This window comes from Lactuca saligna, chromosome 1 (genome assembly GCF_052625555.1).
Source record: "Lactuca saligna cultivar CGN05327 chromosome 1, ASM5262555v1, whole genome shotgun sequence".
Taxonomy (NCBI): Eukaryota; Viridiplantae; Streptophyta; class Magnoliopsida; order Asterales; family Asteraceae; genus Lactuca; species Lactuca saligna.
The window spans coordinates 62186920-62259008 of record NC_136417.1 but is presented as its reverse complement, the minus strand read 5'-3'; the positions used below and the strand labels follow the sequence as shown (position 1 = coordinate 62259008).

Below are 72089 nucleotides of genomic sequence, written 5' to 3'. Positions count from 1 at the left end.
AATTAACTAATCCGAATGTACAGGGGGTTAAAATCTCCCTAAAATTTGTTAAAAGGTTCCATCATTGAGGGAAATAATTCTTTCAAAGCATCCGTCATTTGCCTCCTAACCCTTATATGATTCCTTGTAACAAGAAACTTGAAACCACTAGGCGCTATGGTTAAGGAGATTCGGTATGCATCGATGTCTATGTTTAAACATGGGATGTGTGGCTCTTTAACACGAAACATATTGATTGTGAAAGAGGACATAGATGGTAATACTTCAAAGTGTATCGGAACTACATTTCATTTACATGGCATCTAATTTACATAGCATCTAATAGGAAATAACATATGATGAACGATTTAAAACACATGTAATAATGGTTTCTAGGGTTTTCCCAAAGAAGTATCTTGTCATGAGAAACATTTTATGTTAAGGAAGAGTTACATTTAGATACACATTCTTAGCACAAGTTTAACCTAATTCGTCTTTGTTTCATCATACATCAACTTTTCAAATGTTTCTATAAAACATCGCAAGTATACAAATTATCAGTTTTTGGGAACTTTATCAATTAGTGAAACTGTAAAGTTGAAAGCAAACCAAATAAATCATTTGAATAACTTAAAAAATTATTGTTTGACTTGATAATGTAATAAATATATTAGATATAATATAATATAATTACTTACCATCACAAGAATACAAAAATGACGTTATAGATTATTAAAACAAATTCTAATAAATTATACAATTCCAATTGTAAAGAAACAGTTTATATTGTAATTGTAAATGTAATTGTATGATGTATTCAGAAAATACAAATGATTCATGTAATCGGATTTTTAGAAGTAGATGGGAGGATTAATGAGGAGGAGATAGACTTGAAGAGAAGGGGGTTTTCCTTTTCCTTTTCCTTTTTCTTTTCTTTTACACACAACTGGAGGAGAGATTGAGCTGATTGATCCCTCTGCATCTGTTGCAGAAACCAAGGAAGAAATTAAAGGATCTTTCTTATCAGGTGCGTTCGTACGAAACCCTTCTCCCATCTTACAATTCCACCTTTAGAAAGTAACATACACATTTCTTGGAGTTCTTCCGTTTTAATTTTACTCGCCCCTCTTGGTTTCGCTTTCTGGGATTGTTTCAGATCGTAAATTTCAGTAATTTACGACTAGGGTTTTCTATTTTTGTTCGGTTAGTTGATGAATTAGGTCTTCTTCCTTTTTTGTTTCTTTTGTTCAGTACGTAGGGTTTCTTGAGCATACATTAAATTAAATTATGTAACTATTTCGCACTGTGATCCGTTAATTCGTCTTCTTTTTTCCCTTTTTTGGGAAGATATTGCAACCATTAAGTTAACATGCACACTACCTGTTTGTTTTTATGCCGCAATGTAAAGATGCTCTCTTTTGTTTCATTCTTTGTTCGTGTGTGCCTTTACTTGCAAACTGTTTATCGTATCTGTTTGATTTTGTTGCAAATTACCAAATCATGCTTCCGAATTGCTTGAGCAAGTTAATTGCATCTTCTTCTGGCTAATTGGCTATCTACCATTTTGTAGATTGTTGTAAAACAAAAGAACATCATATTCATACCTAGTGATTTCCAAGATGCCTCCTCACAACGAAGTTGACCAAATTGACTACATGGCAGAAGAAGGTGACATGTCGGATTTTGCAGATGATGTTGATGGAGAGGAAAACAATGGTGAAGATCGAAATCTTGAAGATTATGAAATGGTTAGTCTAACTCTAATACTCAAATTTCATTCCTTTTAGTGTTTTTAGTCCAGATTTCAGAATCTAACATCAAATGTATATGTAATTATGTTTGATTTCATATCTTTTTAAGTTCTAATTTTGAGTAGCTTACAAAGGTGACGGATACGTCCTCTGCTCAAGCAAGATCAGGTAAAGATATCCAGGGCATTCCATGGGAAAGATTGAATATAACAAGAGAGAGTTACAGGCGTACAAGACTTGAACAATACAGAAACTATGAAAACATTCCCTTATCTGGTGATGCTGTTGATAAGGTACTACAAATACAATATCTACTTTCTTTCTTTTTCCACTCTTCATATTCTAAAAACTTTGTTGTTGGATACAGAAATGCAAACAGAAGTCCAAAGGTGGTAACTACTATGAGTTCTTTCATAATACAAGATCAGTGAAACCTACAATCCTTCATTTTCAGGTATATTGGGTTGATATTTACCAAAAAGCCCTCAAAGATTCTAAAAGTTTCTTTGTTATACAGCTAAGGAACCTGGTATGGGCTACCTCAAAGCATGATGTGTATCTCATGTCTAACTATTCAATCATGCATTGGTCATCATTATCACAAAACTTGACTGAGATTCTAAACTTTTCTGGACACGTGGCACCTACTGAGGTACTAATATTTACTTTTATTTTCATTCATCATAATGTTCTTGAAGTTTCAAAAAGACAGAAATGACATTCTCACATTGTGTCTTGTATCATTTTTGACCTAAATTCAAGAATTTTAATTTCTTTGATAAATTTTAAATCTTTTTGAGATTTGAAAATCTGATATTTGTTTTTTTGGGATACAGAAACATGCGGGAAGTTTGTTGGAAGGTTTTACACAAACTCAAATTAGTACACTTGCAGTGAATAATGATTTCTTAGTGGCAGGAGGGTTTCAAGGAGAGCTTGCTTGTAAGGTAATTTGTTATATAAAAATATATGATTTTAGTAACGAAAAAAAAAAAAAAAAAGTATTTTTGATTTAATCCTAACATGGAAATGTTAATGTATTAAATGATGCAGAGATTGGATAAACAGGGAGTGAGTTTTTGTACAAGGACAACTTATGAAGACAATGCTATAACAAATGCTATTGAGATATACGACACCTTGAGGTAATAATTGTGTTTTTTTTAACTATTTGTTTTTTATAAAAATATATTTTTGTTTATATTTTGTAGTGGTGGAATGCATTTTATGGCATCAAATAATGATTGTGGTGTGAGAGAATATGACATGGAGGGATTTCAGCTTGTGAATCACTTCCGCTTTCCTTGGCCAGTCAATGTAAGCTTCTTTGCTAGTTTTTGTACAATGGAATCACGAAAGGAACGGAATGGAATCACATATTCCATAGTAATGTAAAAAAAAATTGTTTTCCCCGATGGAATGTAAATATGTCATATGTGATCCCTTCTATTTTGTTAATTCCCATTCCAACCAAACATGATCATGGAATGTAACGACTCATTCCATTCCATCCAACCAACGGAATCAGTGATTCCATTTACATAGTTAACTTTGTTATTGTTTTATTGCAGCATACATCTTTAAGTCCAGATCGGAAGCTGATAACAGTAGTTGGAGATAATCTTGATGGATTACTAGTAGACTCCATGAACGGAAAGGCAAGAACTTTTTTTTTTTTTTATTTTTTTTTATAATAAAGTTTTTGGATGAAAAATAATAAACATATCTGATGTGGCAGACGGTTGCCACGGTGGAAGGCCACCTGGACTACTCATTTGCGTCCGCATGGCACCCGAATGGAAGAATATTTGCAACAGGAAACCAAGACAAAACATGCAGGGTGTGGGACCTACGAAACCTGTCAAGTCCGGTTTCGGTTCTGAAGGGGAACATGGGGGCAGTTCGGTCAGTGAGGTTCTCATCAAACGGGCAGTTTTTGGTGGTGGCTGAGCCGGCGGATTTTGTGCATGTTTATAACACGGAATTAAACTATGAAAAAAGGCAAGAGATTGACTTTTTTGGGGAGATTTCTGGGGTTTCTTTGAGTCCTGATGATGAGACACTTTATATTGGAGTATGGGATAGGACTTATGCAAGCTTGTTGCAGTTCAACAAAAGGCATAACTATGGCTATCTTGATTCCTTCATGTAGTAGAATGGAAGAAGAATAATTTAATTGTCTTGAATTTAAATAACTTGTTTTTGTTTTTGTTTCATGAAAGAGAGAAAGAGAGAGAGACTTAAGAACTTTGTATTGTTGTCTAAAATGTGGTGGGTAGAGAAGAAAATGTATAGTTAAAAAAAAAGTATGTCGAGTTGAGAAATGTTTGTTTGTTGTTAAGTATGTGTTAAAATGTGGTGTTGTTGCTTGTTAAATGTTTGTTGTTAAGTATGTGTGTGTGTGTGTTTTTTTCTTTGAATTAGAAAAAAGTTGAAGTATAAATGAGTGTGTAATGTGTATGTATTACTTTCTTTGGGATCATGAATGTGATGTGCTCATAGCTAGATTCATGACAAAAGACAAAAGTATGTTTTTTGTGTTTTAACAACTGTCTTTTTATAGGATGTTTGTGTATGTTGTTTCATTACTATTGGTTGGGAAAAATATGCAACCCACGTAATTATTGAAAAACTCATAAAAAAATTTGTTAACTAACTAACAACTTAAAAAAACTTTGATTTGAAAACCTGGCTTTTTATTTCAGGAGTTATTTTGTATGAATAAAAAATGAAAAAAAAAAAAAAACGCATAGCTCATACTATTACAGATGTTCTAAGGTGGAGTTAGACTTTATAGATTAGATAATTGGTCATTTCCAAGGGTTAAAAGGAAACTGTATATCGCCACCGAAGGAACTTTTACATTGATTTTTGTAAGTAAATAATACAAATTCTCATGAGTTGAATGTAAATATTGTATGAGTTAATTCTTTCAATACAGGCCAAAGGCCCTGTGCGTCACAAGGAGAAGAACAACGCATTTCTTCTTTGAGTGATCCAAAGGCAAAATCAAGAGTTTTCTTTTAAAAAGTGGGGTGTTTTTGGAAAACCTTGATAGAAACTAGTTTGGACCTTGATTTGTAGAAATAGATTATTAATGTAAACTAGTAAATTCTCCCGTGCAATGCAGCGTGAACAATCTATTTTGTAAAGACTGAAGTTGTGGTGTGTGCGATGCCATCATCCCGAGTTCTTCCCCTTACTTGCGGAAGTACCTGAAACCAAAACTAAAACTGTAAGCACGAAGCTTAGTGAGCTCCCCCAAACTACCACATACCATACAATAACATATAAACACGTACTGGGCATTGCCCACTGCATCAGACTGAAGCCTGGAAACTGTATCGGACCGTAGTCCGGAACTGACTGGGACCTTGTCCCCTGCATCGGACCGATGTCCGGAACTAGCTGCATCGGACCGAAGTCCGGAACTGACTGCATCGGACCGAAGTCTGGAACTAACTGATCATAGCATAGCATATACACATATCAACTAGCATAACACACATCATCATAAACTAATATATTGCATACTACGTCAGGCCGTAGCCCAGAACACATAACACATAAATCCTGTCTGAGCCACGAAGGCATCAAACACACTAACAATTGCATCGGACCGAAGTCCGGAAACTACTACTAACTAAACGGGCCGGCATTGTGGCCTTAGACTCTTTCCTACTGGAAGGAAACTCACCTCATAGCCTAGCTGCTGAAAGGACTGCTCCGGAATCTGTCTGTTGCATCTCCGGTTTCACCCCGACTACAATATCCATGAGCACCATCAATCAAATACTGATAATAATAATACTGAGGGTAAAATGACTCTCCTACCCCTGGTCCAAGTCAACCTAACTATCAAAGTCAACATTCAGTTGACCTGACTCGTTGAGTTGGGCCGCCAACTCGTTGAGTCCTTACTCTTACTTCCTTGATTCCACTCGCTAGTACTCGTCGAGTTTTGGCGCAAACTCGGCGAGTTCCTCTTCGCTACTAACACTCCGACAATCTGCATCCGACTCGCTGAGTTGAACAACTCGTCGAGTTCTCCTTCATCAGATGATCATTCTAGCTGTGACTCGCCGAGTTGTATGAACAACTCGTCGAGTCTGTTCTTGAAGTATAAAGATGGCCTTGGACTCGCCGAGTTAGGGCATTGACTCGCCGGGTTCTTCCACGAATGAGTCTAACCCTCTAGCTCACCGAGTCCACCTCTCACTCACTGGTTCCACTCGGCATAACTTGAAAAAGGAAACACAGGGGACTCGTGACTCGACTCGCCGAGTCAGAAGAACGACTCGCCGAGTCGTATGCATGCAAATACTATACACTCGATTCTGCTTGAAACTAGTCCATGCCATTAATAGATCTGGGTTCCTGGGACTTGATTTACACGTAAAGTTTCCAACTTTACGTGTAAATAACATCAAATGAAGGTTTTAAGGTTAAAAGCACACTATAATAGTAGATCTAGAGCTTTCATGCAAAATGGATCCATACAGGTGCTAGATCTAAGCTCTTGGAAATCAAATCTAGCTAGATCTGAAGGTTAATCAACTCCATGAGTCCTCTATGCTACTACTAAGCTAAGATGTAACATCCCGAAAATACGAGCAAAAAATTTCATTTTTAAATACACATACTTAGCAAAACATTAGAATAAAACATTCATTGATCATATCATTTCATAAAGGATGTGCGTGTCTGGAAACCAGTTTATAAAATCATAATAAAAACACAGTACAATTCCCCAGGAAGATATCATAGTGCAGAATACAGAGCGTGTGTGTGATGTACTACTACCGCGCGAGCTCCTTCCCCTTCGAAGAAGAGGTACCTGAAACCAAAACTGAAAACTGTAAGCACGAAGCTTGGTGAGTTCCCCCATCATACCACATACCATACAATCACGTATCATACATATTGCCAGGCATTTCTGGGGTGCCCGACCTACCCGGTACGGCCATTCTAGGGTGCCGACCTACCCGTGTCAAGCCGTTCTGGGGTGCTGACTACACATGTCAAGCCATTCTGGGGTGCTGACTACCCTTCAGTCCTAACGACCGAACCTTGGGGGACTATTTCACCCCTTACTGCTACTATCACATATATCATAACATATTATCAGAAACATCTGGGGTGCCTGAACTACCCTGCAGTCCTAACAACCGAACTCGAGGACTGGTCCCCTCTTACTACCTCTATCGCATATAACATAACAAGCCAACATGCAAACTATCATCACATACTGTCAGACGTATCTGGGGTGTCTGACTACCCTTCGGTCCTAACAACCGAACTTTACTACTATCACATACAACATATCATGCTAGCATATAACATATCAGGTAGTAGCAAACCTAGATGATATCACAAAGACAATCATCTATCATACGTCTCCTACTGGTGGGCCGGCATTGTGGCCTTAGACCCACCGCTACTGGAAGGTAACTCACCTCGAAAGTAGCTACTGAAATCTGCTTGCTGAGCGTCTAACTGCTGGATCGCAAATCCTCCGGCTATAAACCATAAACATAGGTTAGACACCCATAAATACCATTAGGTCAAAAGATTGACCCTCCCTTGGCCCAAGGTCAACCCCTTGATCAAAGTCAATGTCCGTTTGACTAGATTCGCCGAGTCATGGCATGGACTCGCCGAGTCCTTTTCCTAGTAACCCGGTCCTACCCAACCGGTCCTTCTTCCCACTCACTGAATCACTCTTCATTCATGACTTGGGATGATTTAACTAACTCGTGACCCGACTCGCCGAGTTTGAAGAACAACTCGCCGAGTTCCACGAAATCTTCATAGGACTCGCCGAGCTGTTCATCCAACTCGCCGAGTCTAAGGCCATCTTCATGGAACTCGCCGAGTTCCTCCTTGGGACTCGCCGAGTCCCTATGACCCATTTCCCATATAGGCCAAATCTGAGACATGCAACGCTTCAAAACCATAGATCCATGTCCCTTGAGCATGCTTATCACGTAAAGTTGCAAACTTTACGTGCATGCATGGCCCTATAAGCTAAAAAGGCCAAAACCAAGCTCTTCAAGAGGTCATAGACTCAATGGTGACCTTAATCACTTCAACCACAAGAACTTTATGCTACTAATTCATCCAATAAGTCCAGATCAGAAGTCCTTTCGGATCATTAAGCACCACACATGGAGCTTGGTGTTTTAGGGCTTGAAAACCACCAATTTGGGACAAAATGGCAACTAATGATCTAAAGATCAAGGTAGAGACTTTTCTACCTGAATAGAAGCTTCTCCCTGCGTAGAGTTCGGATCTACTCATTTCCTTGCACTCTTCAACCACCTCTTTCTCCTTCTAAGCTCCAATCTCCTTCACAAGGCCAAAACTCTCTTTAGATCAATAAGGGGGGCTAGGGTCTCACTCTAATGCTCTCTGGAAGTGTTAGGGACAAAGGAGGCCAAGATAGAGTGTTTAAATAGGGTGAAAACACCCGGATTAGGGTTTTTGCCCAACCAGGGCCTACTCGCCGAGTCCGGGGACCGACTCGTCGAGTCTAGAGTCCAATTCCCGCACCTTGACCCACTCCTACTCAGCGAGTTGGCCTATCAACTCGCCGAGTCCAAGGCAATATATAAAGAAAATAAATAGCAAGGAGTATGTACCGGGGACCAGGTGCTACAAATCTCCCCCACTTATCTTAGACTTCATCCTCGAAGTCTGCTGCTCGATCCCGAAACAGCTCGGGGTAGTGCTCCATCATCTTTTCCACCGGCTCCCATGTCCACTCCGAACCCTTCCGGTGCTGCCAATGCACCTTCACGAGTTCCACCTTTTTGTTCCTCAGATCCTTCGACTTCCTGTCGAGGATTGCCACAGGCCACTCGATGTAATTTAGACTATCGTCGACCTGAATATCTTCCAAAGGCACCACTACCGAGTCGTCCACCAAACACTTCCGCAACTAAGAGACGTGGAAAGTGTTGTGGATCTGGCTGAGTTCGGCTGGTAGATCCAACCTATACGCCACCTTGCCCACCCGAGCTACAACCCTGAATGGCCCGATGTACCTTGGGCCTAACTTACCCCGCTTTCTGAATCGTATGACGCCTTTCCATGGTGACACTTTCAGAAGAACCATATCCCCAACTTGAAATTCCAAGTCAAAACGGCGCTTGTCGGCGTAACTTTTCTGCCGACTCTGAGTAGTCTGAAGCCTGCTCCGGACCTGCTGAATCTTCTCTATCGTCTGGAGCACCACTTCAGTGCTTCCCATGACCCTCTGGCCAACCTCTCCCCAACATATCGGGGTCCCGCATCTCCGTCCGTATAACATCTTGAAGGGACGACAGTAAATACTTGCGTGGTAGCTGTTGTCGTATGAGAACTCAGCTAAAGGAAGATAGGTATCCTAACTACCACCAAAATCCAGCACGCATGCCCGCAACATATCCTCAAGGGTCTGGATGGTTCGCTCACTCTGACCATCCGTCTGCAAGTGAAAGGCGGTGCTAAAATACAAACGAGTGCCCAACTCATCATGAAACCTCTTCCAAAACCTGGAAGTGAATCGCACATCTCGATCCGATATCACTGATACTGGCACCCCGTGCCGCACCACTATCTCCCTGATATAGATATCGGCCAACTTTTCGGCCGAGATACTCTCTTGAATCAGAATAAAATGGGCGCTCTTGGTCAATCGATCCACGTTGAACCAAATCGAATCTACTCCTCGCGCCATTCGTGGAAGCTTTGTGATAAAATCCATCGTAATATCCTCCCATTTCCACAACGGGATATCCAACGGCTGCATCTTCCCGTGCGGTCTCTGATGCTCTGCCTTGACCTTCCTGCAGGTCAAACACCGCTCGACGTACCACGCCACATCCCGCTTTATGCAGGGCCACCAATAGTCCAGACGAAGATCCCGATACATCTTCGTCGCCCTTGGATGAATAAAGAATCAGGATTTGTGCACCTCCTCCATCAAGATCTAGCGCACGCCTCCATGATACGGCACCCACACCCTACAGTGTAGTGTCAATAATCCCTGGCTATCATAATCGAAGGAGGTGACTTGTCCCACTATTCGCTCACTCTTTTGATGCTCCTCCTTCATAGCCTCCTGTTGAGCCTCCCGAATCTGCTCCAACAGAGGAGTCACCACGGTCATCCTCATGCAAACATCCCTGATCGGCGCCGCCTTGCGGCTAAGCACATCGGCCACCACATTGGCCTTCCCCGGGTGGTAAAGGATCTCGCAATCATAATCCTTCACCACGTCCAACCACCGACGCTGCCTCATGTTTAAATTCGGCTGATCCATGAGGTACCTCAAACTCTTGTGGTCCGTGTAAATGGTACAACGAACCCCGTAAAGGTAATGCCGCCATATCTTGAGGGTGAAGACCACCGCCCCCAACTCCAAATCATGTGTCGGGTAGTTTGCCTCGTGAGGCTTCATCTGCCTTGAGGCATAAGCAATGACATGCCCCCTCTGCATCAACACTGCGCCTAAGCCTGAGATCGACGCATCACAATATACCACAAAATCCTCCACGCCCTCGGGCAGGGCTAAGATCAGTGCCTCGCACAATCTCTACCTCAGAGTCTCGAACGCTGCCGGCTGCTCAGGCCCCCATCGAAAGACCACGACTTTCCTAGTCAACCGTGTCAGGGGTACGACTATCTTGGAGAAATCCTGAATGAACCTCCGATAGTAACCTGCTAATCCTAGGAAACTCCGAATCTCAGAAGGAGACTTCGGAACCTCCTACCTCATCACGGCCTCCACCTTGGCCGGGTCTACTGAAATCCCGTTCTGGTTGACGAGGTGCCCAAGAAACTGCACCTCGCGCAACCAAAACTCACATTTAGAGAACTTGGCATACAAGCTCTCCCTCCTCAGGGTCTCCAAAACCTCTCTCAGATGCTCCTCGTGCTCCTACTGAGTCTTGGAATAAACCAAGATGTCATCAATGAAAACTATCACAGACCGATCCAACATCAGTCTACACATGCGGTTCATGAGGTCCATGAATGCGGCAGGAGCATTGGTGAGCCCAAACAGCATCACCACGAACTCATAATGGCCATAACGCATCCGAAACACGGTCTTCTGTATATCCTCCTCTCTAACCCTCATCTGATGATAGCCTGAACGCAAATCGATCTTGGAGAACCAAGATGCTCCCTGCAAGTGATCAAAGAGGTCATCAATCCTCGGGAGTGGGTAACAGTTCTTCACTGTTACCTTATTCAGCTCCGAGTAATCTATACACATCCGGTGCGACCCATCCTTCTTTTTCACAAACAGGATCGGGCTCCCCAGGGTGAACTGCTCGGACGAATAAATCCCTTGTCTAGCAGCTCCTGCAGCTGCGTAGACAACTCCTGCGTCTCGGGAGGAGCCAACCGATAGGGTGCCTTGGCTATTGGAGCCGCACCAGGAACTAGGTCGATCCTAAACTCTACCTGACGCTCCGGAGGTATTCCAGGAAGCTCCTCCGGGAACACATCAGCGTAGTCTCGCACCACTGGAACCTCGCTCACTGTCGCCTTACCCGACTCCCGGGTATCCATAACGTACGCGACATACCCCGCGCATCCCTGCTGAAGGTAGCACCTAGCTCTCGCTGCTGAACATACTATAGGTCCACGCGATCACCAACTCCCCCCCACTTGGGGTCCTGACCCGCACTAGCTGTTGTGTGCAATCTATCATCGCCCCATTAGGGCTCAACCAATCCATGCCTATAATCACCTTGTTCCCCCGCAACGGTATGGGAACCAAATCCACCAGATAACGCTCCTCAAATAACCTCAAAACACAATCTCTGAACACTGTTGATGCTCGCAACGATCGATCATCGGCAATCTCTATCTCTAAAGTGCAATCCAACATGCCCGAGGACTCAGTAAACCTCTTGCTAATCGCAAGGGAAACAAATGACCGGGTGGCACCTGAGTCGAACAACACCTGAACTGGAATACCGTTCACATGGAACGATCCTAATGCATATACACAGAGAACATATCAATAACATAACATCATAAAATAAAGTAGAGGGAAAGAATCATACCCGTCACCACATCGGGTGCAGTGCGTGCCTCTTCTGCAGTCAGCTGAAATGCCTGAATCCTCACCACTGGAGCCTCTGCCTTGCCCTGCCGGCCATCTGTAATCCGCAGGGTAGCTGGAGATGGCGCCTTAATCGACGTTGGTGATGTCAACTGGGGTCAATTGGCCTTCTTGTGGCCCCTCTGGTTGCAGTGGAAACACAACAACTCAGACGTCTGTATCACAGGTGCAGGGGCGGTACAATCCCTACTGAAATGCCCCGCCTTGCCGCACTTATAGCAGCTCGACGATCCCAGTCTACATGCCCCCTCATGAGGCCTGCCGCATTTCCTGCAGCGGCTCGGTCCTAACTGGCCTTTCGGCCTACCATCTGATCCCTTGGGATTCTTCCCCGAAGCCCCTCCTATATGTCCCTCCTCAGTTTTCCTCTTCCGGACGTGTTCCAGATCTATCTCTCTCTCCCTCGTCCTGGCAATCATAGAGTCCAAGGTAGGGCAAGCTGAAAAACTGATATGCTCTCGAATATCAGCTCGGAGCATGTCATGGTAGCGGGTTCTCCTCATATCCTCATCACCCGCATACTGGGGTACTAACAATGCCCTCTCCCGAAACTTGGTGGTGATCTCCGCCACAGTCTCCGTCGTCTGTCTCATATCCAAAAACTCTCTGGCCAGATGCTGAAGCTCGACGGCCGGCGCAAACTCTGCCCTAAACCTGGTCGCAAAGTCCGACCAGGTCATAGCCTCGACAGCCGAGGCTCCCAATGAGTCACTCACGGACTCCCACCAATCCCTAGCTCGATCTCGTAAAAACCCTGCCGCAAACCTCACCTTCGACGCCTCAGGGCAAAAGCTAATCATCTGTGCAGACTCAATGTCGGCAATCCATCGCCTGGCAGCTATGGGGTCCTTCGCCCTGTGAAAATCTGGCGCACCACTTCCCCTGAAGTCCTTAAAGGACATAGTGCGGGATCCCAACTGGCCAGATGCCATGTCGCTCCTGAATGCTCGACGTACCACGCCACATCCCGCTTTATGCAGGGCCACCAATAGTCGAGACGAAGATCCCGATACATCTTCGTCGCCCTTGGATGAATAAAGAATCAGGATTTGTGCGCCTCCTCCATCAAGATCTAGCGCACGCCTCCATGATACGGCACCCACACCCTACGGTGTAGTGTCAATAATCCCTGGCTATCATAATCGAAGGAGGTGACTTGTCCCACTATTCGCTCACTCTTTCGATGCTCCTCCTTCATAGCCTCCTGTTGAACCTCCCGAATCTGCTCCAACAGAGGAGTCACCACCGTCATCCTCATGCAAACATCCCTGATCGGCGTCACCTTGCGGCTAAGCACATCGGCCACCACATTGGCCTTCCTCGGGTGGTAAAGGATCTCGCAATCATAATCCTTCACCACGTCCAACCACCGATGCTGCCTCATGTTCAGATTCGGCTGATCCATGAGGTACCTCAAACTCTTGTGGTCCGTGTAAATGGTACAACGAACCCCGTAAAGGTAATGCCGCCATATCTTGAGGGCGAAGACCATCGCCCCCAACTCCAAATCATGTGTCGGGTAGTTTGCCTCGTGAGGCTTCATCTGCCTTAAGGCATAAGCAATGACATGCCCCCTCTACATCAACATTGCGCCTAAGTCTGAGATCGATGAATAACAATATACCACAAAATCCTCCACGCCCTCGGGCAGGGCTAAGATCGGCGCCTCGCACAATCTCTGCCTCAGAGTCTCGAACGCTGCCGGCTGCTCAGGCCCCCATCGAACGACCACAACTTTCCTAGTCAACCGTGTCAGGGGTACGACTATCTTGGAGAAATCCTGAATGAACCTTCAATAGTAACCTGCTAATCCTAGGAAACTCCAAATCTCAGATGGAGACTTCGGAACCTCCCACCTCATCACGGCCTCCACCTTGGCCGGGTCTACTGAAAACCCGTTCTGGTTGACGAGGTGCCCAAGAAACATCACCTCGCGCAACCAAAACTCACATTTAGAGAACTTGGCATACAAGCTCTCCCTCCTCAAGGTCTCCAAAACCTCTCTCAGATGCTCCTCGTGCTCCTCCTGAATCATGGAATAAACCAAGATGTCATCAATGAAAACTATCACAGACCGATCCAACATCGGTCTACACACGCGGTTCATGAGGTCCATGAATGTGGCAGGAGCATTGGTGAGCCCAAACAACATCACCACGAACTCATAATGGCCATAACGCATCCGAAACGCGGTCTTCTGTATATCCTCCTCTCTAACCCTCATCTGATGATAGCCTGAACGCAAATCGATCTTGGAGAACCAAGATGCTCCCTGCAAGTGATCAAAGAGGTCATCAATCCTCGGGAGTGGGTAACAGTTCTTCACCGTTACCTTATTCAGCTCCGAGTAATCTATACACATCCGGTGCGACCCATCCTTCTTTTTCACAAACAGGATCGGGCTCCCCAGGGTGAACTGCTCGGACGAATAAATCCCTTGTCTAGCAGCTCCTGCAGCTGCGTAGACAACTCATGCATCTCGGGAGGAGCCAACCGATAGGGTGCCTTGGCTATCGGAGCCGCACCAGGAACTAGGTCGATCTTGAACTCTACCTGACGCTCCGGAGGTATTCCAGGAAGCTCCTCCGGAAACACATTAGCATAGTCTCGCACCACTGGAACCTCGCTCACTATCGCCTTACCTGACTCCCAGTTATCCATAACGTACGCGACATACCCTACGCATCCCTGCTGAAGGTAGCGCCTAGCTCTCGCTGCTGAACATACTATAGGTCTACGATGTGGCCCCTCACCATGGATCACCAACTCTCCCCCACTTGGGGTCCTGACCCGCACTAGCTGTTGTGTGCAATCTATCACCGCCCCATTAGGGCTCAACCAATGCATGCCTATAATCACCTTGTTCCCCCGCAACGGTATAGGAACCAAATCCACCAGATAACGCTCCTCAAATAACCTCAAAACACAATCCCTGAACACTGCTGATGCTCTCACCTTCGATCATCGGCAATCTCTATCTCTAAAGTGCAATCCAACATGCCCGAGGACTCAGTAAACCTCTTGCTAATCGCAAGGGAAACAAATGACCGGGTGGCACCCGAGTCGAACAACACCTGAACCGGAATACCGTTCACATGGAACGATCCTAATGCCTATACACAGAGCACATATCAATAACATAACATCATAAAATAAAGTAGAGGGAAAGAATCATACCCGTCACCACATCGGGTGCAGTGCGTGCCTCTTCTGCAGTCAGCTGAAACACCCGGCTCCTCACCATTGGAGCCTCTGCCTTGCCCTGTCGGCCATCTGTAATCCGCAGGGTAGCTGGAGCTGGCACCTTAACCGGTGTTAGTGATATCAACTGGGGGCAATTGGCCTTCTTGTGGCCCCTCTGGTTGCAGTGGAAACACAACAACTCAGACGTCTGTATCACAGGTGCAGGGGCGGTACAATCCCTGCTGAAATGCCCCGCCTTGCCGTACTTATAGCAGCCTGATCATCCCATTCTACATGCCCCCTCATGAGGCCTGTCGCATTTCCTACAGCGGCTCGGTCCTGACTGGCCTTTCGGCCTACCATCTGATCCCTTGGGCTTCTTCCCCGAAGCCCCTCCTGTCTGTCCCTCCTCAGTCTTCCTCTTCCGGACGTGCTCCAGATCTATCTCTCTCTCCCTCTCCCTGGAAATCATAGAGTCCAAGGTAGGGCAAGCTGAAAAACTGACATGCTCTCGAATATCAGCTCGGAGCATGTCATGGTAGCGGGTCCTCCTCATGTCCTCATCACCCGCATACTGGGGTACTAAAAATGCCCTCTCTCGGAACTTGGCGGTGATCTCCGCCACAGTCTCCGTCGTCTGTCTCATATCCAAAAACTCTCTGGCCAGCTGCTGAAGCTCGACGGTCGGTGCAAACTCTGCCCTGAACCTGGTCGCAAAGTCCGACCAGGTCATAGCCTCGACAGCCGAGGCTCCCAACGAGTCACTCACGGACTCCCACCAATCCCTAGCTCGATCTCGTAAACACCCTGCCGCAAACCTCACCTTCGACGCCTCAGGGAAGAAGCTAATCATCTGTGCAGACTCAATGTCGGCAATCCATCGCCTGGCAGCTATGGGGTCCTTCGCCCCGTGAAAATCCGGCGCCCCACTTCCCCTGAAGTCCTTAAAGGACAGAGTGTGGGATCCCAACTGGCCAGATGCCATGTCGCTCCTGAATGCTCGGAGGCAATCCTCCATCAACCCAACTATCCCTTCCTTGATCGACCCGAAGATAATGGGAGTTGACTCAAGGATGCCCCTGGTGATCTCTGATGCGATGAAATCGTGTAGCCCCTCATCCACCGGCTCGGAACCTAATCCTGAACCCGCTCCCTCTCCTGAACTGATAACTGCTGGTCTAGGGCGCAACACCACCATTCTGAAACACAACAAAAAAAGTCAGGAACATTGATATATTTCGAGGGATCACTACTACCATAAGTTTCCTGGTCTCATCTCAGCCTTCCTTGATTTGAGTACGGATCCTCTGCTTCCAGTAGTACGGGCCCATACTACCTTCCACATCTATCCGTACTTTCCTTAAGTACTGCCTTGACTCCACCAAGTCAATATTACTGCTAATAATGTCTGCTACTCCCATCCTAGGCTTGCCCTAGGGAGTCCTCTATCTATACCCGATCCAGTCCTCAGCGGCTGAAAACCTCATTTTGATGCCAATTAGCCATCACATGAATACCATCACATGCGGCGAGGCTCAGATAATCCTTCAAGTAAAAGACTCGTCCCTACAACGGTTAGACTCAGACAAGAGTTGCGCAATAGGACCAAATCTAGCACTCTAAGATTATTCAACCCTGTTCGCATGTGATGTGTCGCATTCACCTAATGGCTAACTCCCATCACTTAGAGTCCCACAAAGCACAAATCAAGCAACATTTAGACATAGGAGGCTACTCAAGCAATTCCATCCTCATAATGGGGAAATTGTACTAGCATACAACGCTAAGCTCATGCTATCAGGCATAACCTAAACAGGCTATCCTACTGCTGTCTACTCAATCCTAGCATGCAATTTCATATACTGAGGCACACAAAACAGGCACATAAGGCATCACTCCTAGATCCTTAGCCCTATTCTAGCATGCTGTTCTACAGGAACTGATAAATATATATAAACTTGTATGGGTACATTGGGGAATACTTACTTGAGCTCGGCCTGTCGCGCACATTACACACTTCGTTCCATCTTAAAACTCTTTACTTAGCTTTTCAGAAAATATTTTCTTCTTTAAAATCTTTTAATCCCTCGATTCGAGTTCAGACACCCCCAAAGGCGTGTCCGAATCCCTCAAACCAGGGCTCTGATACCAACTTGTAACATCCCAAAAATACGAGCCAAAAATTGCATTTTTAAATACACATACTTAGCAAAACACTACAATAAAACATTCATTGATCATATCATTTCATAAAGGATGTGCATGTCTGGAAACCAGTTTATAAAATCATAATAAAAACACAAGATCTCATAGTGCGGAATACAGAGCGTGTGTGTGATGTACTGCTACCGCGCGAGCTCCTTCCCCTTCGAAGAAGAGGTACCTAAAACCAAAACTGAAAACTGTAAGCACGAAGCTTAGTGAGTTCCCCCATCATACCACATACCATACAATCACGTATCATACATATTGCCAGGCATTTCTAGGGTGCCCGACCTACCCGGTACGGCCATTCTGGGGTGCCGACCTACCCGTGTCAAGCCGTTCTGGGGTGCTGACTACACATGTCAAGCCATTCTGGGGTGCTGACTACCCTTTAGTCCTAACGGCCGAACCTTTGGGGACTATTTCACCCCTTACTGCTACTATCACATATATCATAACATATTATCAAAAACATCTGGGGTGCCTGAACTACCCTGCAGTCCTAACAACCGAACTCGAGGACTGGTCCCCTCCTACTACCTCTATTGCATATAACATAACAAGCCAGCATGCAAACATATCATCACATACTGTCAGACGTATATGGGGTGTCTGACTACCCTTCGGTCCTAACAACCAAACTCTACTACTATCACATACAATATATCATGCTAGCATATAACATATCAGGTAGTAGCAAACCTAGATGATATCACAAAGACAATCATCTATCATACGTCTCCTACTGGTGGGCCGGCATTATGGCCTTAGACCCACCGCTACTGGAAGGTAACTCACCTCGAAAGTAGCTGCTGAAATCTGCTTGCTTAAGCGTCTAACTACTGGATCGCAAATCCTCCGGCTATAAACCATAAACATAGGTTAGACACCCATAAATACCATTAGGTCAAAAGACTGACCCTCCCTTGGCCCAAGGTCAACTCCTTGGTCAAAGTCAATGTCCGTTTGACTGGACTCGCCGAGTCATGGCATGGACTCGCCGAGTCCTTTTCCTAGTAACCCGGTCCTACCCACTGACTCGTGACCCGACTCGCCGAGTTTGAAGAACAACTCGCCGAGTTCCAGGCAATCTTCATAGGACTCGCCGAGTTGTTCATCCAATTCGCCGAGTCTAAGGCCATCTTCATGGAACTCGCCGAGTCCCTATGACCCATTTCCCATATAGGCCAAATCTGAGACATGCAACGCTTCAAAACCATAGATTCATGTCCCTTGAGCATGTTTATCACGTAAAGTTGCAAACTTTATGTGCATGCATGGCCCTATAAGCTAAAAAGGCCAAAACCAAGCTCTTCAAGAGGTCATAGACTCAATGGGGACCTTAATCACTTCAACCACAAGAACTTTAGCTACTAATTCATCCAATAAGTCCAGATCAGAAGTCCTTTCGGATCATTAAGCACCACACATGGAGCTTGGTGTTCTAGGGCTTGAAAACCACCAATGTGGGACAAAATGGCAACTAATGATCTAAAGATCAAGGTAGAGACTTTTCTACCTGAATGGAAGCTTCTCCCTACGTAGAGTTCGGATCTACTCATTTCCTTGCACTCTTTAACCACCTCTTTCTCCTTCTAAGCTCCAATCTCCTTCACAAGGCCAAAAACTCTCTTTAGATCAATAAGGGGGCTAGGGTCTCACTCTAATGCTCTCTGGAAGTGTTAGGGACAAAGGAGGCCAAGATAGAATGTTTAAATATGGTGCAAACACCCGGATTAGGGTTTTTGCCCAACCAAGGCCTACTCGCCGAGTCCAGAGTCCAATTTCCGCACCTTGACCCACTCCTACTCAGCGAGTTGGCCCATCAACTCGCCTAGTCCAAGGCAATATATAAAGAAAATAAATAGCAAGGAGTACGTACCGGGGACCAGGTGCTACATAAGAAATGGTTCAAGAATGGCTTCACAAAGGAGATTTAAGCATAGAAACAGAAAAGGGCCAAGATATACCTTACTTTCTTCTGAAATTCCTCAAGGATCTAGGATCTCCTTCTTCTCCTCTTGATCTACCTTCCTTTATCTCTCAAAATCTTCAAAGAACACACCAAAATCACACAAAATGCAAAAAGGACTCTAGGGTTTCGAGAATGATGCTCTGAGGGGTGATGGGGGCTGACTAGAGGCCCCAAAAGTTGTTTAAATAGGGTGCAAACCCTTGAAATTAGGGTTTCATCCAGACTAGCGGACTCGCCGAGTCCGGAATATAGACTCGCCGAGTCGCCAACTTAAACGTGCTCGAAATCGCGACCCTACTCGACGAGTCCAGCTACTAACTCGTCGAGTTCCCCTTAAAACTTGAAGAAATATAACAATAAATAACAATATAAATATCATACCAGAATTGGGGTGTTACAACAAATCAGAATGCTGATGCATCAATACTGGAAGTAGGAGTTATCGGATAGCGGTGGTAGGCATGAGGACCTCCACCTCCCCTAATGCTTTGCCTGTAATGTGTAGCCGGTAGGGATGAGGAGCTCCACACAGGTTAATCCCTTAACACTTTGTTTATTGCTTCACATGTCATCATGTCTTATTTGTTTCAACTTATGCAGGAGATAAGCCTCTTAAGGTTGGAGAAGAAAGTTTAAAAAGGCAGAGGTAATGGTAAGGGGTGCAGTAGCGTTTGTATTGTGTCGCCGGTAAAGGAGAGAGAGAGAGAGAGAGAGAGAGAGAGAGAGAGATAGATACCTTTCATTTTTTAATTATTAAAATGAATAAATAATTATTAAATTTTAAGAATAATGAAAGAAAAATGAAAAACAAATACCACAAGGGTATTATAGTCATTTCAATTTTCGGAGGGACCATTTTCACATACAAATCACTCCAAAAGGACTACGAAACCAAAAAAGTCACTGTTTGGACTAAAACCCCAAAAATTTGCATACCACAGGGACCATTTTTGCAATTTTGTCAATATATAATTTTACAAAGTATTTTAAAGACAAAGTTGCAAAAATAGTCCTTATAGTTGTTAAAATTATGCGGTTTTGGTTTAAAAAGGTTTGGTGGTGCACCAATGGTCCAATTTTGGATACATTGTGCGGATTTGGTCCCTATGCCGTTAACTTTAATAGATTGATTGTTAACTTTTTTAAAATGACTATTTATCCTCAATGACCATTTCTATAATTGATTTTTTTTACCAAACCATACGAATCATTTCTACATATATTCTTTTTAATTTTATTGAAGTATTATATATTAGTTTTTTTAACTAATTTTTTAAATTTCTTTTTATTGGAATAATTCTTTTTTATTGGACTATTATATATTAATAAGTATTATTTTTAATATATAATATTTAATATATTAATAATATTATTTTTATTAGAGTGCTGATTTCTTTTAATTAATTCTTTTCTAATTTGTTTTTTAGTGGATTAATTATTTTTATTGGATTATCATATATTAATAAATATTATTTTTAATATTATATATATATATATATATATATATATATATATATATATATATATATATATTAATGAATATTACTTTATGAAATTATTACCTTCTTTTAGCTATTTTTTTAAATTTCTATTGTATCAATTCTTTTTTGTTGGACCGAATTTTGAGATATATTTTGGACAAAATCACCATTTTTGGACCAAGTGATAGTGGTGGTGTTGTCCAAAATATAATATCTCTCATATATTTAAAATAAATTAAAGGAGTTGAGTTTTTGGTCCTTGTTCTTGAAATTTTATTGGATTAATTTCTTTTAGTTAATTTCTTTATTAAAACTTTTTTAGTATATTAATTCTTTTTTTGAATTGTTATATATGAATAAATATTATTTTAAATATATAATATTAATATATTAATGAATATTATTTTATCGAACCACTGTTATGTAACATCCATAAAATTTATGCCAAATTTAAACTTTTTGAAAAATTTCAAAAACATTAAACATTACAAAACTTGTTTTCAAAATAGTATTATATCAGAGTATCCCAGAAATATAGTCGTAAAAGTGAGGAGTTGTATGATTATATCTTTGCCTTCCCGTGATCATCTGATGTACCTGAAACAAAAACTAAAACTATAAGCCCAAAGCTTAGTGAGTTCCCCCAAATTACTGATACATAACAAATAGCACATATACAAATAACAGTATGTAATGGGTCCACAACTTTACAGACTGGGTTACCCCCTAGGCCCACAATGTGAGTCTAACTTGCCTTTCAGGCCCACAACTCACATCTGGATTGCCATTGAGCCCACAATACGAGTCTGGTATGCCCTACCCAGCCCCTAGCTCGTATCTGGAATGCTCCTGAGCCCACAGTACGAGTATGGCATGCCCTGCCCGACCCTCAGCTCGTATCTGGAATGCTCATGAGTCCTCAGTATGAGTTTGGCATGCCATGCCTACCCCTCAGCTCATATCTGTAATACACTATGGTTTGTTGGCTACCGCACAAAGCAGTACAACCTCAACTCATCCCACATAATATGTCGACATATAACATAACTAATGCACATACAGATAATTAGGTAATAATACAGGTAGTCCTACAGATCTACCAACTGGCATAGAAACTAGCATGCATACTCAACATAATACCAACTGCTAGGATATCATATCTAACAGGCCGACATTGGTGCCTTCGACCCCTTAGTATAGTGAGGATAACTCACCTCATAACTGTCAAACTAAAGTGATAAGCTCAAACTCTCGAACCACAGCCACGAACTCCACCACCTATATTTACCATAAGACCATTTCCATAAATTTCCAATTTACCAAAATACCCCGAAAATTCAACTAGTCAACTCTTGGTCAAAGTCAAAGTCAATGGTCAAGGTCAATAGTCCATGTTGAACCGAATCGTTGAGTGCAGTTCACTGACTCGTCGATTCCTTCCAGAACTCGAGAAGTTGTGAAACCCCCACTTGACTCGCCGAGTTTCAAGGCAACTCGTCGAGTCTATACGTGTCCAATTGTCTGGAAAACTCTAATTGACTCATCGATTCGTCATGCTGACTCGCCGAGTTCATGCAGAACCTTCAACGACTAATCTTCATCGGACTCGCCGAGTTGGCCACGTAACTTGTCGAGTCCCTTCAGTCCTTTCTCCATTCAGATGCTTTTAAGCCCCCCCCCCCCCCAAGCTCCATATTGCAGATCACACTTCCCAAGGCTTGTTTATCACGTAAAGTTGCAAACTTACTTGCATGCAAGGCTCTAAAGGCTTAGAATACCAAATCCAAGATTATAATGGGTTTTAACTCAAAAGGGAAGGCTCATACTTGCTAAAGCTGGAGACTTTATAGCTATAGAGACCAAGATAAGTTTAGATATGAAGTTGCAACTTCAAATCCTAGCCTATACCCGAAAATGGTTAACATACATGCTAGAAAAGCCCTAATCTTAAACATGAAGAGATCTAGAAGGAGGAAAGTCAAGGTGACGACTTGTTACCTTCAAAATGATTCCAATAAGCAGAAGAGTCAGATCCACCAACTCATCTATGCTCCAATCCTCTTATACTTCAAGTCTTCTTCTTCCAAATCACCTTCCAAGATTGAAAATCACACAAAATGGAGAGCATACGCGAATTAGGGTTTCAGAGCTCAAGAGGACAGTGAGGGGAGGCCAAGGGAGGCTAATGATACTTTAAATAGGGTGCTAGACCCTGGAAATTAGGGTTTCATCTGCCAGCTCCAACTCGTCGAGTTGTGTCCTCCAACTCATCGAGTTGGTCACTTAAAACCCGCTGCCAAATCAGTTCCTACTTGATGAGTCAAGGCATCCAACTCGTCGAGTCAACCTTCCAAAATGAAAAATAAAGTTGTAAAGTTAATACCTGAGAGTCGGTGTGTTACAATTCTCCCCCACTTGAACTTGATTTTGTCCTCGAAGTCCGCTGCAGTGAACAACTCCGGATAATGCTCCCGCATCTCAGCCTTCGGCTCCCAAGTCCACTCAGACCCCCTTAGGTGCTCCCATTGTACCTTTACTAAAGGCACCTCCTTGTTCCGTAGAACCTTCACTTTCCTCTCCAGAATGGCTATCAGCCTCTCCACATAATTTACGTGCTTATCAACCTGTATATCATCCACCGCCTCCTCATCTAATACGCACTTTCGCAACTGGGACACATGGAAAGTGTTATAGATCTGACTAAGCTCCTCTAGCAAATCTAGTCTATATGCCACCTTGCCAACCCTGAACATGACCCTGAACGACCTAATGTATCGGGGGACCAATTTCCCCCTCTTCCTGAAGCGGATCATACCCCTCCAGGGCGAGACCTTCAGGAGTACCATGTCACCAACCTGATACTCTAACTCTTATCGACGCCAGTTGGTGTAGCTCTTCTGTTTACTCTCAGCGGTCTGCAATCACTATCTAATCTGTTGAATCTTCTAGGTAGTTTGCAAAATTACTTCTATCCGCCCCATCACCTTGTGACCAACCTCACCCCAATAGACCGGGGTGCGATATCTCAACCTGTACGACGGCTCAAAATGTGGGGCGTCAATACTGGAATGATAGATATTGTTGTGGGTGAACTCTGCAAGTGGTAGGTGGGAATCCCAACTCCCACCAAGGGTGATGACACAAGCCCTCAACATGTCCTCCAGGGTCTATATGGTCTGCTCACTCTAGTCGTCATTCTGCGGATGATAAGCTGTACTAAAGTGCAGCCGCGTGCCCAGCTCCTCGTGGAACTTCTGCCAGAAGCGGGAGGTGAATCTAACATCACGATCGGAAATAATAGAGACTGGAACTCCATGGCGAGCAACGATCTTGCGGACATACTTTTCGGCCAGCTTCTTGGCCGATGAGCTCTCCTGTATGGCCAGGAAATGGGCACTCTTGGTCAATCAATCCACGATGACCCATATAACATCAAATCCCTTCGTCGTCCTCGGTAACCTGGTAATAAAGTCCATCGTGATTTGTTCCCATTTCCACATGGGAATCTCTAGAGGCTGCAGCTCGCCATGTGACCTCTGGTGCTCGGCCTTGATCATCCTGCATGTCAAACACCTGTCGACGTACCAAGCGATTTCTCGCTTCATGCACGACCACCAATAGCTCAAACTCAAATCCCGGTACATCTTAGTGGCTTCCAGGTGAATAGAGAAGTGAGACTTATGAGCCTCCTCCATAACCGTCTATCTGACCCCCCCCCCCCAGACATCAGAACCCAAACCCGATCGCATCGAGTCAACAATCCCCGGCTATCCTGTATACATATATATATATATATATGTATACATATATATATATATATATATATATATATATATATATATATATATACATATACATATATATATATATATATGTATATGTATATGTATATATATAGGATGTTGCTATGTGACAGTGATCTATAGATTTACCTATTGGATGTTGACTGTTTATATGTTTATTGTTGCATATGTCGACATAGTACAACATAACAGACTGGGGGTAATCTAGCCCCGATGGTTGTGCACCAAAGGGTATACTAGTCCGATGACTGATTGGACTTGTTGTATAGTGGCATTTCAGTCGGATGCCTAATTGGCTCGGGGGTAATCCAACCCGAGGGCTGTGGACCCGAACGTATTCCAGTCCGATGACTGATTGGACCTAACATGCATGATTGTATATGTTATACATTTTCTGTGTGGTACTTTGGGGGGACTCACTAAGCGTTGACTTACAGTTTCAGTTTATTGTTTCAGGTACTTCAAACGATCGTGGGAAAGCGAAAGTGTGATCATGCAAATCATCTTGGTTTTATGATTTTGGATTTTGGGATACTCTGATTGTGATTGTTATTCTTTAGAAACAATGTTTGGTAAATAATTATGGTCGTTGGATTGTTTTTGCAAAAATAAAAATTTTACTATGATTTTTTGATGTTACAAGTTGGTATCAGATCCCTGGTTTAAGAGAATTGGATGAACATTTGTGTGAATCCATACTCAAACTTAGGATCCGTAAAAAGTTTACAAAATGACTTTCAAATTGTTTTCAAAATTAACCAAGAAAGGATGAGATGTGTACGATCAGACGGAGCACGAAAGTATACATGAAGTTACCCACACTGTTTATTTGTCATTGATGCTTATGATAGAACTTCATGCTAGTGATAGGCTACGGATATTCAGGAATAACATGATATAAATACCTTGATGTACGATGCTTGATAGCCTAGGAGGACTTCTTGTGTGTTAGATGAAATTGAAATCATTACTGTAATTACTTAGTGTGTGCATCATAGTTATACATAACTAAGATTGTATAGCCTGGGAAATTTGATTTAGCCTTATTTCTTGTTCCTTGTTTGGTTGTGGTCTTAGGCTAGAATCAAGTATTCGAATGTCTATGGGATCCAATGGTATGTCTGATTAGCATGCACGAGCAGTTACAGGGTTGGGGGAAGTTTCATGAGTGGGTATGTGGCTGCAACAGGCCTGTTGAGGAATGATTAACCACTCTCGAGAGAGCAAGGATAGGATTTTTGCATATCTTAGTTGCGAGTTTGTTTTCGAGCAGTTTGTAAGGATTCATTGAGACAAATACGGGTTAGTATGGAAGGTAGTATGGGCTTGTACTACTGAAAGCACATGACCTATACGTGTAACAAGGAATTCACAAACCCCAAGGGTTAGCTTGTCATGATGGTTATAACAATATGACTTGTGGCCTTTCTGATGTGTATCTTGGTTTATTTTTCAGTATGGTGATGGCGAGAGGTTATTGTTCAGGAACTAGTAGCCAAGATAGGTCGGGTTGACAAATGATGACATTCTCGAGTTGATCGTAACTGAGGTTCTGTTGTCCGAAGTTCTATTATGGAGTTTTTTGGGTCTATCAATACCGCTATGATTGAGCAATTTGATGATTATTATGTTTGATGGGTTTTGAGCACTATAACATCCTATGGTTCACATACAACCCTAATGCTTTAGATCTAAGTTTTCTCAAGTTATACATGCAATTGTCATTTATCCAAAGCATAAACCTAACTAGCATACTGTGACATCCCCATTTTCATGACCAGAAAAGACCGATATTGTTTATGCTTTATGAAAATCAGAGTACCTCTTTTAATAAAAATGTTGCGGAATTTGTTCCCAGTAAAACATGATAAATACGTTATCAAATCATTTCCAAATAAAAGTATTTTTATTCATTTTAAAACATTTGGGATGTCATCATCAATACAGAAACATAAGCATAAACAGAACTTACATTCATTATCACTAGTGATTTATATCTCCTTCATCTCTCAGTGTAATGTGACTTCATAACAACACTTGTGATATAAATAAACTGAGTGGGTCAGGTTGGGAAACCTGGTGAGTACATAGGTTTTTCAACCCACAATAATATAATTATTATGTTTAAACAATTAAGCAATCAACCCAATTACCCATCCCCATTATCTTCTTTATTCTTAAGGATCTACCCTAAGAATCAGCTATTCATTGTTCATTTATTCCTAAGGAATCGACACGAAGTCCATCGTTGACACAGTTTACACAACATGCACTAAGTTTGCATAGTCGCCAAGGGTTAGGCATCAAGTCTGCATGATCGCCAAGGTTTACACAACGGGCACTAAGTCTACATAGTCGCCAGGGTTTAGGCATCAAGTCTACATAGTCGCCAGGGTTTAGGCATCAAGTCTGCATGATCGCCAAGGTTTAGGCACCAAGTCTGGATGGTCGCCAAGGTTTAGAGTACACCGTGTGAACACATTTTTCACAACACCTACAGGTTGCGAGCCTGCTAGTGTTCCACTGGACTGTCTAGAATAGTCCGTGGTTGTCATCCATACTCTGCTGAATGACGGGACCATCTTTTGGGAAAAGGCTTCTCACATCATCCACCTCTCACCCTCACCTCGTGGTCTATAACACCTCTCAACTCATCATCCAACTCATATTCCATCTATTACATCTACCCATGTTTTACCCCAACATTATCGTAGATATAAAATATATATACAGTTTAAATCATTTAAATCATGTATAAAATCGTTCATCCAGCATAGACAACAAGTATTTAGATAATATGTACACATAGCACGTAATTTATATAAAATACTTCATATCTATGTGTAAGATGAAAGTAACTATGCACTCACCTGAGAAGGTGGTGACTCGGTACTCGAACAACGCTACGTTTACTTTAAAATAATTTCCTTCGACGAAACCTAGTATTATTACCACTAGATTTTCGTCTAATATTTATCGTGACTAATTATTAGTCTTATTATTATTATATAAGCGTTTAAACAATACTTTCCAACCACTATGTACAGACAGGGGTCAGACATAAAACACCGGAGGGCAAAACCATTTTGGCGTATAGCACTTCTGAAATCCAACAACCCTATGCGGCCCTTTAAACCAGATTCTCCGTACCGCAAGTAGTTAAAAAGATATTATAACGACACTTATATAACTCATAATAATAGCTCAAATATTTATTATAAGTTCATAATAACAATATTAATTTTAAATATAAGTTATATTAAAATAGGGTAAGCATAACTTACTTGCAAAGGGATTTTAGCTAGGAGTCGGGCTCTGCAGGGGCAGAACTTCGTCGCTGAATCTTTCTAAGAAAGATTCGTGCAGCGCTTCAGCGCTCACCTTACTATACTAAAAACTACATAAAGTAAAGTCGAATCACGAGGGACCGAAATGCTCGGGGGATAAGGAGAAAAAGACTCTTGAATCAAGAGAGTGGTGCAAGAAATATGAGAGCCAGAGGCTCTTATTTATACTGATTGAATTTTCAAAAGCTACCCTCCATAATTACTTAATGATCTTATAGTTATATAAACAACTAAACACTCCTTTATAATACTATTTTAAATAAATTTAACGATATTTGTACTAAACTAATGTCGAAAGAACTCAACATTAGTCTTATAATGACCGCACCGTCGATACATTTCTAATGATATATACATATGTGTATATATGTGTACGTATATATGATTTATACTTTATTTTAATACGTAAATATGCTATTATAATTTGTAACTCATTCATACGAACTCCATTTTTGACGTTATTTATATCCACGCGTAGGTGGAGACATACTCTACAACTTTCGTTTAGACTCCGTCGGCTAATTTTGACTTTATTTTTAAAGTTATATTTTTAACAGGCCAGGACAGGATTGGTCCGTTAAAATCTCATAATTTCTTCATCTGATGTCCATTTTCGTCTGTCTTTTTATCGTTACGCTACTAATAACGAGATATTCGATTCTCGTTTAGGTTGTATCGGCTAAAAACTGCTCGATCTAATACTCGAACTTCGGGTTGTACATCGCTAAGTCGAAACTTCGAAAAATCATAACTTCCTCATACAAAGTCAGATTTGGGTGTTCTTTTTATGGACGCTCTCAGGTTAAAATATTCTATTAATTTCATTTAGATTACTAAGGCTAAAAGTTGCTCTATCATAAATTCACTATTTACATCTTCTCGGTGCCATGCCGGTTCCGTCGCGAAACTTCGACGAGTCATAACTTCTTCGTTATAACTCGGATTTAGGCGCTCTTTATATGTACGGAACCCTTAAGACATATTCTACAACTTGCTTAAGATTATTTATTCTAAATAATATTTTGTCGAAAAGTCATTTTCGACCCCTATTATCTCTAAGTTGACTAGCCCGGATCTACGGGCGTTACACATACAATTTAGAGATTTACAACATAAATTAAGTTAGATGAATATCTCTTAGTTGTAGCTTGTAGAACTTGGCCTTTCAAGAGCTTAGTACCTCAAATGTAATGCCTCAAATAAGTCACAAACACTAAGAACAATGGAGGATTATGAGAGAGAGGTTTAGAGGCACCAAAAATCGGCTAGGGTTTCTTCTTGGAACTCTTGGCATCATTTTTGGAGTGTTAGGGGTTACATTTATAGTGTGGAATTCTTAGGGTCAAAACTTGTAAACCCTAATTCATTCACTTAGGCTTTTAATCCAATAACCCATTTGATAGCCTTTTCGACTACTCTTCATGGACTCTCACATAGATTTTGTCCATCCCTATTCAATATGGATCATTAGCCCAAAATATACGTATCTCTGATTTACTTAATCAACCCCCGGTAATTTAATCAGTCTCTTTTGATCACAAAATTAATTCCAAATTAACTCCTGATCAATACCAATTAAATAATATGATTTCTCAATTAATATATTATTCTTATAATATGTTAATAAATCACAAATAACTTATTTCTCAAATATCCATCCTATCAAATTGCTCCAGTGAAGACAACCCAAAAGGATCATGCTACTATCGGGTCAAGTACATATCAATTATAGTTATGGGCTTAGACACCAAATCCATTAATGTTGCACTCACTGAGGTTGTTGCTGCTGCAACTACCGCGGCTATTGGTAATGCGGGGATTCGAGGGGAGAGATCATTTCAGTATTTGGACTTAGACAGCATGAAGCCCCTACCGTTTGATGGGTTCAAGGACCCAATTGTGGTGATGAGGTGGTTGTCTGATGTGGAGGGTTGCTTATTCACATGCTCTTGCCCGGATGACCAAAACGTTCTCCGGTTAGGGGCGAAAGATTGGTAGAGATTGGTGACCGATTCGTACACCCCTGAGTAGAGGGTTGCTATTACTTGGGAGCGGTTCTTGGAAATGGTCCAAACTTGCTTAAAATGAAGCTCCTAGCAAACCAATACGTTTACAACTCTTCCAATGACTCATTCTTGTAATGCCCCAAAAATCATGACATAAATTTTTTTGTTTTTTGATTAATAAATCTTTAGTACAAATTATTTCCGTAAAACCAGGGTAACCAATATTTAGCAAAACATCATCAAATCAGAGTAATCCACAGAATGCAGAAACATGTGGTGTGTACCCTGTAATTATCCCAAGCTTTTTCATTTGAAAACTGAAGTACCTGAAACATAAAATGAAAATCGTAAGCACAAAGCTTAGTGAGTTCCTCAAAATACCATATAATTGCCATGGGCTCCCCCGCATGGTCTTTATCCGGAATTCCATGGGCTCCCCCATGGTATTTTCCTGGAATGCCATGGGTCATCGTTGGTGCCTGCAACCCATGGATATAGTGAGTAACTCACCTTACACTGTAGAAGCTCACTAAAAGAATCCATAATTGTTGCCCTGGCGACTTCCCGAACAAGCAATATCAATAATACACCCAATTAACAATTAGGCTCCAATCCATAACCACAACTCCATACCTGGGGTAAAAGGACCATTTTACCCCCAACCTAGCCTTGTCCAAGCCCATGACCCACACTACAATCTGAAAGGCCCAAAGGCCCACTAATCAACCAATGGCCCGGTTTTCCAAATTGGGCCCAAACCATATGAGCCTTGACTTAAGCCCATAATTCTCTTAATTACAATTCAAATTACCACAAGTACCCTTTGGGACAAACTTGTTCAAAGACATAAGTCAAAGGTCAAAGTCAACGGTTCAAGTTGGCCCAACTCGCCGAGTTGTCCTTCAACTCATAGAGTTTCTCCATTAAATGCACAGATCAGGAAAACTCGCATCAACTCGCCGAGTTCTCCTAATAAACTCGTCGAGTTGGCTAGTAATCAAACAACTTACTGCATTAAACCGTTTCCATCGAATCTAGAAGCTTCCATTTTCAGATCTCTTCTTAAATGAGTACTACAAGGATAAAGTTTCCAACTTTACCCTTAAAAACCACTACAATGAACCCAAACCTGAATCCTTGACTTAATAGAGTGAGGCTTAACCCATTAAGCCCTTAAACTCTCAAAACATAATCCCAAAACACAGATCTGGCATCCCAAGGCTGAATTATCACATAAAGTTTCCAACTTTACGTCCATGCATGCAAGAAAGGAACCCTAAAGCCCAAAATGGCTTAATAAAGGACTTAATGCATGGATGAGACTTAGGACTTAGCAAAGCTTGCAACTTTATGCCAAGAGAGGTCATAAAAGGGTCAGATATAACATCATAACCCCTAAAACCATTAACCTTTGGACAACCCAACCATACACCCACAAAATCAAGCTAAAACATCCCACAAAGAGATCTAGAAGATAACAACACAAGGTTTCGACTTTATACCTCAAAAGGACTGCAACAAATGAAGAGTTGCTGGATCCAAAGCCTTCCTTCCAAACTAAGCACCTTCATTCTTCAAACTCATTCCAAAGAACACCAAAAACCAATCTCTCCAAGCTCACCACAAGTTCACACACTTGACCTTGAAGGATAATACATGAAATTAGGGTTTTCTGGACAAGGAGGCTAGTAAGGAGGACAACTAAGGGAGTTAAGATCTTTAAAGATGGTGCAAAACCCTAAAATTAGGGTTTTCTCAAACAGCATCCAACTCGTCAAGTTTCCCTACACCAACTCGACAAGTCGGTCCTTAAAAACATGCGCCCCAAAAGCTTCCAACACATCGAGTTTATGCCATTAACTCGACGAGTTGGCCCCTAAAAAGGGAATTCATTTCCATAATTGACCTTCTAGATTTCGGATGTTACAATTCTTCTTTCAAAAGCAAGCACAATCACCAAAATAAGCCCAAAAAGGAAGGAGAGGAATTAGGGTTTTCTCTTTCTGGTTTGGCGGTGATGGAGGTTGAGGGTGAAGGAAACCCTAGCCCCTCACTTCCTTTAAATAGAGTCCAAAATCCAAAAATTAGGGTTTTCATTTAATCAAGTGCCACGTCGTGACCCCTATAGTATCACGTCGTGACACTTAAATGATGCAACCCGCATAAAACCGCCATGTCACGACGTGAGGGTGCTTCCTTCGCGTCGTGACCACATTCAATTCCATATTTTACTTAATTTTTCGTACCTCAAGGATCCGGATGTTACACATAGTACTCACAATGTTCTCATTATCTCAAACTATCAACAATCTTCATCCTTATGTGAAAAATGTGTACAACCAAAGTCACACATACACGGGTTTTTATGACTCCAAAAGTTGAAAACTAAGCTTAAATACCATAATAGCATCTACCAAACGGTCTCTTTATTTGTGTGCATCATATGTTTGGAAGCTTGAACCACTTGACCCGTAATGCATCGTCATTATATATTTATATAATGTGAATTATCATTTAATTTATTCTTCTACCAGATAAGTGGTCCACATAGGCTGCCGATCAAGGAAAATGTTCAACCCCGAATGCCTTTTCAATGATAATGTTATACTAGATCCAAAATCCATAGTTCAAAATCCAAAATAGTGTGTCATATCAGCCTTTTTTTATAGTCTCTATACAAAATCAATTAATCCAAAATGGTGGTATTTTTTTAATTTATTGGATTTTCAAATTGAAATCCTCACTTGTCATTGTTGGTCAAACATTGTTCTTCGACAATAGCATATGTACCACACCCAGTTCATTCTGAACATATTTGTCCTGACTCATTATCGGTAACTGATTATTCGAATACCAGTGTCGAACAACTAATAACGTACAACAATCACTGCACACTACACAACTATCGCTATAGACAAGTGAGAAGCTGAACTTAACTGAACACAGTACAATAAGCAATGCAAAAGGTACAACATTTAGTAGCCCAAATGTTGATTTTTAAACTGAAGAAAAACACAGTGGTACACAGATGAAGGTAAAGACAATTCTTAACCATACATATGCATGTGGTCAGTTGGGTCCCACCACATCTTTTTCCACATATCTTTACAACATTTCATTGCCAGTAGTCTTTTTCTATAAATTCTTTTATTCCTTAAATATGTGTTTCAAATTGATAACTATTATATTTAAAGTGGCAACGGATTTTCAAATTATGTTGCTTTATCTATTTCCATATAAGACATTAAGGTACAACAACTAATGGAAAAACGTACAACATGATCAAGATACATGACAATATATCAATATGACTTTTCACACAACAATTAAACCAAATTCTACAACATGATCATCATTTGATTGACCCTATGCATTATTTGAACCGAAGAAAAACACATCAGTATAAAGATGAAGCAAGAAACAAAGAACTCAATTTACCAAAGCAATGCATGTGGCCAAATGGGTCCCACAATGTTTTATGTTTTTACACAACAAACGAAACTTTCATATATGAACCTTTAGATTAATGTCAGTTACTTCACTGAGATATGCGCAGTTGTTCGTGAAAGTTCCATGTTAAACAACATGGTACAAAAACTAATGCCAAAGGTACAACATTAAGAGTCAGCTTTTGTTTTCCCCTATAATGATACTTAAATTGAGGAAAAACACACAAGAATAAAGATGAAGCTAGAAACAAAGAACTCAGATCACCGAGAAAATACATGTGGCCAAGTGGGTCCCACATCTTTTTTGCAGATTGTCTCTTTCTTGCCATTCACAAAACATCCCTTTTGACAGACTTTCATCTTCATATATCACAATCAGTAACATGACAACATCTTCAATGTTGTAGCTTTCAAAGAGAGAGATAGAGAGAAGGGTAGAAAAGGAAAACGATTAAATGGGTTTTCTTGAGTTTTTCATTTTCGCATTGATCTCAGTTTCTTCATTCAAATGTTGCAAGAGTGTTGATGGTGATAATGATGATGATGTTCTTGGGCTTATAGCATTCAAAGCCGACATTATCGACTCATCAGCTCATCTATCCTCATGGAATCAAGAGGACAACTCTCCATGTTCATGGAAGTTCATAACATGTAATCCGGCGACCGGAAGAGTCACCGAGGTGGCTCTAAACGGCTTAGGTCTCTCCGGGAAGATCGGAAGAGGCCTCGAGAAGCTTCAAAACCTCCAGGTACTCTCTCTTGCTCATAACAATCTCACCGGAAACCTCCACCCTCAACTCTCTCTCCTCAACAATCTCCAAACCCTAAATCTTTCCGGGAACTCTTTCTCCGGCGGCTTCCCGCCGTCGCTTATCAACTCCGGCAGGATAAAGTTCCTTGATTTATCTGACAACTCGCTTTCAGGACCCATTCCGGTAGACACCTTCTCAACCTGCTCATCTCTTCGAGTACTTTCGTTGTCTAAAAACAATCTCCAAGGTCCGATTCCTGATTCGATTTCTCAATGCACTATCCTTAACCACCTTAATCTTTCCAAAAACCGGTTTTCTGGTAACCCGGATTTTTCCACGGGTCTTTGGTTGTTAACCCGGATCAGAACATTAGACCTTTCACACAATGCGCTATCGGGTCGGATACCAAATGGGGTATCGGGTTTGCATTACTTGAAAGAGCTTTCTTTACATAACAATCACTTCATAGGATCTTTGCCTTCTGATATCGGGTTATGTTCACACTTAAAAAAGTTGGATTTAAGTAATAATCTTTTCACAGAAACAATTCCCGATTCTTTCAAGGGTCTTTCGTCTTTAACTCATTTAAATCTAGCGAACAATATGTTAACCGGTGATTTTCCTAAATGGATCGGGGATTTGAAGGGTGTTGATTACTTGGAAGTATCGGGAAACGGTTTGACCGGAACATTACCGGCGTCGATTGGTGGTTTAGGGTCGTTGACTTACCTGAGCCTTTCTGGTAATAGTTTGACTGGAAACATTCCCGAGACGTTAATCTACTCGAGTAAACTAACTGTGGTTAAGTTAAGAGGGAATAGGTTCAATGGGAGCATACCCGAAGGTTTATTCGAACTCGGGTTGACCCAGATTGACCTTTCGAGGAACCAGTTAACCGGTTCGATCCCTCCTGGATCGAATCAGTTATTCACGGCCCTTCAGTCCATGGATCTATCGGGAAACGGGTTAACCGGCGACATCCCAGCTGAAATGACACTTTTCTCCAATTTAAGATACTTGAATTTATCATGGAATAATTTCGAGACGAGAATGCCCCTGGATGTCGGGAATTTTCCGAATTTAACCGTGTTGGATCTTCGAAATGGAGCTTTTCACGGGTCAATTCCGGGCGATATATGCAACTCGGGCAGCCTCGAAATCCTCCAACTTGATGGAAATTCTCTGACCGGATCCATCCCGGACGATATCGGGCACTGTTCATCACTCTATTTGCTGTAAGTCTTATCATCTTTATATATGTAGGGGCAAAACTGTAATTTGACATTTACATTTAAATGTTGCAGGACCTTGTCTCATAACGACTTGCGTGGGTTAATTCCAAGATCAATGTCGTTATTGAAAAAACTCAAGATTCTAAAGTTAGATTCTAATGAACTAAGTGGAGAGATACCACCGGAGCTAGGTGGTTTAGAAAACCTCCTAGTGGTAAATATATCCTACAATAGACTACAAGGAAGACTTCCATCCAGGGGTATATTTCCAAGCTTACAAGAAAGTTCTCTAGAGGGCAATCTCGGTATTTGCTCACCTTTCGTAAAAGGACCATGTAAAATGGATGTCCCAAAGCCTTTAGTTCTCGACCCGTATGCGTACGGGGACCAAATCGGAAGTCATGAAAATGGAGCAGGGGCAAAATCGTCAAAACATACCAACCACCGGAGATTCTTAAGTGTTTCAGTCATTATCGCGATATTAGCAGCTGTTTTGATCTCCATCGGTGTGTTGGTGATAACTTTGTTAAATATCTCCGCAAGAAAACGGATGCAATTTGTCGATAATGCCCTCGAGAGTTGCTCGAGCTCATCCCGATCAACTCGCAGTGTATCGTTCGGGAAGCTAGTTTGGTTCGATTCCAAGATTGCCCCTGGTTGGGTTTCCAATCCTGAATCTTTACTAACCAAAGGAGCGGAGATCGGTGGGGGTATAATCGGAACAGTGTACAAAGCTTCCTTAGGAGAAGAAGGTAGAGATCTTGCAATCAAGAATCTTATTGTATCAAACATGGTGAAATCAAATGACGATTTTGACCGAGAGGTTCGCGTTTTATCAAAAGCAAGACACCCTAATCTTGTATCGGTCAAAGGGTATTTCTGGAAACCTGAATTACAGCTTCTAGTGACAGAATATGTATGTAATGGAAGCTTACAATCCAAACTCCATGACACGTCAACTTCAAGTCAACTTTCTTGGTCAACCCGGTTCAAGATCTTGTTAGGAACCGCAAACGGGCTAGCCCATTTACACCATTCATTTCGTCCACCTATTATTCATTACAACATCAAGGCTAACAACATTCTTCTAGATGAAAACTTCAACCCTAAAGTATCGGACTTTGGGTTGACTAGAATAATGGCGAAACTTGACAAACAAGTAATGAGTAAAAGGTTTCAAAGTGCATTGGGCTACGTGGCACCAGAGTTGGCTTGTCAAAGCTTAAGGGTAAATGAGAAATGTGATGTTTATGGTTTTGGGGTGTTGATTCTTGAAGTTGTAACAGGAAGAAGGCCGATTGAATATGGGGATGATAATGTTTTGATACTTAGTGAAGAAGTTAGGGTTATGTTGGAAGAAGGGAATGTGTTGGAGTGTGTTGATATGAGAATGGGGGAGTATCGTGAAGATGAGGTTTTGCCTGTTCTTAAGTTGGCTTTGGTGTGTACTTCTCAGATACCTTCGAGTAGGCCTTCAATGGCTGAAGTGGTTCAGATATTGCAAGTTATTAGGACTCCTGTTCGTCATAGGATGGAAGCGTATTAAGATTAAGAGTGTTGCAAAGTTTTAAGTTTGATTATGTATAATTGTAGTAGGTTTTTGTAACTTGGGATTTCATGTTTTCTTCACTTGTATGGGTGATTTTAGTAATTACTTGCCTTCTCTATGTCTATCAACATTGGCTTTTGTTTGTACAATGTATATAGATGGGCAAAACAATCCGAAAGTTAAACGATTATTCATCTAAAAACAGTCATAAAAAAGATCGGTTAAAATCAATCATACACGAAACTAATTTCAATCATAAATTGAATAAAACTAAACCCAGTCTAAAATGTTTAAAATTGATGTTTGATCGGTCATAAGTTATATATATATATATATATATATATATATATATATATATATTAATTTACAACATAAGATTAATAACAATAATTATATATTTATGTATATAGGATGTGTGCATATGGAAATAAATTTAACCAACAATGAATTTTATATTCAGTAACCAGCATCATTTAAACATATATATTTAGTAAATAGTATGGTAATAAATATTAAAAAAAAAAAAAAAAAAAAAAAAAAAAAAAAAAAATCAAAGATGTATTATTAACTTTTTGTCTAACTTACAATTACTAACTATAAAGATTTGCCTTTTATTGTGACTTGTTAGAATATTAAAGACATCCCAATGCAAGTTCAACAAGAGATTGATGAGTATGACAATTAATAAAAACTAGATGTGAGACTCGTGTATTACACAGATTTATTAAAAATAAAAATTTAATATCAATATATAAATATTAAATATTTTATAATGTAATACCTTACATAACATAATGTAATCTTCTGAAAATTTATAAAAGAAATTAAATCATTTGAAGTATTTATGAGAATTTATTACCAAATTAATAAGATGATTTTATTTTCTTATAAAACTTATTACAACTTTATGGAATTTTATTTTAAAAAAATGAAAATCCTTAAAAAATGACAAGTGGAAAATAAAATTTCTAAAATTCTCACAAAATGACAAGTGTCAAAATAAAGAAGAATATGACATGTGGCAAAAAAAACTTTTATTTATTAAAGAGGATTCAATAATATATTGATCACTTAACAAAAATAGTTGAATGATAAAGTTGTATTTCTATTCAACGCTTAAATTGGAATCTGAGTAGATCATTTGATTAAGAAAATTGAAATTGATTTCGATTTTCAAATTAATATGCATCCAAATAGTCTGAAATAAATTAAAATATGAACCCTACCAACAAAATTGTAATTTGTGCATCGTTTTTACAATTTGGATTTCAAGAATCAAGCCGTTTCCAAAAGCTTATGTAATTTTTAAAGCCATTAAGAGGTTTGATAACCTCCAAATGGAATCATTTAGAGGCCACGATTGAATTGTTTAACATTTGGCGCGTAGAAGTCACATCTTAATCGGTTAGCATTCAACGTGTTTGGTAAAACTTATGAACGGTTAAGAAACCCGACCTTCTCTTAACCATTAATATGTTGATGTTATTTAACACTAAACGATTCAGTTTTATCAAATAATCAACACCAAACCGTTTAATATAATTAGAAACAAAACAAATCTGATAAATTAATAAATTATTAATAAAGATAGTTAATTACAGAACAAACCATACATTCTTAAAAAAAATTGTTTACACCTAAGCTTTTTATCTCACATTTCCCATTTTATCCTCTCGTAATAGGAAAAAAAAACCTCCCTCACTTGACAAAAAAAATCATTTGAACCAACTTTTTCGTTTTAGCTCAAAATTCATCAGTTCTTCTTGTTGTTGTTGCTTATGGCGTCCTTCATGATTTTTACATTAAAATCTAAATGAGTCGTTAGATTGTTATTTGAACAAAGAAAAAAGTTATGTTCCTTTCTTGCTTGCAAAACACATATCAATTTTATTTACATGATGTTTAGAGATTGTAGGAGGTGAAGAACAACATTTAACATTGGCATGATCTTAGATTGTAAGCATCAAAAAATAAAATAAAATAAAAAAATCTCACTCCAATCAATGTTTTGGAAATCTAGTTTTAGGTTTCAGGTTTTCCACGTTAGAAATATTTTCAAGCTCAAAAGTTATTTGATCCATAATAATCTTATAGTTTCCTTTAAGACATAATTTTTTCCCATAGTTGATAGCGGCCCATCGGGCCACACCAAACCATGTCAGGTGGCGATGCCTTGAAACACATGCTTGAGACTGTGCGGGAGCGATCATGTGCTAGTCTAGAAAGCAACGCTCAAGGGGACAGCTTTTAAACACCCTTTTTCGGCCAGATTACGACGGGAAAGCGACCTAGTGACAAAGTGGTATTAGTCGACAACCTTAGTGGTGCACGCACCACAACCAACATCCCCCATGAACTAATCACAGTCCAGGGCAGGAAGCAGATGACGTCTCCACCAATAAGTGTCACTGTCCCGTATCAAGACGAGCGCTCATGTCTCCTAAAGGAGGACTCACCTCTCATGTCTTGCTATCTAAGGTCGATAGCCACACTCTCAACAGTAAGGTCCTTAACGCTAATACTTTCATTACTCCTCTCTCATAGATACTAACTTGACCGTCGGAGTGTCTTTTCGGGATCACCTCCAGAGAACGTGTAACGAGTTTACCTCTTGTGTCACGGGGTTCGATTACAGGCGGTAATCCTACCGAAACTACCCAAGGAGCACCACTTCGCATCATCAATAGTCATGGCAATATTGATAGAGTCGACGAAGAATGTAGCATGTGAAGAATAATAATTTCAACACTAGTTTTGTTTCTTAGATTGGTTTTAGAATCACAAGAAATTTGGTAATTTAATTTCAGTTTTCATGTTTTCCGCCAAATGTTTTCAATCTCATAAGTCATAAGTGATTTGATCCATAATAATTTAATTAGCTTCCTTGAGACTTGTTTTTTTTCCCATTAATAACTATATCAACGATACCACAGTCGACAAATTCTTAGTCATTGCATTGTTGTTCATTTTCAAATTAACAGACATAGAACCTTCACTTAACAAACCCAAAACTTTTGATCTCCAAATTAGCAGGTGCAAACTTAATAATTCATCATACAAATAAGGGGAAAAAAATACACGTGCTATCTAATTAAAAAAAAAAAACTAAAAGGATCACTAACTATCAAAATGTAGAGCTCAAAAATGAAATTAAAATGGTAACACAAGGCAACAGAATTGGGAGCCTAGCATTATTTATTTCCAACTATATAAATCAAATTATAAAGTGAACATATAAGCAAAATGCTCTAGACATGCAACTATACCAAAGATTATAAAAAAATGAAAGATTAGCAATCTTACTAATTGATATGTTCATTTAAGAAAAAACTTCCAAATTTCTGTGTCTGTCATTTCTTTAATTAAATTATTTCCAAAAATGCCCTCCTCATCTACCAGGCTCCTTAGTTGTCGAGCTGTGCTGTTGAACCCCACATAATTTTTTTTAGTAGCAACGAATACTACTCCATAAGGAGGCTTCAAGCACTGATTATCAAGAAAGTTAATAAATCAGAAACCTAAATGAAAATTCAAATACTCTTTTGTAATATACAAAGTAACAAAACTGAAAACTTAAAAAACTGACCTTTTTAATGAGTGTATAAAGCTTCTTTAAAGAAGTTCCTGAATGTGGAATATCAGTCATCAATATAACATCATATCCACCTCCAACATCACTCTCATTAGCCCTCTCCCAAACCCTACTTCCAGTTGACTTTCTAGAAGAATGTTCTTGTCCCATGATGCTACCATCATGGCTGCTGTAGCTACACCTACCGATAAAATCATCTTCTGAGAAACTAAGGTTCATTACTGGTGATGCTTCTAGAACATTCTTCTCAACAACAGACAAAACTCCAGGAAGCTCTTCCCATTCTCCAGCATAAAAATGAACAGTTGGAGAGAGAATTTGTCTTGATGGAGTAAGTGGACTTTCAGGCTGTTTGCTTTGTTTATCCCTTTCTTGTTCAAGATTGGACATGACATTTGGGATTGTTGTACGTCTTATTGTTTCTGCATTTAGATCTTGAAAATGCACTGTTGAAGCTCCCTGAAATACCAATGTACCTTAGTAAATAATCATTTTTCCCGATTTTTTTTTTTAATCCAAGATTATTGTACCTTTAGACAAGCAAAGATCCCTGGGATTCCATGGCCACAACTAAGCTGTAAAAAAGAGAAAAGAGAAGGATATTTAGTTAGGGTAATCTTGTGAATCAGGAAAAAGAAAATAGTATAATAATTAATCTGAGTATATACCTCAAGTACCCTTTTGCCTCTAAAGCTCAACTGTCCATCACGAATCTCATGCTTAAGGATGTTAACAAGATCAAATGAGCTATCCCATGATTTCAAAGATGCTGCAACAAAATCATGTCAAGAAAATATGAGCAGTTGTTTTAACAACTACAGTTTTTTAAGGTTGAGTGATTCAAGATTGTAGTTACCATCAGGTTTTGATGATTTCAACTCTGAACCTATAATATCTGAGACACTAACTCTTCCCTACATTGAAAATGAAGGCAAAAGCATTAAATCACTATTACAGAATCTGAGAAAAGAGCAGTTAGTAGAAATAATATGAGGGGATGATGTATATTGCACCTTGAAGATGCTAACTTCTTGACAATCTATGTTTTCTCCAGCATATCTGTAAGGGTATCCCATCTGTGGTGGAGTGGAATGGGAAACTTGTTAAAAAGAATACTGTAAAGTGTAAACTCAAAGGCTCAAGATGTTGCTAGAGTGGAGAAAGTGAGAAGGTAAAGTACCTTAGAGGGTAGAATCTCAACAGCAGGTGAAGGCAGATGCATCTCCTTATCAGATGTGATGGACATGCTTTGAGCTACCCGGTCATTGGGCAGCAATCCGGGCAAGCATTGTGTAAACAATGATGGTGCACGCATTCTAACTAGATACCAGAAGTCTGAATTCTTTCAGAAGAAAATCCTGTAAGAAAGAATTTGATTATATATTCCATTATGCCTTTTATATATGGCATAACACATAGTACATAACTACATATATAGAATTTGAAGTACAAATTGTGACATGTTGATGGATACTGCTATTAACTGCACATCTAACATTAAAATTTCTGGAAATTATTAAAGCCGAAAGGCATACAACAAGACAAACATCTTGACCTTTATCAATGCAAAAGGATCTACGCACTATTAGAACAAAAATACAAAGTGAAAAGTAGCACATAGCCACATACTGTTCAAAATTTTCAAAACAAAACAGAAACTTGTAGATCAAAATCAAATTCCGGAAAAACTACAATACGCATCAAACAAAACAACTGATTATACTAATCAGAAACACAAACATATTACAATTTTGGATCAAGCATTCCATTTAACAAATTTTCCATCAGTCAACAAAATTCAGCATACGTAAACCGATAACCAAGCCATTAAACAGCAAAACTCAAAAATAAACAAGCAGAATTATCAAAATTGATGTGAAGAACGATGAACGAAGAACGAACAGAAACATACCGAAGCAATAAACAACGAACTGGGACTGAATCACGTTCTTGGATGCAAACTACGAAGAATTCAACGAAAGAGATGTGAGGAAATATATATGTATAATAGCTGTAACCTAGTAGAAATTAAAGGGGTTTTTTTATTCAAAGGTCAAAAGAAAACACCAAAAATCGAAGAACAGAAGCTTCCGGATACAGACTTGCGTTTGCAAATTGCAGCTGGTGTGTATACATTTTGTTATAATGACGATTAAGTCCTTTGACTTTTTCAAAATAGAAGGGAGTCAACGTGGCGATGGTAGGTTTGGAGGTAGATTAAAAGGAAACGTGAGGGTAAATTGGACCACAACTTTAGCGGTTGGTTGATGATACGGATGCCTTGTTGGCGTGTATGAAAAGGGGGAAGGAGAAAACGGGGAATATGAGAATATCGTTGTCTATGGCCACGTGCATGTCACGTCATTCTCGTGGACTCGTGGTAGGTAAAATAGTCTTTTCATTTGAATTAATATTCAGAAAAATAATTTAGTTGTGCTCTAATATACTTCTAATCTATTTTAATAAATAATTTTTTTTATTTATTTGTGATTTCTTATTTAATCTATTAAATATCATTTTATAGTTATTTTAAACTAATTTTTTTTTCATATGTCATTTTATGAGTTTTTATATTTTATTAAAATTTACATAATAATTTAATATAATAATTACAATAAATAGAGTAATAAATGGATATCAATTTCATTAATCAATTTATCTTTTAACTAGGCGAATACCCACGCGTTGCGCAGAAACATTTATATAGTTAAAGTCTTTACAAATATATGTTTTTTTAAATATAACAATAACGTTATTGTTAAATTTGATATAATAATTTGTATATTAAATTGATATAATATATAGATTATTTTGAACTATATGATAATATATAAATCTATTATAACTGCATAATCTCAATCGTTGAATGACTTCTATCAGCGAGTTACTCATGAATAAATTTAAATATAATATATGGTTTAATGTTATTTATATTTGTTGTTATTAATAATTAATTTTTAAAATTTATTTGCTTAATGTTTTAATTTCTATCATTATAACTTGTTAAAATATCAAACATTGTTTTTTATTTTAAAGGTAACAATATAATATTATATATATATATATATATATATATATATATATATATATATATATATATATATATATAACTATTTTGATTGTAAATTATTTTAAGCTACTTATTTAAAAAAATTTCACGATTATAAAAATATCATTAGGAAATATTTAAGTTAAATTGATATTACAATTTAGTTTTTGCATTTATCACTACAATTTATCACTTTTAACTATTTACAAAATATTCTTTGGTTTTTTAAGTGGAACTGAAATTTATATTTAAGTTGACACTATAATTTTGTATTTAAATTAACAATTTAAGTATTTTGTCCAAACTATTCAAAAGTTGTAGCTTTAAACTGATAATGGTTTACATATAACAACATTTTAAATCTATTAAATTAAGTATAATATGTTAAAACTTAAAGACATAAGTTTATAAGTATAAATAAAGATATTATTTTAAAATTGAAATTTAGTTTATTTATAATTACACTTTAGGTTTGATATTTATTTAACCTTAATAACCAACTTATAATCATTATTAGAAAGACACTACAATTTATCATTTTTAACTATTTATAAAATATTTTTTGGGTTGTTTAAGTTAAAGTAAAATTTATATTTAAGTTTACCCTATAATATTATATTTAAATTAATAATGTAAGTATATTATACAAATTGTTCCAAAATTGTATCTTTAAAATGTTAATGGCTTACATCCAACAATATATTAAAACTAATAAATTAACTATAATATGTTAAAAGTTAAAATAAAAAAATAAAATAAAAACATAACTTTATAAGTAGAAGTAAATATATTATTTTAATATTGAAATTTAATTTATATATGATTACACTTTAGGTTTGATATTTATTTAACCTTATTAACCAACTTATATTTATTATTAGAAAAAATTGAAAAGTCAAGGAAATTTCAAATGAATGTGGAGAAAGAAAAAATGCATGTGAGTTTCAAATGAATGTGGTGAAAGAAAAAATGCATCATTTATAAAGATAAGTAAATATATTATTTTAATAAAAAACATAATTTTATAAGTAGAAGTAAAGATATTATTTTAATATTGAAATTTAGTTTATATAGAGTAAATTACACGAATGGTCCTTATGGTTTGGGGTAATTTGCGTGCTTGGTCCCTAACTTATTTTTTTAACTCGGAAGGTCCTTATGGTTTGTTTTTGTTACGCGTTTGGTCCCTACTGTTTATTTTTGTTACGCGTTTGGTCCCTATCTTATCTAAAAAGACTATTATTTAAAGAGGAAAAAATAATGGAGTAGGTGAGATAAGTTGAGGGGGTGGGATTAAGGGTGTTTATTTAAATAAATTAAAAAAATTAAGGGCATAATAGTCTTTTTAGATAAGATATAGGGACCAAGCGTGTAACAAAAACAAACAGTAGGGACCTTCCGAGTTAAAAAAATAAGTTAGGGACCAAACGCGTAAATTACCCTAAACCATAGGGACCATTCGTGTAATTTACTCGTTTATATATGATTACACTTTAGGTTTGATATTTATTTAACCTAATTACCAAATTATAATTATTATTATTATTATAAAGATATTGAAAAGTCATGGGAGTTTTAAATGAATGTGGTGACAGGAAAAAAAAAATGGGGGTTTCAAATGCATGAGATTCAAGAAAAAATGCTAACTTTATAAGTATGTATGATTTCAAAAAATTCAAAATTTATTAGTTTTTTTTATTCATTTAAATTATTTGTTTAAATTTAAAAGATAAAAAAATATATATTCATTATAATAATTCATTATTTTTCTTATTTTGTTATAAATTCAAAGTTCTCAAATATTTTGACATTTATATTTAACTTTTTTTAAAATTAACTCATATAATATATAAGTCTCACATCTAGTTAATAATATTACTTGTCATTTATTGCTTTTCCGATTAAAAATTTTCTTCTGTCTTTCTAATATATTTTTTTTGCCATTTGTTATACTTGTAGCACCTGGTTCCTGGTACATAAAATGTATCTAAGTATTTATCATTTTAGCCTTGGACTCGGCGAGTTGTAGGTCCGACTCGCCGAGTAGGGACGCGGTCCGGGGGTACGTTTAAGTTGGCGACTCGGCGAGTCCATATTCTGGACTCGGCGAGTCACCACTGTTTGATGAAACCCTAAATTTCAAGGGTTTGCACCCTATTTAAACCCTCATTTCCGCCCCAAGCTCGCCCCCATTCACCCTCAGAGCCCCCAACATCGTTTTTGCCCTTTTCCTTATGAGATTGAAGTGTTTTGGGTGTGTTCTTGAAGTTTTTAAGGAGAAAGAAGAGTAGATCAAGAAGAGGAGAAGGAGGCCAAGCATTTTTGTGACATCTCAACGTTTTCCTTGAGGTATAGATCGTTTCCCCTCTGTTTTCAAACTTGTAGTCCCTAATAGCTTCATGAAAGTCCTTCTTGAGCCATTCTCCAAGCTTGTTTGTGCTTTGTGGGTTGTAATAAGTTGTTAGCCTTTAGATCTAGGCATGATTTAGTCCCTGGAGCTTGGATCTACTGCCTTTATGGAGTCATATTGCATGAAAGTCCTAGATCTACCCCTTTTGGTGCACTTTGAGCCCTAAAACCTTCATTGGTGATTATCTACACGTAAAGTTGGAAACTTTACGTGTAAACCAGGCCCTAGGAACCCAGATCTATGAATGGCATGGACTGGATTCAAGCAAAATCGCGTGTATAGTTTTTGCATGAGGCAGACTCGGCGAGTCGTTCATCTGACTCGGCGAGTCGGGTCGCGAGTCCTCGGGTTATTCCCCTTTTTGTGTTTGCGAGTTGGAGTAGTGAGTCATAGGGTATGACTTAGTGGGTTGGAAGCCAGACTCACTCATGAAGTCACTCAGCGAGTCAATGCTATGACTCGGCAAGTTCATGGCAATCTTCTTGTCTCAAGAACAACTCGACGAGTTGTTCATACAACTCGGTGAGTCACAGCTTAGAGTGTTCTTCGGATGAAGGCGAACTCGGCGAGTTGTTCATACAACTCAGCGCGTAGGATGAAGGACTATTGGACTTGGGTATAGAGAAAGGGACTCGGCGAGTCGGCAAGCCAACTCGGCGAGTCTGGTCAACTGGCAATTGACTGTGACTTGACTCATGACTTGTTAAGGGTAAATGGACAGTTTACCCTGAGGTCGGTTAGCAGTATTTGACTAAGTGTTTGGTGGGAATTACAGCCGGAGGATTTCCGAAGCAGAAGCAGCAGACAGACCATTCCCACACAGATCAGCAGCTACTACGAGGTGAGTTACCTTCTAGTAGCGGTGGGTCTAAGGCCACAATGTCGGCCCACCAGTAGGAGATGTATGATAGATGATTGTCTTTGTGATATCATCTAGGTTTGCTACTACCTGATATGTTATATGCAAGCATGATATGTTGTATGTGATAGTAGTAGAGTTCGGTTGTTAGGACTGAAGGGTAGTCAGACACCCCAGATACGTATGACAGTATATGATGATATGTTTGCATGCTGGCTTTTTACGTTATATGCAATAGAGGTAGTAGGAGGGGACTAGTCCCCGAGTTCGGTTGCTAGGACCGAAGGGTAGTTCAGGCACCCCAGATATGTCTGATAATATGTTATGTTATGGTATATGTGATACTGGCAGTAGGGGTGAAATAGTCCCCGAGGTTCGGTCATCAGGACCGAAGGGTAGTCAGCACCCCAGAATGGCTTGACATGGGTAGTCAGCACCCCAGAATGGCTTGACATGGGTAGGTCGGCACCCCAGAATGGTCGTACCGGATAGGTCGGGCACCCCAGAAATGCTTGGCAATATGTATGATATGTGATTGTATGGTATGCGGTATGATGGAGGAACTCACTAAGCTTCGTGCTTACAGTTTTCAGTTTTAGTTTCAGGTACCTCTTCTTCGAAGGGGAAAGAGCTGGCGCGGTAGCGGCCCATCACACACATGTTTCGTATTCCGCATCATGAGATCTTCCTGGGGATTTGTACTCTGACATTATTATGTTTTATGAAATGCTTTCCAGACATGCGATATCTTTATAAAATGTTATGATCAGTAAACGTTTTAATTCGAATGTTTGCTAAATATATGTTTTCAAAAATGAAATTTTTGGCTTGTATTACAAGTTGGTATCAGAGCCCTGGTTTGAGGGGTTCGGACACACCTTCGGGGGTGTTTGAAATCAAATTGAGGGATTAAAAGATTTTGGAAAGAGAAAATGTTTTCTAAAAGGCTAAGTAAAGGGTTTTAAGAAAGAACAAAGTGTGTGATGTGCGCGACCGGCCGAGCTCAAGTAAGTATTCCCCAATGTACCCATACAAGTTTATTTATGTTTATCAGTTTCTGTAGAACAGCATGCTAGAATATGACTAAGGATCTAGGGGTGATGCCTTATGTGCCTGATTTATGTGCTTCAGTAGATGAAAGAGTCGCATGCTAGAATTGAGTAGACAGCAGTAGGGTAGCCTGTTTAGGTTATTCCTGATAGTACGAGTTTAGCATTGTATGCTAGTTCAGTTTTTCTCTACGAGGATAGAGTTGCTTGAGATTGTTTTCTTTATGTCCAAATGTTGTTTGCTTTGTGCTATGTGGGCTTTGAGTGATGGGAGTTAGCTGTTAAGTGGATACGTTAAAGTCATATGTGATCAGGGTTGAATAATCTCAGAGTGTTGGATTTGACCCTATTGCGTAGCTCTTGTTTGAGTCCTAACCGTTGTAGGGATGAGTCCCTTACTCGAAGGATTATCCGAGCCTCGTCGCATGTGATTGTATTCAGGTAATAGCTAAGTGGCATCACAAAGAGACCATCAACAGCTGAGGACTGGGATGGGTGGGTCAGAGGTTTCCTAGGGAAAGCCTAGGATAAGAGTAACAGTGATCAGCGGTAGTGGAAGGGACCTGGTTGAGTCGAGGCGGTCTTTGGGGAAGGTACGGATAGATGTGGAAGGTAGTATGGGCCTGTGTAACGCCTGTGTTTCCGGGCTTTCCATTTTTAGCAATGTGATAGTCTAGGTTAACCTTTGTAACCCGTTTTGAAATAATATAAGAGTATTATTTGAGTATTATGTGTTTTATGCTTAATTGCTTAATTATGTGGTTTGATTAATTAAGAATAAAAATAAGCGTCAAAATTTAAGTGTAAAATAAACTTGATATCTGTAGATAATGTTGTAGTAGTTGAAACAAGGTTTCCGAAGATATAAAGAATGCCGAAATCCGAGTTATAACGAGGAAGTTATGACCTGTCGAAGTTTCGCGACAGAACCGACAACGCTGAATAACGTAAAAAGTGAAATTTACGTTAGAGCGATATTTAGCCTTAGTGATCTAAACAAGAATCGAAGATCTCGTTGTTAGTATCAAAGCGATAAAAAGTTAGGCGAGAACGGACGTCAAACGAAGAAGTTATGAATTTATAACGAAATTTTCTGTCCCGACCTATTAAAAATAAATAATAAAAATAAAGTCAAAATTAGCCGATGGAGTCTAAACGAAAGTTGAAGAGCGTAGTCTCACCTTCTCGTGGATATAAAGAACATCAAAAACGGAGTTCGTATGAAGGAGATATGAATTTTCGAAGTTTATTAAATAATTTATAATTAAATTTAATTATAAAATCTGGCCTTATCCGAAGACGAGTCACCGGACTCATCCGGAGTACGCCCCGCGTACAGCCAGAGTGTCGACACTTCGGATGACGCACGCAGTGACGCATTTCGGAGCTCGTACGCCCCGCGTACTCCGAGGCATCAACCTCCTATAAATAGGATGCGAGGGGTCCGAGTATTCTTGCTCATTTCTTCTCCTCCTTGTGTCGAAGCTCTGCGTTTTTACCCCCGAAGCCCCGGTATCATTCCCGAGTCCCGAAGCGAGTCCCGAGATCCCGAAGATCCTGAGAAGTGCGGTTTCCGAGCCGAAGCTCTGGCCGCGAGAAGTTCGATTTTCGTAGAGATCTTCCAGATCTGCTGAGGATTACGACTTCTGCAAGCCGTAGTGCTGTCCGATCATCTTCTGATCAAGTGAGTGTGTAGTTACTTTCTTCTAACGCATAATTATGAAGTATTTTATACGAAATACGTGTTATGTGTATAGTTTTGTTGTTATGTAAGTGAATGTATATTCACTCTCTTTAATCACATAGATCTGATTTGTTTTCTATGAAATACGTGTTATGTGGGTATGCCTCATCTGTTGTGTGGAATATATATTGAATGAAAATGATATACAGGTTTTAAACTATGTATAAAAATGTATATTTTTATCTACTAATATGTTGGGTAAAACATGGGTAGATAGTTGGTGTGTAATAAACAGATGAGAGGCCTCGATGTTGTTGTTGTTGTTGACCTAGTTATTCAGCGGAGTATAGATAACGACCACAGACTCCTTCTAGACAGTCTCGTGGAACGCTAGCAGGTTCATAACATGTAGGTGTTGTGAACGATGTGTTCACCGGTGTACTCTATCCCCCTCATGGTTGCCTTAGGATATCTATTGTTGAGGAAACCCCTTAGCAGTAATGTCCGTCCCGATGAAAATCCTAGATTAGGTCCCTTGAGATAGATGTTGTTTTAGGGACATAAAGTGAGGATAACGGGAATGGGTAATCGGGATAGTGATTGGTTGGTGAAATTAAATATAATTTATTTATTGTGGGTTGAAAACCCTATATGCTCACCAGGCTCCCAAGCCTGACCCACTCAGTTTTATTTGTATTACAGGAAGTGGCGCAAGGGCATAAGATGGACGAACCATCAAGTTGTTTTGTTTACAAGTCTGTATATGTATATATTTGTTGAATGACTTGTAATGTTATTGTTTATGCTTAATGGTATGTATCGGAACATGACACCCCGAGTTTTAATTATATAATGAAAATGCATCTCTTGATGAAATGCTTTGATAAATATTATTTTTTCATGTTTTGTTTTGGGAACAAATTCCGCAACACTTTCAAATCAAAAGGATTTACTCTAAAATTATTTTAAAAAGCATAAATGAACTCGGTCTTTTCTGGCCGTGATTTTGGGGATGTCACAGTTGGTATCAGAGCATTAGTTTAAGCGAACTAGGAATTTGTAGGATTTCTAAACTTAAACTTAGAATGCTAAGTGGAGATTGTGAGGTGTGTGTCTGTTAAATTTTAGACACAAGCACTAGTTTATTTTAGGAAGGTTGCCTAAAATGCTTTTATGTGCTAAATGTTATATGTTGCCATATATGACATTATTTGTTAAGATCTACGGTTTGTTGCCAACCAGATCTGAAGGTTTATGTGTTTAAGATTCTAAGCGTATGTGTACGATATTAGAACTAGCATGTAATCGTTTGGAGTAATAAAGTGAAATTATTCGGTGTATAGATCAAAAATGGTGAGAACAAGAAGCAGTGTTGGAAACGCGGATGAAAACAAGAATCAACCGTCAGTGATTGAGCAAGCACCTGTTGTAGCAGCAGCACCAGAACAGATCACCATGGCTGGAGTGCAAGCCATGATTCGGGCTATGTTAGCCGAACAAAGGGAGGAGATGCGACAAATGTTGCATAATAATAGGGACGAACCTGTCATACCTATTGAGGAACCTGAATTGATTCCCGAGCAATCGGAGGAAGGGAACAATAGTCGCATTTTGAGTCAAGTTGGGACTCAAGAAGAACGAAGGAACAATCCGGAAAGGAGAAACAACAACGATGGGCGAATGTACAAGAACTTCTTGGGCGCCAAGCCGCCAAGTCTTTCTGGGAGCCCAAATCCTGTTGAAATAATGGATTGGATCTCCGAAATGGAGATGGTATTTGAAAGTTGCAACTGTAGCAACAAACAGAAGACTGTCTTTGCAGTCAGACAACTGAAGACTGGAGTATTAAGTTGGTGGAAGTTGTTGGCAGATACTATGCCACAAGGGAAAGCCCTGAAAATGTCATGGGAAGAATTCTTGGAACAGTTAAGGGTGCAATATTGTTCAGATATAGATTTAATTGATCTGAACAATGAGTTCCAAAACTTGAAGAAGGGGAGGATGAGCGTAGACGACTATGCTATGGCATTCACTGAGAAAATGAAATTATTTCCGTACCTAGTGCCAACGGAACTCTCCAAGATTGAGAGGTTTGCTAATGGACTGCCTGCCGACTTTGGCCCGACAGTCAAGATGGCAACTACTCTGAAAACAGCCGTTCATGCAGCTAAGAATGTGGAGGCCCAGCAGAAGGAAAAGGGTCTGGAAAGGATAGAAGTTGGTGAAAAGAGGAAGTTCGATGGAACTTCAGGGTCCAATAAGAATAACAAGTTCTCGAAGTCTGGTTCGAGGGGAAGTGGGGGAGAAGCGAAATTGTGCGACAAATGTAAGAAGAAGCATCATGGAAAGTGTGAGGTAGTGACCACATGCTACAAATGTGGAAAGCCAGGTCACTATGCCAATGAATGTACCCTCACTAAGAAAGTTTGTTATGGTTGTGGTGAGGAGGGACACATATCGAGGGACTGCCCGAAGAAGAAGGAGGCAGCCAGACCCAACATTCCGCCAAAGCCAAAGGCGAGAGCATTCCAGATGACACTGGAAGCCGCTAAGGATGAAGCTGATGTCGCTTCAGGTACCTTTCTTGTTAACAATTTGCCTGCCCAAATTTTATTTGATTCTGGAGCCAATTACTCCTTTATATCGCATGAATTTGGTAGAAAACTAGCTTTACTTGTTGATAGACTAGATGATGCTTTATTAGTCGAAGTTGCTAGTGGCAAGTTTGTACCTGTTAGCCATCGTATGAAAAACATCTTAATCGACCTTAATGGGAATAAGTTTCACGAGGAATTATTGTCTATCGGACTTAATGGTTTCGACATCGTGTTGGGAATGGATTGGCTTAGTGCCAATGATGCCGAGATATTGTGCAAGAAGAAGATAGTGAAGGTAAACCCGCCTGGAAAGGAATCGTTTATGGTGTATGGGGACAAACGCCGAGTGAATTCTGGAATCATTTCCCTAATGAAAGCCAGAAAGTGTTTGACCAAGGGATGTACATCATATTTAGCATTCGTGATTGATGCTAAGAAGGAGAAGAAGGTGATGCAGAGTATTCCTATGGTGTGTGATTATCCGGAAGTATTTCCCGAAGATCTTCCTGGATTACCACCTGATAGACAAGTAGAGTTCAGAATAGACTTGTTACCAGGAACCACGCCAATAGCAAAAGCACCTTATCGATTAGCACCGACGGAGATGAAGGAGCTGATGATGCAACTTCAGGAGTTATTGGACAAAGGTTTCATTAGACCTAGTTCATCACCCTGGGGAGCTCCGGTGTTATTCGTGAAGAAGAAAGATGGAAGCATGAGAATGTGCATTGATTACCGAGAGCTGAATAAGGCAACAATAAAGAATAGATATCCGTTGCCGAGGATTGATGACCTATTCGATCAACTACAAGGTTCGAGCTATTTCTCGAAGATCGACCTAAGGTCAGGATATCATCAGTTGAAAGTAAGAGAGCAGGATATAGAGAAGACTGCGTTCAGAACTAGATATGGACACTACGAGTTCTTGGTTATGTCGTTTGGACTAACCAATGCTCCGGCAGCATTTATGGATTTAATGAATAGGGTTTGTAATCCGTTCCTTGATAAATCTGTGATAGTGTTCATAGATGACATTCTGATTTACTCAAAAGGCCAGGAGGAGCATGGCAGACACTTGCGAGAAGTGTTAGAAGTCTTGAAGAAGGAGAAGTTGTATGCTAAATTCTCCAAATGTGATTTTTGGATTCGTGAAGTCCAATTCTTGGGTCACGTGGTCAACCAAGAAGGGATAATGGTTGATCCAGCGAAGATCGAAGCTGTGATGAAGTGGGAACAATCGAAAAGTCCCACGGAGATCCGAAGCCTTTTAGGATTAGCCGGATATTACCGAAGGTTTATCCAAGGCTTTTCTTCGATTGTTACTCCATTGACAGCTTTGACCCACAAAGGAGCTACTTATGCTTGGAGTGAGAAGCATAAAGAAGCATTCGAGAAGCTAAAGAAGAAACTATGCGAGGCATCGATACTTTCTCTACCTGATGGAGTCGAAGACTTCGCTGTTTATAGCGATGCGTCCGAGGTTGGATTGGGTTGTGTTTTAACCCAAAGAGAAAAGGTGATAGCATATGCGTCTCGACAACTGAAAGAGCATGAAAAGAACTACCCGACTCATGATTTGGAGTTGGCAGCGGTAGTTTTCGCTCTGAAGATATGGAGGCATTACCTCTATGGCACGAAGTGCAAACTTTTCACTGATCATAAGAGTCTCCAATATCTCTTCAATCAGAAAGAGTTAAATATGAGGCAACGACGCTGGCTGGAATTACTCAAGGACTACGACTGTGAGATACTTTACCATCCCGGTAAAGCTAATATTGTTGCTGATGCTCTCAGTCGGAAAGTCAATCTTGAAAGGAAAAGACCAAGAGCATTGAGAATTGAAGTTGTCTCGACTATTTTAGAAAGTATAAAGAAAGCTCAAAGCGAAGCTTCTGAGAAGAATGACCGGAAGGAGGAACGTTTGGGAAAAACGTTGGTGTTTGGTACAAACGGTCATGGATTGAAGGTGTTCCAAGATCGGATTTGGATACCTAAGATAGGAGGAGTCAGAGATCTTCTGATGGAAGAAGCTCACAAGACCATGTACTCGATTCATCCCGGTAGCACTAAAATGTATAGGGACCTGAAACCCTACTACTGGTGGCCGACGATGAAGCGTGATGTTGAAAAGTATGTGGCCGAGTGTGTGACTTGTGCGAGAGTCAAGACACAACATCAGAAACCGTATGGGAGTTTAGAGCCTTTACCTGTGCCTATGGGTAAGTGGGAAGACATTGCTATGGATTTTGTCACTAAACTACCCAGAACAAAGAATGGTCACGACATGATTTGGGTGGTCGTTGATCGATTCACTAAGAGTGCACATTTCATAGCAGCCAGGGAGAAATGGTCTATGGAAAAGCTTGCGAATTCTTATGTGAAGGAAATTGTGAGACTTCACGGTGTTCCGCTAACAATTGTGTCGGATCGTGATAGTCGTTTCACCTCAAGGTTTTGGAAATGTCTACAAGAGGAAATGGGTACCAAGTTATGTTTAAGTACAGCTTACCATCCGCAGACTGATGGTCAGAGTGAAAGAACGATACAAACACTTGAAGATATTTTGAGAGCATGTACCTTGGAATTCCTAGGTAATTGGGATGAACAATTACCATTGGTAGAATTCTCCTATAACAATAGTTTTCACTCGAGCATTAAGATGGCACCTTACCAAGCTTTGTATGGACAATAGTGTCGTACGCCGTCTTGTTGGCTTAAGGCTGGGGAAAAGCAGTTTATGGGACCAGAGATGGTTCATCAAACTGCTGAAAAGTTGAAAATAATTAGGGAAAGAATGTTAGCAGCTCAAGATCGTCAAAAGAGTTATGCTGACAAAAAGCGAAGACCGATGACTTTTGAAGTTGGGGATTCGGTTTTGCTTAAAGTCTCGTCGTGGAAGGGACTTATAAGATTTGGTAAAAGGGGAAAGTTGAGTCCAAGGTTTATTGGACCGTTTAAAGTTCTTCAGAGGATTGGGAACCAAGCTTACAAGCTCGAACTACCAGAAGAACTGAATGGAATTCATAACACTTTTCATGTGTGTTATTTACAGAATTTCACGGGGGAAGTTCCCAACATGATTCCACTTTCGGAGTTGAGAATCGATGAGAACAAAAGGTTGATTGAAGAACCAGAGGCAATTGTTGACCGAAAGACTAAGAAGTTGCGACGCAAGATGGTCGAGTTAGTGCTTGTCCGATGGAAACACACGAATGGGCCAAATCTCACCTGGAAGACGGAGAGTGACATGATGGGTCACTATCCGCATTTGTTTTGTTGAGGTGTGATTCCGGGGACGGAATCATTCTAAGGTGGGGAGAATTGTAACGCATGTGTTTCTGGGCTTGCCATTTTTAGCAATGTGATAGTCTAGGTTAACCTTTGTAACCCGTTTTGAAATAATATAAGAGTATTATTTGAGTATTATGTGTTTTGTGCTTAATTGCTTAATTATGTGGTTTGATTAATTAAGAATAAAAATAAGCGTCAAAATTTAAGTGTAAAGTAAACTTGATATCTTTAGATAATGTTGTAGTAGTTGAAACAAGGTTTCCGAAGATATAAAGAATGCCGAAATCCGAGTTATAACGAGGAAGTTATGACCTGTCGAAGTTTCGCGACAGAACCGGCAACGCTGAATAACGTAAAAAGTGAAATTTACGTTAAAGCGATATTTAGCCTTAGTGATCTAAACGAGAATCGAAGATCTCATTGTTAGTATCAAAGCGATAAAAAGTTAGGCGAGAACGGACGTCAAACGAAGAAGTTATGAATTTATAACGAAATTTTCTGTCCCGGCCTATTAAAAATAAATAACAAAAATAAAGTCAAAATTAGCCGACGGGGTCTAAACAAAAGTTGAAGAGTGTAGTCTCACCTTCGTGTGGATATAAAGAACGTCGAAAACGGAGTTCGTATGAAGGAGATATGAATTTTCGAAGTTTATTAAATAATTTATAATTAAATTTAATTATAAAATTTGGCCTTATCCGAAGACGAGTCACCGGACTCATCCGAAGTACGCCCAGCGTACTCGAGTACGCCCCACGTACAGCCAGAGTGTCGACACTTCGGATGACGCATGTAGTGACGCATTTCGGAGCCCGTACGCCCCGCGTACTCCGAGGCATCAGCCTCCTATAAATAGGATGCGAGGGGTCCGAGTATTCTTGCTCATTTCTTCTCCTCCTTGCCGAAGCTCTGCGTTTTTACCCCCGAAGCCCCGGTATCATTCTCGAGTCCCGAAGCGATTCCTGAGATCCCGAAGATCCCGAGAAGTGCGGTTTCCGAGCCGAAGCTCTGCCCGCGAGAAGTTCGATTTTCGTAGAGATCTTCCAGATCTGCTGAGGATTACGACTTCTGCAAGCCGTAGTGCTGTCCGATCATCTTCTGATCAAGTGAGTGTGTAGTTACTTTCTTCTAACGCATAATTATGAAGTATTTTATACGAAATACGTGTTATGTGTATAGTTTTGTTGTTATGTAAGTGAATGTATATTCACTCTCTTTAATCACATAGATCTGATTTGTTTTCTATGAAATACGTGTTATGTGGGTATGCCTCATCTGTTGTGTGGAATATATATTGAATGAAAATGATATACAGGTTTTAAACTATGTATAAAAATGTATATTTTTATCTACTAATATGTTGGGTAAAACATGGGTAGATAGTTGGTGTGTAATAAACAGATGAGAGGCCTCGATGTTGTTGTTGTTGTTGACCTAGTTATTCAGCGGAGTATGGATAACGACCACAGACTCCTTCTAGACAGTCTCGTGGAACGCTAGCAGGTTCATAACCTGTAGGTGTTGTGAACGATGTGTTCACCGGTGTACTCTATCCCCCTCATGGTTGCCTTAGGATATCTATTGTTGAGGAAACCCCTTAGCAGTAATGTCCGTCCCGATGAAAATCCTAGATTAGGTCCCTTGAGATAGATGTTGTTTTAGGGACATAAAGTGAGGATAACGGGAATGGGTAATCGTGATAGTGATTGGTTGGTGAAATTAAATATAATTTATTTATTGTGGGTTGAAAACCCTATATGCTCACCAGGCTCCCAAGCCTGACCCACTCAGTTTTATTTGTATTACAGGAAGTGGCACAAGGGCATAAGATGGACGAACCATCAAGTTGTTTTGTTTACAAGTCTGTATATGTATATATTTGTTGAATGACTTGTAATGTTATTGTTTATGCTTAATGGTCTGTATCGGAACATGACACCCCGTGTTTTAATTATATAATGAAAATACATCTCTTGATGAAATGCTTTGATAAATATTATTTTTTCATGTTTTGTTTTGGGAACAAATTCCGCAACACTTTCAAATCAAAAGGATTTACTCTGAAATTATTTTAAAAAGCATAAATGAAATCGGTCTTTTTTGGCCGTGATTTTGGGGATGTCACAGCCTGTACTACTGAAAGCAGAGGATCCGTACCCGAACCGAGAAAGGCTAAGATAAGACCAGTGAACTTGTAGTGGGTGTGATCCCTCCAAGGGTATCAGTATCACTAACAGTTGTTATTTCTTTGTATTTCAGAATGGTGGTACTACGCCCGAGGCCAGCAGTTGGCAGTACAGGAGAGGGATCAGGTTCAGGACCAAGTTCTGAGCCAGTAGATGAGGGGCTACGCGAGTTCATCGCGTCAGAGATCACCACAGGAATCCTTGAGTCGACCCTCATTATCTTCGAGTCGATCAAGGAAGGGATATTGGAGATGATGGAGGATCACCTCCGGGCATTTAGGAGAGACATGGCATCTGGCCAGTTAGGACCCCGCACACTGTCCTTCAAGGACTTTCGGGGCAGTGGTGCGCCGGATTTTCATGGGGCGAAGGACCCCATAGCTGCCAGACGATGGATTGCAGACATTGAGTCTGCATAGACGATTAGCTTTTGCCCTGAAGGGTCGAAGGTGAGATATGCAGCAGGGTGTTTACGTGATCAAGCTAGGGATTGGTGTGAGTCCGTGAGCGACTCGTTGGGAGCCTCGGTTGTCGAGGCTATGACATGGTCGGACATTGCGACCCGGTTCAGGGCAGAGTTTGCACCGGCTGTCGAGCTTCAGCAGCTGGCCAGAGAGTTTTTGGATATGAGACAGACGACGGAGACTGTGGCGGAGACCACCGCCAAGTTCCGGGAGAGGGCATTATTAGTGCCCCAGTATGCAGGTGATGAGGACATGAGAAGGACCCGCTACCATGACATGCTCTGAGCTGATATTCGAGAGCATGTCAGTTTTTCAGCTTTTCCTTCCTTGGACTCTATGATTTCCAGGGCGAGGGAGAGAGAGATAGATCTGGAGCACGTCCGAAAGAGGAAGACTGAGGAGGGACAGACAGGAGGGGCTTCGGGGAAGAAGCCCAAGGGATCATATGGTAGGCCGAAAGGCCAGTCGGGACCGAGCCGCTGCAGGAAATGCAACAAGCCTCATGAGGGAACATGTAGATTGGGATCGTCGGGCTGCTATAAGTGCGGAAAGACGGGGCATTTCAGTAGGGATTGTACCGCCCCTGCACCTTTGATACAGACGTCTAAGTTGCTGTGTTTCCACTACAACCAGAGGCGCCAGCTCCAGCTACCCTGCGGATTATAGATGGCCGGCAGGGCAAGGTAGAGGCTCCAGTGGTGAGGAGCCAGGCGTTTCAGCTGACTGCAGAAGAGGCACGCGTCGCACTCGATGTGGTGATGGGTATGATTCTTTCCCTCTACTTTTATTTTATGATGTTATGTTATTGATATGTGCTCGGTGTATATGCATTAGGATCGTTCCATGTGAACGGTATTCCGGTTCAGGTGTTGTTCGACTCGGGTGCCACCCGATCATTTGTTTCCCTTGCGCTTAGCAAGAGGTTTACTGAGTCCTCAGGCATGTTGGATTGCCCTTTAGAGGTATAGATTTTCGATGATCAATCGGTGCGAGCATCAGCAGTGTTCAGGGATTGTGTTTTGAGGTTATTTGAGGAGCGTTATTTGGTGGATTTGGTTCCCATACCGTTGCGGGGGAACAAGGTGATTATAGGCATGGATCGGTTGAGCCCTAATGGGGCGGTGATAGATTGCGCACAACAGCTAGTGCGGGTCAGGACCCCAAGCGGGGGAGAGTTGGTGATCCACAGCGAGAGACCACAACGTGGACCTATAGTATGTTCAGCAGCGAGAGCTAGGTGCTACCTTCAGCAGGGATGCGCGGGGTATGTCGCGTACGTTATGGATACCCGGGAGACGGATAAGGCGACAGTGAGCGAGGTTCTAGTGGTGCGAGACTACGCTGATGTGTTCCCGGAGGAGCTTCCTGGAATACCTCCAAAGCTTCAGGTAGAGTTTAGGATCGACCTAGTTCCTGGTGCGGCTCCGATAGCCAAGGCACCCTATCGGTTGGCTCCCCCGAGATGCAGGAGTTGTCTACGCAGCTGCAGGAGCTGCTAGACAATGGATTTATTCGTCCGAGCAGTTCACCCTGGGGAGCCCCGATCCTGTTTGTGAAGAAGAAGGATGGGTCGCACCGGATGTGTATAGATTACCGAGAGCTGAATAAGGTAACGGTGAAGAACCGTTACCCACTCCCGAGGATTGATGACCTCTTTGATCAGTTGCAGGGAGCATCTTGGTTCTCCAAGATCGATTTGCATTCAGGCTATCATCAGATGAGGGTTAGAGAGGAGGATATACAGAAGACCGCGTTTCGGATGCGTTATGGCCATTATGAGTTCGTGGTGATGTCGTTTGGACTCACCAATGCTCCTTCCGCGTTCATGGACCTCATGAACCGCGTATGTAGACCGATGTTGGATCGGTCTGTGATAGTTTTCATTGATGACATCTTGGTTTATTCCAAGACACAGGAGGAGCACGAGGAGCATCTGAGAGAGGTTTTGGAGACCCTGAAGAGGGAGAGCTTGTACGCTAAGTTCTCCAAATGTGAGTTTTGGTTGCGCGAGGTGAATTTTCTTGGGCATCTCGTCAACCAGAACGGGATTTCAGTAGACCCGGCCAAGGTGGATGCCGTGATGAAGTGGGAGGTTCCGAAGTCTCCATCTGAGATTCGGATTTTCCTAGGATTAGCAGGCTACTATCGGAGGTTCATTCAGGACTTCTCCAAGATAGTCGTACCCCTGACACGGTTGACTAGGAAAGTCGTGTTCTTTAGATGGGGGCCTGAGTAGCAGGCAGCATTCGAGACTCTGAGGCAGAGATCGTGCGAGGCGTCGATCTTAGCCCTGCCCGAGGGTGTGGAGGATTTTGTGGTATATTGCGATGCGTCGATCTCAGGCTTAGGCGCAGTGTTGATGCAGAGGGGGCATGCCATTGCTTATGCCTCGAGGCAGCTGAAGCCTCACGAGGTGAACTACCCGACACACGATTTAGAGTTGGGGGTGGTGGTCTTCGCCCTCAAGATATGGTGGCATTACCTTTACGGGGTTCGTTGTACCATTTACACGGACCACAAGAGTTTGAGGTACCTCATGGATCAGCCGAATCTGAACATTAGGCAGCGTCGGTGGTTGGACGTGGTGAAGGATTATGATTGCGAGATCCTTTACCACCCGGGGAAGGCCAATGCAGTGGTCGATGCACTTAGACGCAAGGCGGCGCCGATCAGGGATGGTTGCATGAGGATGACTGTAGTGACTCCCCTGTTGGAGCAGATTCAGGAGGCTCAATAGGAGGCTATGAAAGAGGAGCATCGGAAGAGTGAGCGAATAGTGGGACAAGTCACCTCCTTCGATTATGATAGTCGGGGGTTATTGACACTACACCGTAGGGTGTGGGTACCGTATCATGGAGGCGTGCGCCAGATGTTGATGGAGGAGGCGCACAAATCCCGATTCTCTATTCATCCAGGGGCGACGAAAATGTATTGGGATCTTCGCCTGGACTATTGGTGGCCCTGCATGAAGCGGGATGTGGCGTGGTACGTCGAGCGGTGTTTGACCTACAGGAAGGTCAAGGCCAAGCATCAGAGACCGCACGACAAGATGCAGCTGTTGGATATCCTATTGTGGAAATGGGAGGATATTACGATGGATTTTATCACAAAGCTTCCACGAACGGCGCGAGGAGTAGATTCGATTTGGGTCATCGTGGATCGTTTGACCAAGAGCGCCCATTTTATTCCGATTCCGAAGAGTATCTCGGCCGAAAAGTTGGCCGATATCTATGTCAGGGAGATAGTGGCACGGCACGGGGTGCCAGTGTCAGTGATATCAGATCGAGATGTGCGGTTCACTTCCAGGTTTTAGAAGAGGTTTCATGATGAGTTGGGCACTCGTCTGCATTTTAGCACCGCCTTTCACCCGCAGACGGATGGTCAGAGTGAGCGGACCATCCAGACTTTGGAGGATATGTTGCGAGCGTGCATGTTAGATTTCGGTGGTAGTTGGGATACCTATCTTCCCTTGGCTAAGTTCTCGTACAACAACAGCTACCACGCGAGTATTGACCATCCCCCATTCGAGATGTTGTACGATCGGAGGTGCAGGATCCCGATATGCTGGGGTGAAGTTGGCCAGAGGGTCATGGGGAGCACCGAGGTGGTGCTCAAGATGACCGAGAGAATCCAGCAGGTTCGGAGCAGGCTTCAGACTGCGCAGAGTCGGCAGAAAAGTTACGCCGACAAGCGTCGATCAGACCTGGAGTTCCAGGTCGGGGATATGGTTCTCCTGAAGGTGTCGCCTTGGAAAGGCGTCATTCGATTCAGGAAGCGGGGCAAGTTGGGCCCAAGATTCATTGGACCGTTCAGGGTTGTAGCCCGGGTGGGAAAGGTGGCATATAGGCTGGATCTGCCAGCCGAGCTCAGCCAGATCCACAGCACCTTCCATGTCTCCCAGCTGCGGAAGTGTCTCGTGGATGATTTAGCGGTGGTGCCATTAGAGGATATACAAGTTGACGACAGCCTGAATTACATTGAGCGCCCAGTCGCAATCCTCGACCGAAAGTCGAAGGATCTTAGGAACAAGCGGGTGGAGCTAGTGAAAGTGCAATGGCAGCACCGCAAGGGTTCGGAATGGACTTGGCAGACGGTGGAAGAAATGATGGAGAATTACCCCAAGCTGTTTCAGGATCGAGCGGCAGACTTCGAGGAAAAAGTCTAAAATAAGTGGGGGAGATTTGTAGCACCTGGTTCCTGGTACGTAAAATTTATCTAAGTATTTGTCATTTTAGCCTTGGACTCGGCGAGTTGTAGGTCCGACTCGCCGAGTAGGGATGCGGTCCGAGGGTACGTTTAAGTTGGCGACTCGGCGAGTCCATATTTTGGACTCGGCGAGTCACCGCTGTTTGATGAAACCCTAAATTTCAAGGGTTTGCACCCTATTTAAACCCTCATTTCCGCCCCAAGCTCGCCCTCATTCACCCTCAAAGCCCCCAACATCGTTTTTTCCCTTTTCCTTGTGAGATTGAAGTGTTTTGGGTGTGTTCTTGAAGTTTTTGAGGACAAAGAAGAGTATATCAAGAAAAGGAGAAGGAGGCCAAGCATTTTTGTAACATCTCAACGTTTTCCTTTAGGTATAGCTCGTTTCCCCTCTATTTTCAAGCTTGTAGTCCCTAATAGCTTCATGAAAGTCCTTATTGAGCCATTCTCCAACCTTGTTTGTGCTTTGTGGGTTGTAATAAGTTGTTAGCCTTTAGATCTAGGCATGATTTAGTCCATGGAGCTTGGATCTACTGCCTTTATGGAGTCATATTGCATGAAAGTCCTAGATCTACCCCTTTTGGTGCACTTTGAGCCCTAAAACCTTCATTGGTGATTATCTACACGTAAATTTGGAAACTTTACGTGTAAACCAGGCCCTAGGAACCCAGATCTATGAATGGCATGGACTGGATTCAAGCAAAATCATGTGTATATTTTTTGCATAAGGCAGACTCGGCGAGTCGTTCATCTGACTCAGCGAGTCGGGTCGCAAATCCCCGGGTTGTTCCCCTTTTGTGTTTGCGAGTTGGAGTAGTGAGTCATAGGGTATGACTCAGTGGGTTGGAATCCAGACTCACTCATGAAGTCACTCGGCGAGTCAATGCCATGACTCGGCGAGTTCATGGCAATCTTCTTGTCTCAAGAACAACTCGACGAGTTGTTCATACAACTCGGCGAGTCACAGCTTAGAGTGTTCTTCGGATGAAGGCGAACTCGGTGAGTTGTTCATACAACTCGGCGAGTAGGATGAAGGACTATTGGACTTGGGTATAGAGAAAGGGACTCGGCGAGTCGGCAAGCCAACTCAACGAGTCTGGTCAACTGGCAGTTGACTGTGACTTGACTCATGACTTGTTAAAGGTAAATGGACAATTTACCCTGAGGTCACTTAGCAGTATTTTAACTAAGTGTTTGGTGGGAATTACAGCCGGAGGATTTCCAGAGCAGCAGCAGACAGACCATTCCCACACAGATCGGCAGCTACTACGAGGTGAGTTACCTTCTAGTAGCGGTGGGTCTAAGGCCACAATGCCGGCCCACCAGTAGGAGATGTATGATAGATGATTGTCTTTGTGATATCATCTAGGTTTGCTACTACCTAATATGTTATATGCTAGCATGATATGTTGTATGTGATAGTAGTAGAGTTCGGTTGTTAGGACCGAAGGGTAGTCAGACACCCCAGATACGTCTGACAGTATATGATGATATGTTTGCATGCTAGCTTTTTACGTTATATGCGATAGAGGTGGTAGGAGGGGACTAGTCCCCGAGTTCGGTTGCTAGGACTGAAGGGTAGTTCAGGCACCCCAGATATGTCTGATAATATGTTATGTTATGGTATATGTGATACTGGCAGTAGGGGTGAAATAGTCCCCGAGGTTCGGTCATCAGGACCGAAGGGTAGTCAGCACCCCAGAATGGCTTGACATGGGTAGTCAGCACCCCAGAATGACTTGACACGGGTAGGTCGGCACCCCAGAATGGTCGTACCGGGTAGGCCGGGCACCCCAGAAATGCCTGGCAATATGTATGATATGTGATTGTATGGTATGCGGTATGATGGGGGAACTCACTAAGCTTCGTGCTTACAGTTTTCAGTTTTGGTTTCAGGTACCTCTTCTTCGAAGGGGAAAGAGCCGGCGCGGTAGCGGCCCATCACACACATGTTTCGTATTCCGCATCATGAGATCTTCCTGGGGATTTGTCCTCTGACATTATTATGTTTTATGAAATGTTTTCCAGACACGCGATATCTTTATAAAATGTTATGATCAATAAACGTTTTAATTCGAATGTTTTGCTAAATATATGTTTTCAAAAATGAAATTTTTGGCTCGTATTTTTGGGGTGTTACAATACTCTTATTCAATTTGTTAAATATCATTTTGTAGTTATTTTGAATTAATTTTTTTCAACATGTCATTTTATGAGTTTTTATATTTTATTAAACTCCACATAATATTTTAATATAATAATTGTAGTAAATAGATTAATAAATTGATACTAATTTCATTAATCAACTTACCTTTTAAATTCAAAATTCCTAAAATTAAAGCTTATTAGTTTCTTTTGTTTATTTATTTATATTTAAAACATAAAAAATATTTTTATTATAATTATTCATTATTTTTCTTATTTTGATATAAATTCAAAGTTTTCTAATATTTTGATATTTATATTTAATTGTTTTTTAAATTAAATCATATGATATATGGATCTCACAACTAGTTAATATTATATTATTTGTCATTTATTGTTTTTCTGATTTAAATTTGTCAAGTGTACCTTCCTATATAATTTTTGAATCATTTTGCATCTCCTCCGCCCATAAACTTTCAAAGTTAACTACCGATTATAACTTTTTATTTGAGTATCCTATAAATTAGGAACAAAATTAGTAAATCTGAATTAACTGTATCAATCCAAATAACATGTAAATGAGATTGTCTAATATGTGTTTTAAAATCACATATAAGAAGCATTAGTTGATGTTTAATTATAAAGAATATTATCATAACTAAATGTAAAATATATTAATTATAATATTAATTATAATATTAATTATAATAATTATAATTAATATATTTTACATTTAGTTATGATAATATTACACATAATTAATATTTATCATATTTAGTTATGATAATATATCTTATAATTAACACTTTAATTAATGTTTTTTATATGTGCATTACGATTATTAGAAAATCCTAATGTAAAATCGTATCCAAAATTCAAATTCAAAAAACATACATTCTTCTACTCAATTCCATTTAAAATATGAAAATAATTAATAGGAATCTCAAACATTTATGCACAACTTATTTATTCCATTTTCTCAAAACCGATTTTGTTCTTTCATTCAGGCCACATAACAAATTCTTAGTGGCTTTTTACTTTTTAATTTATAACTAAAGTTCATAAATTATATTACAGTAGTTGTAAACATAATCAATGGTTTTATATATATTGTACATAATCATTGTAATATATATATATATATATATATATATATATATATATATATATATATATATATATATATATATATATATATATATATATATATATATACCATTTATTTGGTAATTCCAAAAGAAATTCAATTCAATTCGATTTGATTTTGGCTTTTTTGTTATAGATTTTTTTTTTATTTCATAATTGTGAATGATAATTTTGCTTATATATGATTAATGATTATATTTTTTTTTAATTTAAATGTTATTCATTTTGTCAACACCATGTATTATACAGGTTATAAGCTAGTAATAAATAAATAATTGATTTTTTATCATAATCTTTTAATAATGAATGTAGAAGTTTGTTTATGAGATTGAAGAGATTTGTTTATTTTGATGATGCCTTGTTGGCTGTTTGGTTGATATTAGATATTAAAAAAAAAAAAAAAAAAAAAAAAAACCAACAACAACAACAACGAGATTGGTACTTAAAACTTGGATGTAGTTTGTTCTAAATCTAGGACAAAGTACATAAAAACTAGAATTAAGTATAGAAATTACTATATACAAGGTAACTGTATTTTCACACAACCACATTCTAAGAAAATAACTATTGTCATTGCGAATAAAAGCATGCGAACTCACAGCAACAAGATAAACACTCACGAATGTGACATAAATGTGGTGTTCCCTGGTCGATAGTGCAATGTGATTATTGGTCTCCTTTCAATTATCGGTCATTCGTTACCCTTTTGTTTCGATTGTGTTTCAATACAACGAGACATAAATGTGGTGTTCCCTGGTCGATAGTGATCGTTAGTGCTCTATCTTCCCTGTTGTCATTACTCTATGTGTTTATATAGTTTGGAATGAATTAATAGTCTAATTCTCTCAGAATAGAACATTTCTCTCCATGGATGTTATAATATGTCAATATTTTATCATCCTCGAGTTGCTTTTTAGTCCAATAATGATGAAGTAGAGGATATGACCCTTCAATATCTTTGAACTTATAATGGATTAATCTTATACACATGTTTTTTCTTTCGATGAACTAATATATCCTTTATTGCAAAAGAAGTAACCAAGATCAGCATAAAAACAACTTAAAAGTGTCTTATCTAGTATGTGAATTGTTGGCTCCTTTATTAATAATAAAGCGATAATTTTACTACGCTTTAATGTTAAAGTATGGTCATTTTAGTTAGTTTAACTGTTTGTTTGAATTCATATTATTGTTGATATATATATATATATATATATATATATATATATATATATATATATATATATATATATATATATATATATATACACACACACACAGAGATTTCAGATCAGAAGTTTTGCCTCCCGCAGAGTCTGGTTCTTAGTCAAACCACCTTATAAGTAACTTATGTTTACCCTACTTTAAGTATAGCTTATGTTTAAGTTTAATATCGGTATTATGAACCTATAAACAACTTATATATTATAAAATATAATATACAAAGTGTTATTATAATATCCTTTAACTACTCACGGTACGGGGAATCTGGTTTGAAGGACCGCATAGGGTTGTTAGATTTCAGAAGTACTTAAATGCCAAAATGGTTTTGCTCTCCGGTGTTTCATGTATGGCCCATGTATATACATAGTATTAGTGATTGAAAAGTATTGTTTAACACTTATAAAACGATATCGCTCGTAAATAGTCGCAATAAATATTGGACTAAAATCTAGCAGTAATGATACTAGGTTTCGTCGAAGGAAAATAGAATTGTTAGAAGTGAAGTGTTGCCTGAGTTTGGAATCGTCACTTTAACAAGTTAGTGCATAGTTACTTTCCTCTTACATATAGATATGAAGTATTTAATATAAATTATGTGTTATGTGTGCATATTATCTGTGTTCTTGATATATATGTTGGATGAACAAAAAATATACATGTTTTATTTGATTTAAATTGTATATGTATTTTGTACCTATAATTATGATGGGTTAAGATGCGTAGATGATATAGATGATAAAATAAATGATGAGAGGCCTCAATGTTTAAGATGATCCAATCATCTAGCGGAGTATAGATGATGACCATGAACTATTCAAGACACTCCAGTAGAACGATGGCAGTCTCGCAACTTGTAGGTGTTTTTGAACTAAATGTTCATCAGGTGTGCTCCATCCCCCTCATGGTTGCCTTTTGACATATATTGCTAAGGAATCCCTTAAATAGTATTGTCATCCTGATGAAAATCCTTAGACTAGGTCCCTTGAATTAGATGTTTTGGGGACAGAAAGTGATGATAACGGGAATGGGTAATCGGGTCGAATGAATTGATGAAATTAATAAAACTTAATTATTGTGGGTTGAAAACCCTATGTGCTCACCAGACCCCCAAGTCTAACCCACTCATTTTATTGCATTACAAGTAGTGGCAAGGGAGCACATGAGTGATGATCTAATGAGAGATCAAAGGATTATAGGCCATTAGAAATAAATAGAATATTGTAAGGCATATGTTGTTTTTGTTTATGTTTTTTGATCTATATTGACAATGACATCCCAAGATTTTTAATATAATGAAAATACATTCCTTCGAGAATGCTTTGATAATTTACTTATCATATTTTTAGAACAAATTTTGCAACATATTTCTTCAAAAAGATACTCTGGCTTTTAAATAAAGTATAAACAAATCGGTTTTTTCTAGCTATAACATTAGGGATGTCACATGCTAATAAAGACAACCTTCATGAGTATCTAAATCGATAAAAGTGTGAGTGTTTCGAACAACTTACTATGATATACTCGGTGATATATGGATTATCACTGTATCATGTTCGTCTATATCTAACGCAATTTTGTTCACCTAACGTTCGTGAAATTTCTTAATTTCGTGGTGTAGTTTTGTATCTTGTATATGCATGGGGTTTTCATGAATGACATAGGCTAACTTACAAATCCGTTTTATGTTTATTTATAGCAAGCTTAGAAGCAATTTGAGATAGACTCTTCTCACATATTTTGTTGTTTAACAAATATACTTTGTAATTGTCCAATGCTCTTACATAATTTACTTCCAAGATTTTTATAAATTTCATATTTATCTTCCTCTTACATAATTTACATTTTCAACTATAATATGTATAGCCTAGTAGGTGTTCGGCAAAAAGATATGATGTAAGAGGAAGATAATAGTGAAATTTCGAAAATCATGAAAGTAAATCAAGTTAGGAGTTAGAGTTTAAGAAATCTTATAATGAATATATCAAACAAAACAACGTATTATAGTGGTTTGGGTACCTAAACTTATATATTTTTAAGGATATATTCACTTTTCCATATATATATATATATATATATATATATATATATATATATATATATATATATATATATATATTGCGGACAGTGCTATTCTATGAAAATTACTAAGAGAATAGATTGTTTAGTAATGTGAATACGTTCAACCTCATACAACTATCGTCATTTTCATGCATTTTCACTAATTCTTATTTATTTTTGTTCTCACACATCGTGTTTCACTTATTTTCATTCTTACAGAATACGACTTTATAAACATAATGACAGAATGAGAATAATAATAATAATAATAATAATAATAATAATAATAATAATAATAATAATAATAATAATAATAATAATAATAACCTTACAAATGATTTAATGTGTGATAATAACAATGGTTATGTACGATTGAATGTATTCACATTATCAAACAACATATTTTATTTGTTATTTCTTACAGAATAGCATTGTCCATACTTCCGCACAATAGATGTCAATCCACATTTCAACCTCTGTGTGTGTGTGTGTGTGTGTGTGTGTATATATATATATATATATATATATATATATATATATATATATATATATATGGAACAACATTACAAGAGAACAATCGATTACATTATTTAATAGGGAACAAGAAAATTACATTAGCAACATCATTCTTAATTGTTAAGTAACAAACCAAAAATACACCTACTATAAAGAGGCATGCTTATATTAGAACAAAATATGTGTTATTGTTTTTTATCATTTATTTGTGGCTTTCGTTTGTAGTGGATTGACCCTTAATGTTGATTAGTTGACATGCTTTGCAACATTATGGATTTTTTTATCCTTGGAGTGTCTCTCCTTCCTTATATGTTGCATGGTTGTTTTCTTCTGCATTATTCACCATCTTACACATATAATTAATGGCTAGAAAGGTAGACGAAGCACCAACAATTTGATCAACTTACAGAAGACATACTCATATGATGCAAGAAATATAGTCGAATCGAAATCATTTCCAAAAGACACCGTTAACATCACATTAGAAAATTGAGACAATTATCTAAAGATAAAACCTTCAAATTTCAAACCATTGAAAATAGATAACCTCAAGGGTCTTTGACGAATAAAATTTACGAGTTGTATATGCATGGTTGAGCATTACTCGAACAAACAAACTAAGTATATGCATAAACAAACTTGAAAATCAACCCTTTTAGCTATAGGAGAAACAAAAGAAACAAGTAACACGCCCACATAAACAAGTTTTTGTATAAAACTCCATTACAACATTACATACCACAAACCATCCACAATTCAACAAAAAAAAAAACACCAACAACATCAAATCTACACATCTTTCACCACCAACCAGTCATCATCACAACAAACCCAACCATCCACTATATACACCCCACCCCACCCCACCCCCACATTACAAATTGAAATAACTTATATTCCCTCCAATCCTTTCATCCTTTTGCTTCCGGAAGGTCAACACATAGTCAACTCTTTGATTAATAAATATCACCGACTGGTGTGACACATCTGACAAGAAGTGGCATTCTTTGGGTTCATGTAAGTGCACTGATCGCATGACCACCCGGTCAAATCATCGGCCCGAGTTGACCCACCACCCTTTGTGGGCCCCTTTCCTTTTCCACTTTTTGACTTGCTTGTCCCTGCTGCGTGTTTTGAGGTGCTTGTTTTGCTTGATGCCCCGTGTGAGTCCACGTCAGATAACCCATTTTCTAATGCTCTCACCAAATTCTCAAAGTAATTGCGTGTCACACTATTTAAAAATAAAAATAATAATAAGAAATAATTTTTTCAAGATTTTATAAACCCAGTAAAAAAAATCAAAACTTTAAGAGAAAGGATTGAATTTTACGTGGTCAAACCAGCCAACTTTGTTCTGAAATTATTGAACTCCTCTTGAGAGGCATTTCCATCAATGTAAGTATGTAATTCCTTTTCAGCACATTGATGGAGCCTTTCTAAACCAGCCTCTGCTTCACCTGCAAGGGTAATATGGTCATTTACCACTTCATTTTATTTTGAGACTGCATACATAGATACATACCTTGTAAATACTCAAAAAACTGTCTTTTTGCTACTTCTTGCTCAGGTAGGTAATACCCATATGCATATGTCCATTTTAACACACGCCTACATTCAACTATCTGCAATAGAAAACCATCATTTTAAAACAATAAATCATTTAGAATAAAATATATATTATATATATTAAAATTTTAAATATAAGTAAGCATATATACCTGCAACCAAGCTTCTAGAATAAATTTCAACTGTGTCTCGGGTTGGCATTGTCTCTCACTAAGTTTTGCAAGCTGAAATTTTACCAGATGTTTAAAAAATAAGACTTCTTAATATAATATTACCAAAAAAAAAAATGGAATTTTAACTTACATGAACTGTCTGCATCTGTAGTAAATCCGCAAGTGCTTTTTGCCTCGACTGTTATTGTGAAAAAAGAAACAAAGTATATTATTATATATCAGACACGTAAATTTACACAATATAGAAAATTACAATTATGCCCTTGTATACCGATTGGTTAGTGGCCCAACGTTCATAATAGTGAGTGTATCTCTCTAAAGAATTCTTTGCCATTTCTCTTCTTCGTTCAGATTCATCATACTGCAAATGGAAGTGGAATGAATTACAAGATTAAAGATTCAGACTTTAAAACAATGATAATGTTTTATTGAATTTAGAGTAAAAAATATAATTAGTTTTATTACAGCTCCTTCTTGCTTTGCAGATTCATAACGGTTGCAAGCATAAAAGCCACCAGTTCTCTCTCCATGATCTGACCATTGACCAAGGCAAAGCCTACATTTACAATTTTATAAAGTTATCAGAATCATCAATAAACTTAATCTCATTTAAGTTTCTAAATGTACATAACAAACATGATAATGGAATACAATAACTCATTCCATTCCCCTTTGTGATTCCATTCCATATACCAAACAAAAAAAAACATAAATCTTACCAGCAAAACTCATATTTGCATGGAGGGTTGCATGTCATGTGCATACAACCTTGATTCTTCTCAATTGGACGCTTGCACTTTGGACAAGGTTTAGAATTTGCTAGAATCCTAAAAAATCATTATACAAACATCAAAACAAGAGAGAGAGAGAGAGAGAGAGAGAGAGAGAGAGAGAGAGATGAACATGTAACAAGGGTAAAGGGGTAGTTTAGACATTTACCAATTCATATTTTCAGACTCTGCGCTGTTTTTCATAATCCACTTGGACACAGTTTCACAGTCCACAGGGCGATGAGCTTCTTCTGTACACTACAACAATAGCAACA

General features: G+C 39.6%; 4 protein-coding genes across 6 annotated transcripts in view; 2 read left to right on the top strand and 2 right to left on the bottom strand.

Annotated features, from left to right (window-relative positions):
* The first annotated feature begins 867 nt into the window (after positions 1–867).
* On the top strand, positions 868–4106 carry LOC145037768 (putative WD repeat-containing protein C2A9.03). 2 transcript variants are annotated; one of them, XM_078986491.1, is made up of 10 exons: positions 868–1006; positions 1550–1727; positions 1865–2023; positions 2098–2184; positions 2248–2382; positions 2567–2677; positions 2784–2875; positions 2942–3047; positions 3302–3388; positions 3469–4106. In XM_078986491.1, the coding sequence occupies exons 2-10, from the start codon at positions 1599–1601 to the stop codon at positions 3880–3882; spliced, it is 1320 nt and encodes a 439-aa protein (XP_078842617.1). In that variant the 5' UTR covers positions 868–1006; positions 1550–1598; the 3' UTR covers positions 3883–4106. The 2 variants fall into 2 exon arrangements, with proteins under 2 accessions (XP_078842617.1, XP_078842614.1); XM_078986488.1 differs by having other exon boundaries at positions 1856–2023.
* A 29552-nt stretch (positions 4107–33658) lies between these two features.
* LOC145037762 (probably inactive leucine-rich repeat receptor-like protein kinase At3g28040) lies at positions 33659–36981 on the top strand. Its single transcript, XM_078986476.1, has 2 exons — positions 33659–35286; positions 35356–36981. The coding sequence occupies exons 1-2, from the start codon at positions 33755–33757 to the stop codon at positions 36827–36829; spliced, it is 3006 nt and encodes a 1001-aa protein (XP_078842602.1). The 5' UTR covers positions 33659–33754; the 3' UTR covers positions 36830–36981.
* Positions 36982–39982: 3001 nt separating this feature from the next.
* LOC145037750 (uncharacterized) lies at positions 39983–42547 on the bottom strand. 2 transcript variants are annotated; one of them, XM_078986464.1, is made up of 9 exons: positions 42492–42547; positions 42337–42385; positions 41605–41782; positions 41438–41500; positions 41281–41338; positions 41093–41193; positions 40955–40999; positions 40419–40883; positions 39983–40318 (listed from the first exon to the last, which is right to left on the bottom strand). In XM_078986464.1, the coding sequence occupies exons 3-9, from the start codon at positions 41737–41739 to the stop codon at positions 40148–40150; spliced, it is 1038 nt and encodes a 345-aa protein (XP_078842590.1). In that variant the 5' UTR covers positions 41740–41782; positions 42337–42385; positions 42492–42547; the 3' UTR covers positions 39983–40147. The 2 variants fall into 2 exon arrangements, with proteins under 2 accessions (XP_078842590.1, XP_078842582.1); XM_078986456.1 differs by lacking the exon at positions 42492–42547 and having other exon boundaries at positions 42337–42485.
* A 27455-nt stretch (positions 42548–70002) lies between these two features.
* The window catches only part of LOC145037740 (putative E3 ubiquitin-protein ligase ARI8), a 4069-nt gene continuing 1982 nt past the window's right edge, over positions 70003–72089 (bottom strand). Inside the window, exons 7-15 of the mRNA XM_078986449.1 lie at positions 71984–72072; positions 71764–71871; positions 71510–71600; positions 71316–71405; positions 71175–71222; positions 71024–71095; positions 70828–70927; positions 70636–70762; positions 70003–70536 (exon numbers count right to left, since the gene is read on the bottom strand). Coding sequence (XP_078842575.1) covers positions 70272–70536; positions 70636–70762; positions 70828–70927; positions 71024–71095; positions 71175–71222; positions 71316–71405; positions 71510–71600; positions 71764–71871; positions 71984–72072 — 990 coding nt within the window. The 3' untranslated portion in view covers positions 70003–70271. The remainder of the gene's footprint in view (positions 70537–70635; positions 70763–70827; positions 70928–71023; positions 71096–71174; positions 71223–71315; positions 71406–71509; positions 71601–71763; positions 71872–71983; positions 72073–72089) is intronic.

Coding starts and splice junctions, on each gene's coding strand:
- LOC145037768 (XM_078986488.1), top strand. CDS start 1,599: ATGCCTCCTCACAACGAAGTTGACCAAATTGACTACATGGCAGAAGAA. Junction 2,876..2,941: donor GAGATATACGACACCTTGAG/GTAATAATTGTG, acceptor TATATTTTGTAG/TGGTGGAATGCATTTTATGG. Junction 3,048..3,301: donor GCTTTCCTTGGCCAGTCAAT/GTAAGCTTCTTT, acceptor GTTTTATTGCAG/CATACATCTTTAAGTCCAGA.
- LOC145037762 (XM_078986476.1), top strand. CDS start 33,755: ATGGGTTTTCTTGAGTTTTTCATTTTCGCATTGATCTCAGTTTCTTCA. Junction 35,287..35,355: donor TGTTCATCACTCTATTTGCT/GTAAGTCTTATC, acceptor TAAATGTTGCAG/GACCTTGTCTCATAACGACT.
- LOC145037750 (XM_078986464.1), bottom strand. CDS start 41,739: ATGCGTGCACCATCATTGTTTACACAATGCTTGCCCGGATTGCTGCCC. Junction 41,000..41,092: donor GAGGCAAAAGGGTACTTGAG/GTATATACTCAG, acceptor TCTTTTTTACAG/CTTAGTTGTGGCCATGGAAT. Junction 40,319..40,418: donor TTTATACACTCATTAAAAAG/GTCAGTTTTTTA, acceptor CTTGATAATCAG/TGCTTGAAGCCTCCTTATGG.